Source organism: Ips typographus, linkage group LG10 (assembly GCF_016097725.1).
Source record: "Ips typographus isolate SLU linkage group LG10, UJ_Ityp_2.0, whole genome shotgun sequence".
Lineage (NCBI taxonomy): Eukaryota > Metazoa > Arthropoda > Insecta > Coleoptera > Curculionidae > Ips > Ips typographus.
The window spans coordinates 101,481-173,569 of NC_138431.1; the positions used below are offsets into that span (position 1 = coordinate 101,481).

At 33.6% G+C, this 72,089-nt stretch overlaps 3 protein-coding genes, 1 long non-coding RNA gene and 1 other non-coding gene across 6 annotated transcripts; all 5 read right to left on the reverse strand.

The window, feature by feature from the left end:
- Nucleotides 1–19,805: 19,805 nt before the first annotated feature.
- On the reverse strand, nt 19,806–20,496 carry LOC145734622 (uncharacterized). Its single transcript, XM_081988102.1, has 2 exons — nt 20,387–20,496; nt 19,806–20,313 (listed from the first exon to the last, which is right to left on the reverse strand). Exons 1-2 carry the CDS (start codon nt 20,463–20,465, stop codon nt 19,979–19,981), a joined length of 414 nt encoding a protein of 137 aa, XP_081844228.1. The 5' UTR covers nt 20,466–20,496; the 3' UTR covers nt 19,806–19,978.
- A 4,113-nt stretch (nt 20,497–24,609) lies between these two features.
- Nucleotides 24,610–27,158, reverse strand: LOC145734674 (uncharacterized). 2 transcript variants are annotated; one of them, XR_014179481.1, is made up of 4 exons: nt 27,032–27,158; nt 26,112–26,147; nt 24,925–26,052; nt 24,610–24,781 (listed from the first exon to the last, which is right to left on the reverse strand). It is a non-coding gene; the product is annotated as an uncharacterized LOC145734674 (long non-coding RNA). The 2 variants fall into 2 exon arrangements; XR_014179480.1 differs by lacking the exon at nt 24,610–24,781 and having other exon boundaries at nt 25,768–26,052.
- Nucleotides 27,159–35,011: 7,853 nt separating this feature from the next.
- Nucleotides 35,012–60,031, reverse strand: LOC145734665 (protein takeout-like). The gene is made up of 4 exons (XM_081988157.1): nt 59,871–60,031; nt 38,698–38,882; nt 38,162–38,342; nt 35,012–35,458 (listed from the first exon to the last, which is right to left on the reverse strand). Exons 1-4 carry the CDS (start codon nt 59,965–59,967, stop codon nt 35,157–35,159), a joined length of 765 nt encoding a protein of 254 aa, XP_081844283.1. The 5' UTR covers nt 59,968–60,031; the 3' UTR covers nt 35,012–35,156.
- On the reverse strand, nt 39,647–39,721 carry TRNAF-GAA (transfer RNA phenylalanine (anticodon GAA)). The gene has a single exon. It is a non-coding gene; the product is annotated as a tRNA-Phe (tRNA).
- Nucleotides 60,032–66,394: 6,363 nt separating the features above from the next.
- On the reverse strand, nt 66,395–71,935 carry LOC145734659 (phospholipase A1-like). The gene is made up of 6 exons (XM_081988154.1): nt 71,758–71,935; nt 71,470–71,683; nt 71,247–71,396; nt 70,942–71,180; nt 70,686–70,876; nt 66,395–66,634 (listed from the first exon to the last, which is right to left on the reverse strand). The coding sequence occupies exons 1-6, from the start codon at nt 71,804–71,806 to the stop codon at nt 66,395–66,397; spliced, it is 1,083 nt and encodes a 360-aa protein (XP_081844280.1). The 5' UTR covers nt 71,807–71,935.
- Between the last annotated feature and the right edge of the window lie 154 nt (nt 71,936–72,089).

Consider the following 72,089-nt stretch of genomic DNA (forward strand, 5'->3'; position numbering starts at 1 on the left):
AAAATAAGACCCAAAAATTGGAAGAAGGCATTTTTGGGCCATTACACTAGAATAATCACTTCAGATCAACTGGGGAGTAGATTGGGATCATTAATGGACTTAAATTGGATTACCTAGGGAGCAAAATTGGATCATGTTGGGACTTACTAACAAAGTAGGCTTTAGTAGAAATTGACCTGCTTGGATAATTTTTTTATTCAATGTATTTAAATACAATTTTAAATAAATACTTATTTTAACACCTTTCTTGCTCTTTCAGCCGCGTGCCTCTGCGAACTTTTTATTTCAGTTTCAATTGCCTTTTCTGTGGCCCCAGTAATGCTGACAGCCCTCTGAATAAATAAAAGATATATTTATTTTAAAAATATACCTGGTTTGAAACATAATTACAAATAATACCCCTGGACATTTTCAGTTCCTTAAACCTCTTTTTGCCCTTTTTGCCGCACTAGCTATATAGCTGTCCTATGGTTTATGACAAGGTTCCATTCATTGCTCTGCACTGTATTATTGACATTAGACCCCACAATTGATTTAACAAATTGTACCTAGAATAAATAATGTTTAAAGGAATCGAAATTTTGACCTGAATTAAATAATAAAAAAAAATTAATAGAAGATAAGCACATTTTTTTAAATAATTTTTTTTTCGTATGAAATTTATATTTAAATAAGTATTGGAAGAATACAATAAACTTACGAATTTTTTAAAAAAGTTAATAATTTTTCTTGACTGGACAGTGGAAATGAAAATTTTATTTTTTCTTCTTGACCAGTAGGATTATTAATTGTCCTCATATTAGTCAATATTGACGTAACATGATCTTAAATATGTGTTAATTTTAAGTCTAGCCTTGCAATTTCTTTTGACATTGACATAAACATATCTACAAATATCGGCAATTAAAAAAAAACATAACTTAGCAAAACACATTGTAAACCTACCAGCAACAGATTTAGAAGAATCAGAAGATCCTTTGGGTTTTTGCACCTCGTAAGTCAAACCTAAAAATAAATAAGAAAAATTGTGATTAAAAATTGGAAACTTTAAGTAAACAAACATGAAAAAAAACCGTATGCTGAATATTTTATAATTGGTAGTGAAGAAAGATTGTTAACCAATAATTTGTACCTGCACTGGTAATGGGATCGGCTTGCTGCTGATGCAGGTTTTGCCGCTGCAATTTTGCTTGTGACCCTTTAGCTTAAACAATAAAGAGACAAAATTAATAGCTACTAAAAATAAAGGAAAAAAAGGGATAGCTACCTGTAGTTTTAGCACAGCTTCTTATTTTGCTTGTGTGTGTCCCTTATCTTGGAATTCCCCATCCACAAATGGTTGGCTGGCTTCCTAAAAATAATTTACAATTATTACTAATCCAGCCAATTTAAGTACAATAATGTAATAGGTATGATAATGTACTATTGCATGGATTTGGAAGTTACTCAATTATAATACAGATGGCTAAAGTTTTATTAAAAAGAATAAAATGCTCATATTTTCTGGAACCTTTCAATTAACAGTGATTCATACCAACAGTTTTTAAGTTTTCATATAAAAAGTTAAATTTTAATAAAAAATTTTATTATTAATTTCATTACTGTATGCTTACTGTTGGAAAATTACTTCCAAAATTTTCTACCTCATGTGTTAATCACAGCTACTACTTATAATTTTTCGTTTCCGCATTCTTGTTTTCTCATTTTTCTGTATTAGGCTCGCTGAAGCTAGAAGCTAGAAGTCTCTTCAGCTCTACTGCTAATTTTTCGGGCTTGCACAAAGTCATCTAATAATCACAAAATTTAAGTTAATTATAGAAATATTATAAAACTAATTAAGATATAAAAACATGCATGTGTAAGCCTTACTATAAGAAGCAAAAAGAAATGATGACTGACTTCTTCTATTCTTCTAGCCGTTTTCTATCCTTTGGATATAGGCCTCTCTCATATTTTTCCAGTTTTCCCTGTTCTGTGCCACTTGGTTCTAGTTAAGTCCGGCTGTTCTTTTGATGTCATCATGCCATCTTTGTTGTGGTCTGCCGGTGCTTCTTTTCTCCCCCCAAGGTCTCCATCTTGTTATTTTTCCGCTCCAGTTGTTTTTGTTTCGGGCAACATGTCCGGCCCAGTTCCATTTAAGACTGCCTATTCGCCTCACTATGTCCTCTACCTTGGTTCTATTTCTTATCCACTCATTGGTTTTATGGTCTTTAAGCGTTATTCCTATCATTTTTCGTTCTATTGATCTTTGGTGTATCTTTAATTTATTTAAGATTTTCTTTGTTAGGACCCATGTTTCACATCCGTAGGTTGTTACTGGGAGAATGCATTCCATGTAAATTTTTAGTTTGAGGGGTAGGTTGGAGTTGAAGACGTGACGCATCTTCCCGTAGGCCGCCCATCCTAGATGTATTCTGTGGTTAATTTCAAGTTCTTGATTGGCTTTACCCAATGTTAACTCTTGACCTAGGTAGACATAAGAGTTCACCTTCTTTACCTGTTGTCCTAGCACATTTATACTCTCTATGTTTGTCCGTTGGTTTGTCATGAATTTGGTTTTAGAAATGTTCATTTCTAGGCCTACTTTTCTTGCTTCTTGTTGTAGTTCTATAAGCATGTGTTGTAATTCTTCATTGTTTGGGGCAAAAATGGCAATGTCGTCAGCAAATCTTAGGTTACTTAGTTTTTCTCCCGATATATTAATTCCTCTGTCTTCCCAGTGTAGGCTCTTGAAGGCGTCTTCTAGTATCAGTGTAAACAATTTGGGTGACACAATGTCTCCCTGTCTAACGCCTCTTTTAATAGTGATTTCCTCGGTGTCTTCATATAGCCTTACTTTCATTTTTGAGTTGTCATTTAGTGTCTGTATAATGTCAATATATCGTTGGTCTATTCTTGCATTTTTCATTGACCTGATGATTGCCCAGAATTCAACTGTGTCGAAGGCATTTCTAAAATCTATGAAGGCGATCCATAATGGGATGTTATATTCCGTTACTTTTTCGTTCAGTGTCCTTACGGTGTGGAGATGTTCTATTGTACTCATGCCTTTCCTGAAGCCCGCCTGCTCATAGGGTTGGTATGCGGATGACTGACTATGATATACAAATTAATGAAAACAAATTATTATGCTTATTAATTCCAACATACCTATACTTTCAAATTCCCTCCTGGATATGTCACTTAAAAACAATTCCATGTTAATATATCTGGCAGTTCACAATTCACAATTTTGGAATTTAACGATGGTCCTTTGTCTGGAGGCCAGTAGCAAATATTTTGTCCTTTAACAATCCATTTTGTAGGTACCAACCCCACACTATTGTCTTCATCAATCAAGAATACCACTGACCATTTTTTCCTTAACAATACATATTATATTGTCACGTTTAGGGGGTAGCGTAGTAGAGGTAGGAAGAGAAACAAGACTGTAGCTCAAGTATGTCTTCTTTATTAGGCAGTGAATCACTATTAAGCTAACTTTTACCCCCAGATTAGGAGGGCCGCTAGCACAGCCGCTGGCGGGACGCACATAGAACACTGTCCAAGAGGGGGTTGTGTGTGGGTGTGTGTAGGTGTAGGTGCGTAAGCCCTCCTGAAGTGTCGCCAATCGAAACCCGCTCGATACGAGCAGGGAGCCACTATGACCGACACGCCCAAAGGACTTACTTTAGGTACTGACAGTGTCAAGAGTTCAGACGGTCACCTCGTGGTATGCGAATGAACCCTTGTCTTTTCAGCCTGGGCTTCCAAGAAGGTAACGAGCCGTCCGGACACTTGAAAGTTGGGACTGTTGCTCGAAGACCGACCTAGAGACCAGTGACCTCCCTCTGGTGATGACCCCAGGATTCGGTCCCTTAGCCGAGCTACGGTGCATCTTTTATACTCGTCAGCGACCTCATTACGCTAACCTTGCTGACTATGGTGGTTACTGGGTGGGCACCGTAACTACTAACACGGGTGTAACAATATTGATTTGATTAAACATTTTGTTAACAAATTATTGACAGTTAAAAACATTTTTCATGTTCTACATTAATGTAGAATTAGAAAGTTGAAAAAAACATTAATAAAACACATCAAAAATATTTTGTTATCAAATTACTCACTGTTACAACACAAAAAGCAAGACAAAAATGTTCACTAATTAATTTACTGACTACAAAATTACCTACTTTTCAGTATGAAGTAAAGGAATAACAACAAATATTTCTATATCGAGATCAAACTTGACAAATTTCACATCTAACTCATGAACTGGCCATTTTTGGAGATTGTGATTTAGGTCAGATATCTGAAGAGTGACATGGCTCAAAAAAAACTTTCTACTACATTGAAGTGTCTACCCACAAGTAATATATTATTTTCTGATTCTGTAGTTATCTCCACCACCAAAATAACTTTCCCGTCTTTTGAACCACAGCAGTTATTGGGAGCAATGCATTTTAAAACCTTTCCAGAAAATGCATATGCTTGATATTGAGAGCACGTCAAGTTATTACTCTGTTTTTGAAGACCAGTTTTAAAATGCAACTGAAAGGCTGATGTTCTCTTATTAATATTTTCCTGTTCAAAAATTCTGTTAATAACTTCTTAGAGTGGAGTACCAGGTTTTCGTATCAAGAAGGGAAATGCACTATACCTGTCGAAAGAATCGAAAGATCCAAAATTACGAACATCACCTTCAACATGTAGCAAATTATGAACATTGTGTGACAACCCCTTTACCTCTCTTCTCTTCTTTACCATAAAGAAATTTTGGATTACATAAGGATCATTGTATTTATACGCTCTGAAATTTGAATAAATTGGGTTACCTGTGGAAGTTGTGTATTCATGTCATCCCTTCTGAGCTACCACTCAACGTGCCAATATGATTTAGGCCAATGTTGTACATTTTTTGTATTAATATATCTCTAGAAACAGTTTTGAATGCCCGTCTAAGATTCAAAAATATCGCAATAACAAACTCACCGCCATCAATAGAATTAATAAAGTTATCACATAACTACTTCAGTCTCACAAGAATGATTTTTCCTAAAGTAGGACGCATATAATCCGAAAGCTGCTGACTAATGATGTAGATCGTGAGTTCTTTATGGCATCTCAGTTCATTTCTAGACGCTCGTTAGAACTAAGTACATATTGTGCTCCAAAAACTGCTGTGCGGAAAAAATGATAAACATATATATACCAGGTGTCCAAGAGCACCCTGGACATAGGAGATTAACATGGGAAAACGGTTTTGATTTTTTTGCGCCTGTACGGTTGATTTAATTGAAAAATCGTATTAATCAAAGTTGTAGTACCTATCACGGACTAGTTTTCTGTATTTTTTTCGGATCTCTAACTTGAGCCCTTTCGTCGTAAAACACGAACAAAAATGCGAAAATTTTAACTTTTTACCTGCACTGTATAAGCGGTTGTCGAGCAACCGTACCAGCAACAATGACCTGTTTACCCGTTGCCCGACAACCGCCTATACAGTGCAGGCCAAAAGTTTAAATTCTCTCTTTTTTGTTCGTGTTTTACGACGAGAGGGCTCAAATTAGAGATCCGAAAAAAATACAGAAAACTAGTCCGTGATAGGTACTACAACTTTGATTAATACGATTTTTCAATCAAATCAACCGTACAGGCGCAAAAAAATTAAAACCGTTTTCCCATGTTAATCTCCTATGTCCATGGTGCTCTTGGACACCTGGTATATAAACAATCTTTATTTTTCAAAAGAAAAAACGGCTATCGACCGTTACGGTCTTTCTGCCTATGTATACATGGTTTTTTTTTATGTACAGGTTATCTTATTTCTAATTATCTAAAAAAAAAAAAAAAATAGTTTCTATTAAAATGTTCTAATAGGGTGAGAGCGGGGAAAAGGTAACGGGATTGTCTGGTCTGTCTTGTTATGCATAGTGGATTTACAATTGTCCAGTTGTTTGGGTTATTTTTCCACTTGGTTTGTAGTTGTATGAGTCTGTCAGTTATTTTAGTCATGTTCGTACGTTCGTAGAGAAGTTGGTTGGATGGGTTGTGTAGTGGGTTTGCAGGATGTCGTATTTTTGTTATTAGTCTTAGAACAATCTGTTCAGTAATTTGTGTATATTTTTTAGTCTTGTCCGTAGCGTTTGCTCTAAGTAAGTGTCCGTAGTCCAGGACCGGTCTACAGATGGATTTGTATATTTGAGTTGCCGTTTTGGTACCGATGCCTTTGTTTTTGTATGTTAGTGACCTAAAGTGTTTTGTTCTTTTAAAATGATAAACATTAATGTAAAAAAAAATGCTTATGTGAATCTATGCTAACCTAGTGGCCCATCAAAAACATGGTTATGCAGCAATCGTTATTTTTTAAATAAAATTAAAAAAAAAATTATAACGAGCGTAACACGCTCGATATAAACAAAGAGTTCGGCTTTTATTATATTCCTGTATCTACCCTTAGTCAATTTAGTGAAAAAAACCCCCAACAACGGTCCATTTTCAACCCTTAAAAAATGTTTAAACAAAATACTTGGTTCATTTTTCTTACCATTTCCCATTTGATTAACCCTCACTTCCTTAAAGTACCCGGCCTTTCTGAGTTTTTGACAGGATATTATTCCTATATCTACCCTTAGTCGATTTAGTGAAAAAAACCCCCAGCAACGGTCGATGTTCAACCCTTAAAAAATGTTTAAACAAAATACTTGGTTTATTTTTTTAAAGTACCCGGCCTTTCTGAGTTTTTGACAGGATATTATTCCTGTATCTACCCTTAGTCGATTTAGTGAAAAAAACCCCCAGCCACGGTCCATTTTCAACCCTTAAAAACAATTTAAATTGTAAAATGTTTCTACTTTTTCCACCACCTCGCATTTAATTAACCCTCACTCCCTTAAAGTACCCGGCCTTTCTGAGTTTTTGACAGGATAATATTCCTATATCTACCCTTAGTCGATTTAGTGAAAAAAACACCCAGCAACGGTCGATGTTCAACCCTTAAAAAATGTTTAAACAAAATACTTGGTTTATTTTTCTTACCATTTCCCATTTGATTAACCCTCACTCCCTTAAAGTACCCGGCCTTTCTGAGTTTTTGACAGGATAATATTCCTATATCTACCCTTAGTCGATTTAGTGAAAAAAACCCCCAGCAACGGTCCATTTTCAACCCTTAAAAAATGTTTAAACAAAATACCTGGTTTATTTTTCTTAATATTTCCCATTTGATTAACCCTCACTCCCTTAAAGTACCCGGCCTTTCTGAGTTTTTGACAGGATATTATTCCTATATCTACCCTTAGTCGATTTAGTGAAAAAAAACCCCAGCAACGGTCCATTTTCAACCCTTAAAAACAATTCAAATTGTAAAATGTTTCTACTTTTTCCACCACCTCGCATTTAATTAACCCTCACTCCCTTAAAGTACCCGGCCTTTCTGAGTTTTTGACAGGATAATATTCCTATATCTACCCTTAGTCGATTTAGTAAAAAAAACCCCCAGCAACGGTCCATTTTCAAACCTTAAAAAATGTTTAAACAAAATACTTGGTTTATTTTTCTTTCCATTTCCCATTTGAATAACCCTCACTCCCTTAAAGTACCCGGCCTTTCTGAGTTTTTGACAGGATATTATTCCTATATCTACCCTTAGTCGATTTAGTGAAAAAAACCCCCAGCAACGGTCCATTTTCAACCCTTAAAAAATGTTTAAACAAAATACTTGGTTTATTTTTCTTACCATTTCCCATTTGATTAACCCTCACTCCCTTAAAGTACCCGGCCTTTCTGAGTTTTTGACAGGATATTATTCCTATATCTACCCTTAGTCGATTTAGTAAAAAAAACCCCCAGCAACGGTCCATTTTCAACCCTTAAAAAATGTTTAAACAAAATACTTGGTTTATTTTTCTTACCATTTCCCATTTGATTAACCCTCACTCCCTTAAAGTACCCGGCCTTTCTGAGTTTTTGACAGGATATTATTCCTATATCTACCCTTAGTCGATTTAGTGAAAAAAACCCCCAGCAACGGTCGATGTTCAACCCTTAAAAAAAAACAAGTTTATTAACTTATTTTTGCATCTTTGATTTAATCCTAGAATGATGCACAATAATTACTTAATAATTGCTATAATAAATTTTTAATTATTTAATTGTATTTTATATTTCTACAGTAGTTATAGCAAGAGCAGGCTAGACGGGAGAACAAACGGTAGAAAGCGTAAAGTGAATACGCGCGACCACTGGTGGAAAAACGAACTGCCGATTTCGTTGCCGAGAATCGTTACTAACATGTCTCCGGTGAAAAAACTTGACAAATTTGACAACGCAATCATTCATAATTTGTTTCGTATATTAAATGTATAGGCTATTAAAGCCTATACATTTTAAAAAGTCGCTTTAAATTTTAAATCTGCGTTTTGAGGTCGGGGTTACTCGACGTTGCCATATCTCTGCTATTTTAAATAATATGTTCAGTTTTCCCCCAAAAAAATTGATTACCACTTTTTTGTCAGACAAAACTACAAAAAATATCGACAACTTTTAAGAAACCAAAAGGCCTTATTTTGACAGGAAATCCTGAAAAGTCTTTTTATGCGTATATCGTATAAGAACCCTGTATAACTTTAATAAAATTTTTGTAAACAATCAATGTTTTTTCCACAAATTAAATGTATGTAAGTACATTTACCTTTAAATATCATCAACTATTTTAAATATCTACCATTAGATTTTAACTCAATACTATTATTAAGAAATTCCTGATAATACCTTTTACGAAAGAGATAAACGTAAATCCCTGTAAACTGCAGTTTTAGATTAAAAATTGCGTGCTTTTCATTTAGCGTGGCATGCATTTATAGTTAAAATTTTGCACCTACATACATACGAATAGATTGTCATTAAATTTTATTTACTCGAACATTAAAATCAGTCGAAAATTCAGTAGAATTCTACATTATTATGATAAGTTGTAATTGCTTTAATTTATTTGGCAATTTTTGAACATTTTCTTGACATTTTGCACGACACATGTAATTTCTTTTGATCATGTTTCAGTACTACAGAACCTAATACTCGTATAAGGTGAAATGATCTAAGATGACAAAACAACAACAATAATATCTTATCATTATCATGTATGCTTATCCTAATCACTTTATTACTATTTTTATCAATAGTCAATATTTCACTTTTAATTACATTTTACATCGTTGTTGTGGACTTTGTGGGCGAAAATCATATAAAATGACGTAATTGAGTCACTAATATTGTTCATGTAACTATCTTCTTGTCTGGTTTGAAAAAACATAATTAAATTCTTAGGCCTACTTAATCATAGTTTGATACTGGTCATAACAAAGTCATAACCAATAACTCGGTTAGATCTGAATTTAAAGTAAAGTAAATGGATTGTGTTCGGAATATTATTATTAAAATAGAAAAAAAAACATTAATTATCAATGTTACAACGGTTTAAAAAAATGACCATCATACTCCTTCCATCTAGTAGTATGTGAGGATAGCCACCAATGCTTTACGAGTTTTGTGTTATTTCATCTAGCGTGGTATATGCTTTTATAGTTTTAAAGCTTCGTACATAGGAATAGAATAAAATGTATGTTTTTTCAAGCCATCGACTCAAACTCATTGTTCTGATAAAGTTTCTATTATCAGCGACAAATTATACTAGGTTTATTCATTTCATTCTTGATATTAAACCGAGATGAAAAAACTGTTTGAAATCGTTAATTTTCATCCTTATTTTTATATAACACAATAGTATTTTAAAAGTTGTCGTGCCATTTGATATGCTTTTATAGGTTGTATTCGACATATCCACCGTTCTAATAAAATGTCTATTATCAGAGGTACATTACAATAGGTGTATTACATTTTAGGTATTGAACTGAGTTAATAAAAAAACAGTTCAAAATTGCTAAGTTTTATTCTTATTTTTAGCTAACCGTTCTAATAAAATTTCTATTTGATGGGAATAATACAGTAGCTTTATTAACCTTGATATTTAATTAACTTGTAATAATAATAATAATAACAACTGTTGAAAATGAACAAAAATTCGTTTTTTAGCCTTAATAATAATAACATACCAGTAAATGGCTATTTTATCGACGTTCCAGACTTATGGGATATTGGTCCTGACGGATCCATACTAGTTCCCTTTTAACTGTCATTTTTGATATTGCGGTAGATACAACTTTTAACAAAACGTCATTTTAGTCTAGTAAAAATTTGTTTTTTTTTGTTCATAAATCGGCAAACGTTTCCAACATCTGCCACAATTAGAATTTTCGCAAAAAGGATCGAAAATCGCTAAATTTTCTAGTTGTTTTTATCTAACATAATATTTTAAATGTTGGAATGCTTTTATAGTTACAGTTTCGTACATTCAAATAAAAAAAAATTTCTAGTTTTTTTCAAGTCATCGACTCATATTCACCGTTCTATTATCATGGCAAATGTTAACAATTTGATTATGAGAGCCGGGATATGACCAAAAAATGAATTTGTACCAAACTAATAGGACATTTTGATGAAAGAGGTGCATCACTCTAAAAAACCTATCTGAGACCTATCAATAAAAATGTCACAAAAAAACAACTTGGACTGGTACTTTCACATACGGATAAGTTTATTCATTGGATAATTTTTATAGAAAACACAGATTTAACCAGAAGTAGAATCTGATTCCATTTTCTACAGAAATTTTCCCTTAGAGTTAATACTAAGCTTTTTACACTTTCGACAATATAATCATCTTAGCTCAAGTAGGCTAGGTAGGTAAAATTTTAGTTAAAAAGGAAGGAATATGGATCCATCAGGCCCAATATCCCATAAATCTGGATCGGCGATAATATAGCTATTTAATGGCATGTTATTATTAAGTTTAGTTCTTTGTTACCGAGATATTGAGTTTCAAAAAGTAGTAAAAAAAGACCCTCTGAAAAATTTCAAGTGCTTTTTTTATACCTATTTAACCTAATTTAAGGTCCTTTGGTATTAATATGCCCTATTGCTGTGCATTAAAACCCTACTGAAGTAAAATAAAAGATTGCCAAAGTTGTACTTTTTGCAAAAACGACATTTTTTTCAATTTTTATTTCGCACCTACATACATACGAATAGATTGTCATTAAATTTTGTCGAAAATTCAGTAGAATTCTACATTAATATGATAAGTTGTAAATGCTTTAATTTATTTGGCAATTTTTGAACATTTTCTTAACATTTTGCACGACACATGTAATTTCTTTTGATCATGTTTTAGTACTACAGAACCTAATATCAGGTGAAATGATGACATAGATGACAAACAACAACAATAATATCTTGACATTACCATGTATGCTTATCCTAATCACTTTATTACTATTTTTATTAATAGTAAATTTTTCACTCCTAATTACATTTACATAGTTGTTGTGGGCTTTGAAAAGATTGAGAGCTATAAAGTCTTCTAAGACTACTGCTATCATATAAAATTGGGTAACTAATATTGTTCACTGTTCATTGTAACTACTTATTTCTTGTTTTCTGGTTTGAAAAAACATAATTAAATTTTCAGGTACTTAATCATAGTTTGAAACTGGTCATCACCAATAATTCGATTAGATCTGAATTTAAAGTAAAGTAAATGTATTGTGTTCGGAATGTTATTATTAAAACAGAAAACAAAATATTATTTAATTGACAATTATCAATATTACAACCGGTTACAACGGTTCAAAAAAATGACCATCATACTCTTTCCATCTAGTAGTAGTGAGGATAACCACGTCCCCAATGTTTTACGAGTTGTGTTATTTCATATAATTTCTATTATCAGCGATACATTATAGTAGGTGAGATACCTTTTTGAAAGTAAACTGACTAGCTAAAAACAATTGTTGAAAATAAACGACGAAAATTCGTTTTTTCGTTTTAATAATAAGATGCCAGTAGAGCTCGAATCAGCTAAGAAAAGGCCACAGGCGTCATCAAACGATGATGTCACGATCTCTGTACGTCTCGCTTTAAATATTGCTGCTCTCGTTACTTTCCAAGTTGTTGCAGCCAGTCAGTGGTGTGCTATTATTTTATCAGTAAAATGAAACGTTTTCTTCGTTTTTAATAAAGAAAATAAAAGACAAAAAGTTTTTCAAAGGAATGGAAACTCCTTCTGCTTCTTTCTTCATAAATTGTAAGACGTTACTGACGATTTCACGGCCTTGGCTGTGTATGATAACACCTTTCCTTCCAACCTTTTTGGAAGACATTATGACAAAATAACGTTTTTCATTCATAACACTGTGTGAACTTCAACTGTGACCATCAACAATACAACCAAAACACCAGACTAAAACGGAACCTAACCTAACCCCCTAAGTCTCCCTGTTCGCCACTACATTTTTTTAAACTTGGCAACACCGTTTAGAGTGCCGGCTAGTAAAAGCATATAAAAAGGTCCATCTGTCCCTGGCCGCTGCCGCATCTGTTTTAATTGTGTCCAAGTAAAAACCGTACTACGTTGCCAAGTGGCTTTTTGACCGCTTAACAATTTATTTTCGGGAATATTTTAATAGGACGCCTCTGATTATATCTAATGCGACGGCAACTGTAGAAGGAGAAAGAAATAGTTTTAAAAACTGCGTCATTGATGATGCGGTGGCCTTTTCTCATCTGATTCGAGCTCTATATAGCTATTTTATAAACGTTCCAGACTTAAGGCATATTGGACCGGACAGATCCATACTACTTCTTTTTTAACTGTAATATTAGATCTGGAGGTTGATGCAACTTTTATCTAAATTTCATCAGAAAATATTTTAAGTTTAGTACAAATCGAATTTCTAACATCTGCCACAATTTTCTTAAAAAGAACCGAAAATCGTAATATAATATCACCCTTACTATCTAGCAAAATATTTTAAAATATGTGTGTTTATACAGTATGTTGATTCGACATACAGTCTCTATACAGAGATCTCGTTTTCCGTAAGAGCTACTGCAATGGTTAAATGGGAAAAGTTTTAGAGAATTTAATAGGCAATTCAACACCGTTTTAAAAATATTTAATTATTGCTTCGTTTTTGAATTATTTTCGAAAAACCAAAAACGACCATGTTCAAAATGTGCTGCATTTTCTCTAATTTTAAAAATTTTAAAATTTGACTTGAACATTGTTAGAGCAACTTTTTAAAGACTATTTTTCTGTTTTCAGTTCCGACATTTCGGTCTCGAGATACCATCATCAACTTCTTTTTTTCTTATAGACGCCATTTTGTTTTTTTATCTAGTTACAAAGATCACGTTTTGTGCATTAAAATGATGTATTACATGTTACAAAAAAATGTACTTTTATGTTAAAAAAGCTAAAAAACAGTTTGATTCTAAGTTTGCTTTGACTTAGGTGGCCATTTGCCGTAAAACCTGACGGATCCATACTAGTTCCCTATTAACTATAATTTTAAATAGGTACCTTACCTAGCCTACTTGAGCTAAGATGAGTAGGTATATTCTCGCAAGTGTAAAATGCTTAGTATTAACTCTAAGGGCCAGTACTTTCCCTTCAGAATAATTTTATTTGAAAGAAAATTTCTGTGAAAAAATGATATCAGACTCTGTTTTTGGTAAAATCTGTGATTTCTGAATTTTTTGCCACTTGTCAAAATTAAAAATATTCATAAAATCAAAAAGTTTTGCTCTATCTCATTCTGGTTAACAGTTATGATACTTGAAAACCTGAAAGTGTCATTTTCCAAACTTCAGTATCTCGAAAACCGTTGTAGATAGATATAGGTTAGGTTAGGTATTAAAAATATTTGAAACGGATAGGACTAATCAAATATACAATAATATACACGGAACTCCAATTAAAATAAGCAAGTTGACAACAACAAAACCGGAATAAGTGACCGAAAGATTATTAGAACATAGCACTCATCAAAGTTCTTTTAATTCCAAAATTTCAAATTTCTATTAATATTGAATCCTAATAAATCATTAATGAACGGTTTGGGTGGTTGTGTCTTACCATAATAAATTATCTCCTGTTTGCTTGTTACTCTTTTCCAAAGAAAGGTTTCAATTATTTTTTAAAAATTAGTTTATAATTTGTTTTAAAAAAATTATAATTAATTACCATCAAGCCATTAATTTTATAATAAAACTTGCACCAAACGGCCACGATCTCGAAAAAACCTCAAAACCCCGTGCCAAAAATTACGCACTGTGTGCGAAACTGATTGAACCTAGAGCAGTACAAACATTAAGTCGAAGATACAGAAAACGCACGATTGTTATTGCAGTTAATAAATAACTTAAGTCGATCACAACACAGTTTTCTAGTGCAACATTAGTGCAATAATTCGAAAACGCTATTAGAATATATTTGCCTTGGAACATTGCCAGTAGAATCTGACATTATTGTGATAAAGTAAATGAATTTTTTTGGTAACATTTAATACTTTTTTTTACAAGAAAACAAGAGGCAATACCTAATATTTTTTTTGGTGGTAGTGGATTGCTGTATTGTAGAGAAATGATATAAAGTGACAAAGCCCAGTCAAAGATAATGCAATTTTTTATCATTACTATGCAGCTTATCATAATCACTTTATCAGTACTTCTTCTAACTAACTAAACTAACTTCTAACTTCTAATAATATTTTTCGTTGTTCTGGACTTTGAAAAGAAATTTGAAGTAAAGAATCCTGAATCATACAAAATGACGTATGTAAAAAATTGTATATTATATAAACTACAGACATAGAAGGTTGTTTCAACTTAAACTTAAAGATTAACTAATATTATTCATCCATATACTTTCTTTTGGTTTGAGAAAACATAATTAAGTTTTCAATTAATGCTTCATCTTAGTTTGGAGCTAGTCATAAGCTATAACACTGTTAGGTATGGATAATTAAATTCTGTTTACAGTTTGTCCCAAATCTCGGGGAAAAAATACAAGCTGAAAGATAGCAGATATCACTTGTGTGTTAACTCTGAGCAATTAGCTAGCTTGCTAGTTTATAATAAACCGCCAAAATACAGGGTGTCCCACGACGAAAGACATCGATTGATACTGGAAAAAGTATAAATAGGAGAGTTTTGAAAATTAGGCAGGATACTGATGTGAGCATGCCCAATCTAACTGAAATATTTTCAAGATGGTTGCACTTCCGTTTATACCGGAAGTCGATCACAACTTTCTTATTTTAAATAGAATACCTTATATATTATTACATATTTGGGTTCCTCACCAAATTCGGACCAACTTATGTGTACAATGCCCTATGCCTATCTCTAGCCGTTTTCGAAATATTTGATGTTTTTATGGAACACCCTATATATTTTTAGGTCATTTAATTCTGTTGATTTTTACTTTTTCAACGGTGTATTAAAACATATAAGTTTGTAAACTTATATCTTGGTAATTAGAAAAAAAGCGTTTCCTTAACAAAAAAGTGCTAAATAATAAGTATAAAAATACCCATAGTCGAAACAAAATTTGGCTATGTTCATATTAACATGTTACATGTTACATGTCGTTTATAAACCATTTTTTCAACTTACCTTAAAAATAGTAGAAAACAGAAATGGCCACTTTTCTTATTAAAGTGACGGTAGAACTGTTTGTAACTTGAAAATAACAGGATTAACCTCTACAAACTTATATGTTGAAATACACCGTTGAAAAAGTAAAAAACAACAGAATTAAATGACGTAAAAATGTATAGGATGTTCTATTTAAAAAAATGTAACTTACTGTCATATGTCAGAAACTAAACGAAATAGAAAAAAACTGACTACGCCATTGGATTCTACATGAAAACTTCTACCGGAGCCGTTCTTCCTTTTTTGATAACTTTAAGAGCAAATGAAATACAGAAGAGGTTCAAAAATTACCAATTTTTGAAAACCCCCCGTATCTTTGAAACAAAAGAAGTTTGCGCCGCCCACTTTTCGCCAGTCATCTCAGCTCAAAAAAAGAGATCAGAAGGCGAACTCCGTAACGATGTAGGAAATAGAAAACGCATAGAAATAGACAAGAAAGAAAATTTCTTTCTATTAACTGTTGGTACTCTCTAAGCTGTTTTCTATCACATTCGGCTGACACCGTCAACAGAAAATGGGAACTTATCGGTCCTAAAAACATTGACTAATTTCTAGTAATAAATCTAGGGCTTTTACTTGTTTCGTCGTATTCAGGGTTAATGACAAGTATCAATGACAATAATTTGAATAATTCTACGTTTTTTACTTTCTTTTTCAGTAATTAATCATATATTTCAAAGTTTACATTCTAAAATAATCCGTTCTGTTGCCATTTTTGTTGTTGGTTTTATTTATTGTAGTTCTGTCTCTTCAGTTTCTTATTTTCTTGTAAGACCATTAATATTTTTCAGTTGCTTGTAAACATGCTACCAATTTTTATGCATTTTGTGAAGAAAGTAGGATGGGACTTTAGGATGTGTTGATGGCGCCATAACACAACCATTCCATCATGAACAGCTTACACCTCAAAAACAATAACTAATAGATGCATTAACACTTTAACTAAAAACTCAAAAACAAAGAAAGGGGGGTGCAAACACAATCAATTGGTCCCCAACACAACCTTAATGACACAATGTTGACACTGACGGGCTTATAGGTTAAAAAACAAAACATTTGAATTTTAGAAGACGACGGAAAAGAAAGATTGACAAATACAAAATTTCATAGCCGCAAGAGAGATAAAATCATAGCAAGACCTCATTTGGTCTTTCTATTTTACACAACCCGAATAGCTACGTTGAGTGCCGATCTTCGCCAATTGAAACGTAGAGAGTACCATATATTACGATAGAGAAGGATTTTCTATGATAGCAAAGAAATTTCCTTGCTATTCGTTAGAGAGTTCGCCTTCAGAACACGTATGCTACTTTTTTTCTATCTATTACCGTTCCCTCTGTACCCCGTAAAACCATCGAAAATGCAGCACCCTGTACAATACAATGTAAAGGGTGATTGATTCAATTTTGACCACCCCCTTAACTTCCATAATTTTGATTTTAGCAAAAAACGTTAAATACAAAACTAGTAGATATTTAGGTCTACTTTATTCTTAGATAAACAGTTATTATACAGGGTGTCCCAAATTTGAGTAACAAACCAAACTTATGTTTTTTTAAATACAATGACTACGTTTATATCGTGTAACCTTAATCCGATTATTGAAGCGGATAGAACAATCATAAGTTGAATCCCGTTTTGTTCGTATTTAGCTTTGTTTGGATTGGTCAAGCGATATAGGCAAGCCGATATAACCAGAGCAAGACGTCAAAAAAATAAAAAAAGATAGAAATAGAACTGACACTTGACACTGATGACAACCAGTGGCGGCTCCTCAATAAGTGCACATGTGCACGTGCACTCCCAAATTTTGGGTCCAAAAATGCATGTTTTTATTATAAATCTTATAATGATTGAAATAATTTTCTATTAATACCAAGTATTAATCTTGGAAATAAATAAGCTTTTATTAATAAATAAACGAAATCTGGACGAATTACGGATGACCGCCGCCACCGTGCACCGTGTGCCGTGGTAAAATCAAGTGCACAGCTCATGGGTATAGTAAATCTGATTGGTCGAACTTCCGCCGTCCGCCCCCTCTGTACCCCGCTACTGTCTAGAGTCAGTCGATGTTTTAAGCTGGCCCGTGTGCACAATTAGATCGTGCACTCGGGGTTTTTCTTATCAGTCACGTGTTATTTTTCTTCGCGACTTTTTAAAATGCCTCCAGTATTTCCTAACGTTAGTGTGCAATATTTGAAAACAATTACATATTTTAAAATTGTAGGAATTTTGGGCGTGGTCTCAAAAAATTTTTCTCCTGCGGCGCTAATTGGCCCTTCTTTTGTGCACTACCTTTCAAATTTACTACGAGCCGCCACTGATGACAACATTCTTATTTTGTCGCAGTCAGCTGTCAAACGTCCGTTTTCGTTTTCGGGGTTTTCGGTTTTTCCTCCATCTAACCAATCAAAAGGAATAAATTGAGCGCATTAAAATTTAAAATGAAAGTCAAAGCTGAAAATAAGTCGTTTCTAAAGAAAAAACCAAAAATTGGAGTTGTTTCTTTTTTGAATTTCTTAAATGCCAGTACAAGAATGCAAACAGTGCCATTATTGTCCACTTTAACTTTGATGAACTCCCTTAATTCTGAAATGTAAGTACTAAGTAGTATATTTTTAGACTGTAAAGTATATTATATTATTATTATAATATACTATACTTAACATCACAAATCTATTTTTCGTGTACATTTTTATATAATTTGATAGATTCACCATACTTATTGGTGCCTCTGAAGAAAGGAGCCTACGAGGGGTAATTAAAAAAAGGAGTCGGTGTTGGTGGGAAAAAATAGTTGAGGGCAACAAGTTAAGTGAAGAAGAATGGTTACATAATTTTCGCATGTCAAAAAACACTTTTGAACTGATTTGCAAAGAGCTCAAAGATGAATTAAGTCCAAAAAGAAACAAACTTAATTTATATTGGAAACAGAAGGTTCAATTGAGTGTGAGCAAAAAAGTAGCTGTGTCTCTTTACTATCTAGCAAGCTGTTGTGAATACAGAATAGTCGCAAATCAGTTTGGAATACACAAAGCAACTGTGTGTAAAACTATACATGAATTTGTGAAAGCAACCAATAAAATTTTAATGGACAAATACTTGCATTTTCCAAATGAAACAGAAGCAATTACTATCAGCAGCCATTTTGAACAAAGGAGCAAAATTCCAAATATTATAGGTTCCATAGATGGTACTCACATACCTATCTTGCCACCAAGTAAAGGCTATAGAGATTTTGTGAATCGTAAGGGTTGGCCATCCTTAATTCTACAAGCTGTGGTTGATGCAGAATACAAATTCATAGACATTTCTATTAAAACCACAAGGCGAAGCCATGATAGCACTGCACTTATGAATTCTTATTTATATAAGAATATTAATGATTTAATTCCAAAGGTAAACATTTCCCAATTATAAAATAGCTAAAGTTTTAATTAGAGCCAAGAAAAAATCTATTAATACATATTTTTTTAGAGCCCTATTACTTGTGATGGAAGAAGTTTGGATTACGTGATTATTGGAGACCCTGCATATCCTCTTCTTCCATGGTTGCTGAGGGGATATTCAGGTTCAAATCTTACGCCTTTAGAAGATTCATTTAATGTTCATCTAAATAGTGGTCGGGTAGCCGTAGAAATAGCATTTGGGAGATTAAAGGCTAGGTGGAGATGTCTTCTAAAACGAATAGATGTTCATTACAGTTTTGTACCAGAAGTAGTTGCAGCATGCTGTACTTTGCACAACATTGTTGAAAGTTACAACAAAGAGATTGTTCCTACAAACTGGATTCAAGCTGTTCACGATGCTGAATTTGTCTTACTGCAACCTGTAGAGCTACGCAACAGATGGGCAGATGACTATGGTGGTTATGACCTGAGAGTATTTCTAACAGACTACCTATCAAAGAACTTTCCATTGCGGCAGTCTAGTTTGAAACAATAAAAATATTAGTGAATTAGATTTATGTAAATTCGCTGTCTGTTTTATTATTTAGTTATTTAAGTACATACTATACTAACTTGTTTTTGTTCCAATTAAATATAATAAACGTATTATAGCCAGGTAGAAAATGAAAAAATAAAGTAAAGTAAATAAGTATCTTTTGCAGGTAAATACTAAAATATATTTGCATAAGACATTTAAATACATATATTATGAATTAACTTTATTAGGTATGTATTTTTTATTCCAGGGTTTTATTAGTATTTGAACTAATATTATATTAGTAACTCTAAAAAATATAAGAGTGTAATTCTAATGACATCATATAAATAAATAACAAAACTTATAAAACCAAAGTTAAACAACTTAATATATTCTAATTAAACATATCACAAATATTAGTCTTAAACACAGTGAAAACACAACTCATCTACTCTGTATTTGGTGACAAAATCTCTTTAAGCCCTTCCATAAACTTAGAAGTGGACTGTAAAATTATTTGCTCCTGCTTTTCCATCATTTTTAGGAACAATTCTCTATTTTTTTCTCCCTCGCTTTGTATAACTTTTTCCAAGTTTTTTAAAGCATCCTCATTAAATGATTTTTTTTTTAAATTTGTACCTTTGCCTTTGGTGACTTTGCCTTTTTGAATGGGAACATCATTTTCTTTGTGTGTAAGAGATTGCTGCTCTTCAACAAATACATCCCTGGAACATCCAGGAGTGGCATCTTCTACCACTGATTGTGCATTCTCAGTAACAAATTCTACAAAGAACATAAGAATTAGTGTCTAATATGCTGGGTTGGTGCAACAGAATAACAGATACATATGACATACCTGTTGAACTTTCAAACCCAAATCCGCTAGACATGTCTTGACTTTGGGTCATAGGTCGATCCCTCAACAATTGGTCCATTTCATCATAAAATTGAAAATTGTAAGGTTCATTACCACACACTGTTATGCCTCTTGCATTTGTAATATTCAGCTGCAAAATGAAAGTGTAAGAACTTAAATATTTTGTATGTTTAAAACTAGCATAAAGTCAAAAGTATCATGATGTAGATCAAAAAAACAAACAATCAGTTGGTAGAAGTCTTTGTGGAAAGGAACATATTCAGTTGTATAGTGTAATTCACTCTTTCTCACGAAATAGCATTTTTATTAAAAGTTCTGACTTGTTTGATCCTCACATAATTATGTAGTACATATAGTGCCTACTTACCTTTTAAGTTTTTAAACTTTACTGATAACTGGGTGGGGTCCCTAACATATCCCATTTCCCTCATCGGAGCTACTAAGGTTTTAAAGATATCCGAAACACGAAGACGCTTTCCATCCATTAATCCCAGAATATGTTTTTCATGTAATAGTTGCAAAAAGTATCGAATTTCATTAGATGACCAAACGTTTCTTTTATTGTATTTTATTCGAGATGACTCCATGATAGTTATTTACTAAATTACAAAGCAGAATGTTTTAAAATGTTTAAAAAACTTTTCATAAAAGGACAAAACGTGAACGTTGAACAGAAATGTAAATATTTAAAATTTAAACTATGACTTGTCTTGTGATTACTTCATTCACTTGTCTTTGTTAACGTCAGTTGTCAAATGCCAGATTTTCCAATCCCGTATATCTCGTTTAAAAAGTCGCGTTTTAATCGGATTCAGTGTTTCAATTCTGTTAATATTTAGGATCGAATAGTCAATCCAAATCGTTAATCTGCGTTGTTTATATCGACGATTTTATGGCGGTTTACTTGATCGGATTGAATAAGCGGATTCAATTTGCTCGATATAAACGTAGTCAATGACCAACTTTTTATCCTATATTTGAATTCTACGTCAAATTCTAGGCCTAATTGATGTAAAATGTTTGTATAGATATTGAACTGTTTCTGCAGCAGCGTCCTTGATTGATTAAATTTTGACCACCCCCTTAACTTCTTTATTTTTGATTTTTGTTAAAAAACTAGTTGTAACAACTTAATTGTAGATATTTAAGTCTACTTTACTCTTAGATAAACAATTATTATACAAGGTGTCCCAAATTTGAGTAACCAAATTAACCCTTATTCACATAGTCGAGGCAATATTGTTAATATACAATAAGTATAACAGATGCTGCTGCGGAAAAAGTTGAATATTGATACAGACATTTTACATCAATTAGGCCTAGAATTTGACGTAGAATTCAAATATCGGATAAAAAGTTAGTCATTGTATTTAAAAAAACATAAGTTTGGTTCGTTACTCAGATTTGGGACACCCTGTATAATAATTGTTTAGCTAAGAATAAAGTAGACCTAAATATCTACTAGTTTTGTATTTAACGTTTTTTTGCTAAAATCAAAGTTATGGAAGTTAAGGGGGTGGTCAAAATTCAATCAATCACCCTGTACAGTTGACGTAAATTGGCCAAAAAGGAGAGCAAGAAGATAGACGCAACACAAGGTTGAAAGGTGACCCAATAATAGGATTAATTATTTTGTTGTGTCTGAAAACATTATCTAGGAATCGAGAAGTAGTTTTAAAAGAAAAGTGTTTATATTTTTTTAATAAAGTTTTTCCCATACTCTCTCTAGCGAATAAGCAACATCGGTTAATTTTAAGATTCATATGAAAAAAAGGAAAGACGAGAAGTTGATTTTGTAACATAGAATTTTAATGTTCGGAGCGATCACTTTCCACGGGAAGGGCATGTAACATAGAAGTTACACTATGTTCCGTTACCAAATATTGCCTCGGTCTCCCCCAGTACCTAACCTAACCGAACTCTGGGGTCTTCCCCAGAGGGAGGTCACTGACTGATCTCTGGGTTAGTCTGGATACGCCTATTGTGCAACGCAACTTGCAGTTCGATTCTCAACTTGAAACGTATCGCACGTCTGTTTCGTGGGTGCCATTTTTTGTTGCTAAGAAACCACGTTTCTTGAAACGGTGTTCAGAGGGGTTTGAAGTTGACGATCGAATTCCGCAGCCGGTCGAGTGGAGATGGTGGGATCTCTAAGTGGGAACATCGATTCCTAAAAGTCTACGGGGAATTGTCTTGTGCGGTGCACTTCCAGGAGGCGGAAAGGGTGAAAACCTAGGTCAAGACCACGTGGATGTGACAGTTTCCACGAGGAATGACTACATCTTTCATTCGGATCGTGCCCTTAAGCGATTTTTAGTCTTTTTTATGTGTGTAAAGTAACTTGGGGAGTACAAAGTCGATTATCTTAGCCCCCTCTCAAATCGTGCTGGCGAATTGCCTTGTAGCAGAGCCAAAGAACAGAACAAAACAAAACAAACTTGGAGCAGTAGGTGACCAAGTGCCACACCCGAGTATCCGCCCTAGCAAAGGAAATAGTGTGGGCGTGCAGCAAGAGTTGCCGCACCTACTTACCTCCCTTTGCTAGTACCATAAGGACTTTACCGGCCCGGTGAATGTCCTCGGACACGAGTCTAGGGTTCATTCATCACCGATAAAACGTTTTCCCTCTGTGAACCTTTCGTCTACTCGATCCGGCATCCCACATCATGCTCTACGCCATCTTGGCAATCTGGGGGTAAGATTACTATACCAACTGACTTCTCAAATAAAGTGGGTTTCTTGTGGAAACCTGAGTTTTCTTCCCTCTGGGCTACCCCTTAACGTGACAATATTTCACGCAACATTAGCATCTCGAAATTGGTTGATCGTGGACACGCAATCTCGACTTGTTTTAGATTTTATGTTGCTATGAAACCTCACGTTAATGAGATTTCATATCTTTTAATTAGCTTACTCAAGGCCGTGGATATGTAGCATGAGATATTTTCTAGCTAAAATTGAACACACCTGGACGAACACGTGTATTTTACAAAATCTACAATACTTATAATTTACAAAAAATTACAAAGATGTACAAATATTGCAGGTTAATTATGAAATAAGTGAAAGTTGACAAAATCAAAAATTAAAAAAAATAAAAATGAGTGATGATTTAAATTTAATTAAAGTAAAAAATAAAAAACCTTTCCAGTGCCAAACTGTTTTAAACTGTCCCTTATCAGTTTTAAACTGATGATGACGATGTTTGGATCCTAGAACTTCCGATATTCTCTCCCCAGCAGTCAGGAGCGGCCGCTGCTGAATTACAGGCAGAAAATGGAGTCCAGAGACTGGTGACAGTTTACCTAGGAACAGTAAACCGCAGAACACCAGGGAAAATTAATAAATAGCTTCAACACTTGTTCTGGCAACCCTAAACAGGTATCCAGAGGTATCAACAAGTGCCAAAGCTATTCAATGCAAACTAATATCAGTCACAAAAAAAAACTTAGAAAAACAAAGTTCAAGTTGGGAATCTACAAATTTTAAAATAAAATAATCAAATGAATCAACCAAGCAATTTGAAACTTGGTTGCTCAACTCATCCAACCTTTTTGAATGCTAGTGGCTGAGGGGTGTGATACTTGAATATGTTTGGGTCACTCATCAAATAAAATTAATAACATAATAATCTGAATAATACGAATAATACCAGATAATATAATAACAGGAGTAACACCCCATGATATGAATAATACAGAATAATCCTTAATAATACCATAATCAAGCAATAATTATCGTATAATATCAGTATTATTTGGAATAATACAATAATACGAACATAATATCAATACAGTGTAACCTCTATAATCCGGATAATTAAATGCACAGTGGTTGTCCAAATTAGCGATTTGTCCGGATTAATGAATATAGACATACATATTATTGCATTCAAACATGTATTTATTATGTGTATAGTTTTAAAACAACAAAATACTTTACATAGCTTATAGGAAAACTTTAACTGTCAACACAAACCTGTAAGTAATACTTTTCTTTTTTTTAAAGCTGTAATTCCTGGAGAACTACAGGTGTTGAAGGGTGCTACAGCTTTTTTGGGCGCAGTTTTAGTCACAATTTGGAATCGTTAGATGAAGAATCATCATTGAGTTCTACTTCCGGTGTCGTTTCTGCTACAATATCCTCATCTGTCAGTAGGATTGCATGAGCCTCTTCTTGGCTGCCAGTTACCCAAGTTTGAAGATCTTCTGCCGAAAGATCGCCATCAGGCAGTTGAGCGCTTAGAAGTCTCACTTCTTCTATATCACTTTGCAGCTCGTCATCACGTTTATTCAACTGTTTTGCCAAAGTTGCAAGTGGAATGCCGTCTTCATCTAGATCTTCTTGGCGAGACACTATCCTGTTACCTGTACACTAAAACAACTCAGTGAAAATTCAAGTACGTTTATTTACACATAAAAACTGAACTAAGTTAAGAAAACATACTACCAATTTTGATGGCCACAAAAATTACGGTTATAGGGGAATACGGGTTAATAAGTTAGGTAAGGGCTTGCCTGACAATTCCTTCACCATGTGCAGGGCCGCTCCGCTCGGAGTTCGGTCTCGGGATGCTAACTTGTCTCCTGTTGACTAGCTCGAACCAGGGAGTTCGTAGTCTCTAGCCCCAACCAAGGAATTTGTGAGGTTGTTGCCAGTTGCAAATGTAACACACAAAGGACAATAAAAATGTGTTGTCATGTTCTTAAAAAAAGAGTCGCTGTTGTTGTTTAAAAAAAATGAAAGAAAAAAATGTCATTGAATTTAAAATAAAAAGTCAGTCAAAAATAGAATTATTAGAAGTTTTATTTTGGTCATCCATAGTCCTCCATATAACAAAAGATTTGGCTGTGCTATAAGATTGTCTGTAGATAGTTTCCATTCTTTGACAATACTAAATTGAAAAAAAGATGACACAGGACATGGTTCAAACAGTCTCAATACATTATACTTCCAGCACTCTATATTTACCATCCCGAATTAATTATTTGCTTAGTTATGGTTATATCCATTATACCCTTATACCAAGGACGGTAAACAGTAAAGGATTGCTCGATCGGCCAATTTTGTTTCCCGACGGCGAATGGATCCTGACGTCACAGTAAAGTCTCGGGCTCACAATACGCTAAATATGGTCGAGTGCATTCGATTAACTCAGACAAACGCGCGATCTCCGACTTGATGAAACATAGCGATTATGGGAAAGCAATCCTTTACTGTTTATCGTCCTTGCCCTTTGACAGCATCCCTTTTGTCCATAGGTCGTTTAGAGTCTACTTAATAAGGTTCTACAATCAGCTATGCAGTTAGTCATTTTCAGAATTTATTATAATGATTATTATTATTAAAAAATCAATGGGTTAACATATAGAATTTAAATCCTTTATTAACTGACAAATTTCCCATAAAAATACAAATAAAAAGTCTACAGTTTTCAGAAATTCCGATAACAACTGTGCTACAGCTACCGTTTAACTACTTATTTATACTATAAATGCGGTACAAACAACAGTTACTGCATACATATACAGATTATTACTTACTACATTAGTGATTATAAAAATAAAAAATTTAATTTTATTAACTTAATGTTGTGGACAATATTTTCGCTTCGCCTTTTACTCTCTGGACCAGCTTTTTTATAACTATAAAAAGAATTCAATTATAAAATGTTGTTGGGCATATGTTTAATAATATGTATTACCATTTTCAATGGGTAGTCCTTGGGCAGCTGAAAAACCTAAACAATATAAAATTAACATTATAACTTGGCTCCATAATAATTAAACTTTAGTAAGTTGTTGCAAGCATATCCATATATAAAATTATGTTTAATATACCGTTTAACCTTTATCGATGATATAAATGTGCTTGAACACGTATTGAAATATACTAATACCATAGAAAAGGCAATTGAGTTACAAAATAGCCAATTGCAGCAACATATTCTTAAACTTGCTTAGTTCAGTTTTGTTTTGACTGTGACGTTATTCAACCAAACTGTCACACTTAATCCTCCAAACGTGAGCTTAAGAATGCGTTGGTTTAATCGACCAAACGAAACTGTTCTAAAAAATGCTTTTCTGACATAATAGCTAAAACTGTACAAGGTGTCTAATTTTTAAAATTTTTGTGGGATACCTAATTTTTTTGTGGGACTATTGAAGGATTAAGGATAAATGATCAAATCGATTGCAATTATAACATCGGTGAACGCGAACATACTCATAGCACCTGCAACTACCACATCCTATAAACAACACTGGATTTTCTTGGTTCGTTATTTTGTTGTAAGTAATAGTGTCATATTGTAGTATAGAAAAATATGTTTTTATCATTTTCTTAGAGACTAGTTCGATGTGACTTTCTGCAGTTACTAAATTTTTGTGTAAAAAATTAGACATTTTTGTAGGATAACTCGTTATTTCAAAACAGTGTGCTACTTTCCCTGAAATTAAACATAATGTCAGGAGAATAAATTTTTTCGTTTTGAAGAAACTGGATAAAAATTGAAAAATGTCACTTTTTAGATTAAATATACGCTTCAAACGTGTCGAAATTGGGATACCTTGTTCCAGTAGAAAATAATAACCAGTATTAGAAAAGAGAAAAGAAAAGACTCACCAATATTATCGAAAAGTGTGAAAACCACTACAAAGACCCATATTGCAAAAATTAGCTGTTTTGAAGTAGCCATGCTGAAATTACAATGCAAATTGAGTCAATTGTACTTATACAACGCATACTTATAATAATATTACAATAACATACGCATATGTAAAAAAATTAGTCACTGTTGATAATGTAGTAAATTATTACATGCAGCGCATAATTTATATAATTTTCAGCATTAAGGATAGTAATATTACCTGTCAAAAGCCCAATCAATTAATAGTTTTTTCAGCAGAGGCGTTTTAGTTTTCATTGTTCTACTATATCAGCCATAAATTAAAATACGTTGTCAGGGTTATGTTAACTATTAAACTACTAACAGAAACATTTTACACCAAATTTTTTTTAAATACTATATCCAAAGAAATTGTGTATAAGTATTGGGCTATTTTTTTTAAATTTTTTAAGTCAATTTCGCAATGCATCGTCTGCAAACACTCATATCTTGTAAGATGGGAAAATATAGATTTGCGTGGTTTTCATTTACGTAAATCTTATTGGTGTAAGAATATGTTCTATATGTTTGTTGAGACGAGTTACTCATTTTTTCTTTGTTTATTGGGTCTTGTCTCACACAAAAAAGGTTTGTTGGAAAAATGGAATTTCGCACTATTTTCAACTAAGTTGAAAATAACATTAACCTAGTCGTCTTTTTTTTTCAACTTAGTTGAATATAGTGCAAAATTCCATTTTTCCAACAAACCTTTTTTGTATGAGACAGAAGACCCATTAAACAAAGAAAAAAATGAGTAACTCGTCTCAACAAACATATAGAACATATTCTCAGTAATGCATTCTATTTTACTTATCAACTACCGATAGCCGAGAGGTTTTCAATGTTATTAAAACTTTAAAAAATATTAAATCGTCTGGAAACGATGAAAATCCAGTTTTTGTTTTGCAGGAGGTTGCAGGTGTCATTGCCGATCCACTGACATTCATAATAAACTTTTGCATCGAAAGTGGTTGTTTTCCAGATAAACTTAAAAATGCTTATATTAAAGCAATATTGAAAGAGTTATTTATAACAAATTGATCTCTTTTCTTAAGCTCCAATCAGTATTCTCAGACAGGCAAAACCGATTTAGAAAAGGAAAAAATACAATTAGGGCCATATACCAAGCATTGTCGGATGTGTTTTATTCGCTAAACAAGAATAAACATACATTGGCGATGTGTCTAGATTTATCAAAAGCTTTCGATACCGGAAATCATCAAAAATTAATGGGAAAATTGGAACGATTTGGGATTAGAGGTCGTGCACATGAGCTTATCAAGTCATACTTGACGTATATAACGCAGCAGGTAGCAGTAGAACGCAGCAGTAGAACGTGATCATGAAGGACAATTAATAAAATTGGCATTACTTGGGGGGTTCCACAGGAGTCCATACTGGGGTTACTCCTTTATATTATTTATACAAATGATCTAGTCGCTGTCTCTGAGGAAAACACCGTCTTATATGCGGATGATACTACATTAATTTTTAGCGAAAAAATCGGTGAACTTATGTTGACTTCTGTTGAAACAGTTATGAACAGGCTTAATGATGTTCGTCATGTTTTTAGTCAATTATTCAACACTTACCAGCGATTTAAACATATTTTTATTCACTAGACGTTTTTTTTGTACTTCCGCCCCCATTTGCGGGCGTAAAATAGCACTTTTACGCCCATGGGCTTAAAATAAAAATAAAAAAAATTAAGAAAATAAAGCAAAACCCCGTGAAACAAAATCAACATACGGGATGACTAAAATGATATTAACACCTTAAAAATTGAAAATATAATTATTTAATTATTCCCGTCGTACAAAAAATGTTGTATGCACCTCGGGCATAAACCACTCTTACGCACGCATGTAAAAGTTGTGGCCCGAGCGAAGCGAGGGCAACAATTGCGTTTTACGCCCTTGGTACAAAAATAACTATTAAATCACTCTGAATGACATTGGCCTATTTACAGATATGTAACCAAACAAACATCAATGTCACATCTACGGGGCGCAGTGCAAATTTAATAGAACTGTAATTTTTGAATTTTTATAATATAAAAAGTCGAAATTTAATAAAATATTGTATAAAACACGTGACTTAAACCGGTTTATTCACTCGAAGAACTTAGGCCACTCGCTACGCTCGTAGACTTAATAATTGTCCTTTTCGTGAATAAAAAATGGTTTGTCCCTTGCTGTATAAATAACTATTAAAACGCAATGCATTTTGTTTGGTAATCGAATTCATTTGACTTACAACTCGGAAAATATAACATCTGTGAAACATTTTAATTGTTTGGGTATTAACATTGATGACTGCTTGCACTGGGAGTGCATGTTGGGGAGGTTGCATGTCTGAGTTGCTATTGTTATGCGCTAAGGATAGTGAGGGAAAGAGCGGGAATCAAAGCACCGTTATTGACTGCTTATCATGGCTACTCTAAAATCAGATATGGCTTGACTTTCTGGGGTAACTCCAGAGATATAAACAGGGTATTTTGCAGAAGCGTTGTATTCGAAATATATTGTCTATCAGACTCATGTCTGATGGAGACATGTAAGCCTGTATTTGTATGTAACCAAATTTTGACTGTCACTTGTTTGTATGTTATGGAGTGGGTTATGTTTGTTTTTTGGAATAAGGATTTGTTTATAAGTATTATATGAGCTGTAATACTAGATATGCGTCTAATCTTATTTGCGAAATATATGTGTTTAGTTTTCTTCAGAGAAATGTTACTTTTAAAATGATGAAGATATATAATTTGCTTCCTGAAAAATGGCGCTTAATGACTTGGAAGTATTTTAAAACATTTTTTGATTGACAAAGCGTTCTATACTCATGACAATTTTTTAATAGTTACATGGAGGAGTTAAATTGTTATTCGTAAATCTGGTGACGTATTTTAGTTATTTGTATTATAACTCTAATTAACGGTTTTATTATGTTTAAATTATTATACGCTGGTTTTGTGTGACAAAAGTAGAGAATAACACAGTCGTCTCCATAATACTATATTTCAGCTTTCAACTAAGGCCTGCTGCTCAACCAGTTTCGGGCATAGGAATCCCATCATCAGAAGATCAGATCGCAATTTAGTTCGCTGGGTGTTTTCTTATAAAAAGATAGACAGTGAGACCCATATTGCGATGGAAATTAATTCAAGAAGGTTAACGTTCGTAACGTTCTGCGTTCCAGCATTGAGTTTTTTGAAAAGGTCCACCTTTTTTGATCAAATCTGTTTTATTTAAACTTTTGAAAATTTTGCAAAATTCTGTAAAAATAAACCTCTTCTTATATTTTTCATTTTTAAGTCTCCCAACTTATTTTTTCTTTATCAAACTTAATGCTCTGGTATTTTAAGTATATTCATGAGTTCGCTTATTTTTTTTTCTGTGTAGTTTTCTATTATTTGTATTCTTTGTCATTGATAATATATCTTTATTTCACAATGATTTGTTGCACTGTAAATTTATTTTTTTCACTCTCCTTAACTTGTTTTTTTCCAATTAACATCAACAATCGCTCTTTCTTCTAGATCCAATTATTTTCATTACCAATCATTTGTCATTTTTTAATACTTAGTTTTTAAAATATTTTTTTGTTATCTTTTTTGTTAGGTAACGTTTCCTAAAACAGAGCGTCATACAATGGACAAGCAATTCCATTTTTCAGTTGGAAATACCTAGTTTGACAGTTTTAAATGCCAAAATGTCATTTGAAGGATCACGTAATCGTTTTGTAGTTTAAACTGATATTTTGTAACCTGAAACGTATCCCTCTTTACAGTGCAAATGGCCACGTGACAATTTTCAATTATTCCTAAAGGTCACGTGACTGTTTTAAGATTAAAAATAGATTTTATAATGTCACATGACAGTTTTGAATGTCAAAATGTTATTTAAAGGATCACATGCACGGTTTTCAGTTTAAACTGATATTTTAAAAGACACACATGTTACTCTCTTTATAAAGCATTTTCCATTAAAAACGTGTTCAGGTCAAACCGGAATCCTAAAGGTAACGTGACTGTTTTAGATGTTAAAAATATTATTTGAAGAGTCACGTGACACTTTTTATACATTTCATAAAGTCGCATGGCGATTTTCAATACACAAATTTTATTTTTAATAGGTCCCGTGTGACTCTTATTTAATGCCAAAACGAAAATTTGTCAACTAGACAACGCCGCATTAAAACTGATGTTTTCCAACAGTCAAAAGATCGGAATTGCTGCGTCTGACTTTAAAATTACGCGAATATGCGTTTAGTGGTGCCATCTCACGCTGCTTACTTAAATTAATTTTCACTTCCATTGCCACTGTTTGTCTATACTTATCATTTAGTTAGTCTATGCTACCAAAACTAACATTTCTGGACAGATGGTGAAGGAGCTTTTATTCACAACAAACCTAAGCAGATATGAAAGACGGTCACGGACCGTCACTTAACTTTTAAAGTTCTAGTTATTTGTTATTTTCTGTGTTGTTAATTCATTATCAAATGGATGTTTTTACTCTTCTTCTGATGAAGAAGTCATGACAATTGTCCAAGCTATTGAGCGGCCCAATCATTTTCGGCATACTAACCACAAGAGTTATTTGTATACCTAGGCCGTAAAATGGTATTTTTTCGGCCGAATAAAAGTTTCAACAATCATCGTTCAAAAAATCTTGAAAATTATTTCACGGCCAAGGTGTACACAAAATATTTGGTTCAAACGATATTCATTTAGAAATTCTTAATTTTTGATAAATAAAATGAGAAGGGTCTAGCAATCACGGTGACGTTTATTATTATGTTTGCTGGTTATGCCTTGTTGGTGTGACGTTAAATAATTAACTGACTCTTGGCAGAAATATTTTCCATTTTTTCATATACGCGAAAATGAAATTGGGAAGACGAAGATTGCTGTACTGTTGCAATAGCCTTCAAAGCTGAAGTACAAAAAATAGCTATTTTTGCAGCATACTATTTTTTCTCCAAACATAATAAACTCATTTAATAAGAGTTTATTAACATTATTATGAGTTATAATGGAAAATTTGATTAAAACCAGTTACCTATGAAAGTAAATTGTTGCGCGTTTATATGGTAATTTGCTGTTGCTTGACATGGATTGTCAACATAAGTGACAAAAATAATTCACATTTTCAATTCCGACTTTGATTTTTTTGCTGCAATCCGTAAGTTTCTCGCTTTTCTATTTAAATCTTGTACCAATGTCCAATTTTGACGCCAACGATGGTCAATGTACACCGCCGGAGATTGCGGAAACCGCTCAGAATGCTATTTACAATTTAGATCCCATTAAGTCGATTAGACTGAGCGGCATCAAAAGTACGAGCGACAGTAAAAGTACTTTTGCTACCGCTGAAGTTGCCTAGCATCCGGCGCTTTAGAAATTCAACCTTTAGTGTCTGGATTGACATATTTAAAAATTAATATTTTTTTGACGTTTGGAGAAAAAAAATATTTGTCTAATTCTTATCAGTTTCACAATTTTATAGGTCGGAAACCCAATTAAAGTTTTTGAATAAATAAATATATGGGATCGATAACAATTGAACCGATAGAGCTGGATGTTTAGAAACCGGACATAAAACTTACCTTAACGTAAATTTCTAAATATACAGGGTGTTTCACGATAAATGCCTCATATTTTAGGAGAGCATGAAAAATAACTCTAGTTTGCTATATAAACCATGGGCCAAAGATGTTTCGTTATGGAGATACAGGATGTTAAAGTTTGATTAAAAAAATCTAAATTTATTTATTTCCTCAGAACTGCTGGAGACCTTTTTCTAAAACATTGTAGGTGTCAACTATTAACGATAACGCAGGTTTTGCAATAATATTATATTATGTTACTAGGAGTAGAAAGAGGTGTGCTGAGATTAGTGCTAGAGATTATTGTGCTGAGCTTAAAAGATTGTCCGACCGCGGCGACAACTGAGCGAGTAGTAGAAGAAGTACAACTCTACTCCCGTATAACATATACAATTTTTTTTATAAACGTTTTTTAATTCAAATTTTAAAATATCGACAGATTTATTGTGACAACCACAACCTCATATCCTTCGCCAAAACGTCAGTAAACTCAAAATGTCAATGTCACGCAAACCCATTAATCATGCGTCAGAAATGCCAATATTGACAATTTTTATTTACTAGTACAACAATGAAAATTCATTATTGTACTAGTAACATAATGTAGTATTTCTACGCCGACAGTACACGTCAATAATAAGCATATTTTAGACCGATTAAAAAAAAAAAGATACTTCCCAATTTTGACAGTAGCGTCCCATCGAACAAGTAACTTAATATTTTTGCAAAAAAATATGTACCCCACTGTTTTCCATAAAATGCAAATCAGTTTTGAGTTCTTCATTCAATTTAGAACTGAAAAGCTATCTAGTAACTTTTCGGTACTCCTTTCCGTTTTCGAATAAAAAATTGAAAATCTTGAAGTTTAGTTTTGACCGGCCGTGAAAGCCTTCATAGTCTGATAATCTTAAAGATGTACCCATAAAATCAATACTAAATCATCGATTCTGTTTACTATTTAATTTAATTTTTTTTATTGATTTACATTTTTTTAAAATTATTTTCTTCATTCGATAGGAACAATCAGTACCATATCTTATCAGACTATGAAGGCTTTCAGGGCCGGTTAAAACTGAAATACAAAAGTTATCCGGGCTTATAAGCCGTGGTCCAATGGAATTTCTTTAAGGAGGAAGAAATTCCATTGGACCAAGGCTTATAAGCCCGGATAACTTTTGTATTTCAATCAGAATCTTGCCATTTCTTCAATAAAAAACCGAAAAAATGTAAATTTGAAAATTGGATAGTGGCGAAAGTCGAAGATTTGGTATTAATTGTATGGGTACTTTTGCATCATTTTTTTATATTTTACTCAAAAACCAAAAGAAATTTTGTAAACAACTTTTCCTTGTATCTCTTGGAATACCGGAGATCCCCATGTTGAGGCTCGTAAAACGGGCACCAAAAAACAGTTAACAAAAACAAATGTTAACATTATACATTAGAGTAAGTGTGTTATTCTACAATTAATAACTTAATAAAGGTTCCAGGTAAATACATGTAAAAGTTGTATGGTTTTAACATCTAATTTGGCCGACCTACACGATTTTTGAAAATCTTGTGTGTTTCTTACAGTACTTTGTGCAGTTTCATCTTTTCTTTTTGACGGTCAAAAGGGGTTGTTGAAAGTTGGGCGCCAAATTAACCCAACAGCAAGTAAAAAATTTCATTAAAGACTTGTATAAGCACATAAAATAGTAGTTTTCCTAATCAGTGCGCAAAGTTATGTTTATGTAGAGCTTTAAGTGCGGGAAATCCACTTTGCGCACGTGTTAGGGATAATATTTTTTCTACGAATGAAATAACTATACATTTGGTTTTAAATTTAAAATTTTTATTGACAAAAATGCTACTTTGCATATGTACAAGTGTGCGCAAACTAGCTTCTTTGTGGTCATTCGTAGAAAAAAGTCTTTTTTGTAATTTTGGCATAAAAAGTGACACTTTTCAAAACTGATTAGAGTGACAAAACGTTATGTAACTAGTTATGAAAAGTTCATTTCATCACTCCCTGTTTTTATGCATTTCCGTAGAAACATATGGGCGACATCCATCATAACATGTCGTTGTCACAGTTTATAAAAGGTGCTATGGAAGTGAATATTTGTGTTAAATCACTTTAAAAGATGGGTTTTACCGCTTTTTGGTCAAAATTAGAAAAAATTATGTACGCAACACGTTTCGAAAATGTCTTATTGTGTAACTCATTCAAATTGTAGGACCTCGCTGCGCTCGCCCTACAAACATTCATTCGTTACACAAAATCGATCTTTTCGTAACTGGTTACATAAATAGCTATTACATTTTAGGAGTTAAGAAAAAAAGACTTTTTAAAACTAATTTTTTATAAAACTTAGTCTTTCAAAAACAAAAAACCGATTACATTTCTAATTTCTAACCTTAAATCAAATGTTTTATTTAATCAATAATCAACTCACAATATGACCTAAAAAGAAGTACTTACTTATAAACTCAATCAACAAATAATTCCTTAACAGAATAGAAAGAAAAAAGTTGATTAACAATTCCAAATATAAAATCAGATACAACTTGTTGTATTACTGGTTGCAGATCGTTAATTATCGTTTCAATGTTCTCATTGATCACTTTATTGGTTTTGTCTTGAATATCACTATGATTGCCAAACAGTTTCTCTAAAATAACGTGGGAATCCTCCACTTCTAAAGCAATTGACGCTTTCTCCCATTTAAGGTATTCCTTGTGGTTTTTTGTATATGGAATGGCTTTGAGGCCCAGATGGATTTGGAAGTTTGCTGAAACAAAAAATAATAAAATTTTGTTGTAGAAAAGTACAGAAGATAAAAAAGTAAAGGGAAGAAATTAAATTTAATGTCATCAATCTTCATCAATTTCAACATTGAATTCTAAATTTAGTAGCTATTGCTGCAATAGCTGATAAAACGGTTGGTGTAGCAGAAGTAAGTTTCGCTAAATAACCTGCTTTTTAAAAATGACCCCAGGAAAAGATCTATAGCCATTAAATCTGGTGACCTAGCAGGCTACGTAATGGAGCCGCCCGTTTGATCAAATCCATGTGATTGATCAATGAAATTTGATATAAAAGTATTATTAATAGGTTAATAATTTAATTTAATTTACAGGTAAAACTTTGTGTTTAAGACTACATGAGGCATTTACGAATATTGTACCGGTAGATACCTGTTTAACATAGAGCGTTCGAAAATTGTTTTTGGTAACTACCATTGCCGTTCTGAAATTTTACCCATATACCGAATATATGTACCCGGTTTATCATTTATGGATCGAGAAGTTCCGTCGGTAAATTAAGAAAAAAGTTACTTTTGACAGGTTTTCCCTTAAAATTTAGAATCCTAACCCCAAAAATTAGTTTATGGTTGACGGTTTGGCGGTTTGTTCCACAGTTTAGCAAGCTTATGAGAGTGACCTGTTAAATTAAAATGGATATTGGAATATGTTCTGTTTGCGAGATGGAGGGAGAGTATGCCGATATTATAAAACATTTCAACAATGAACATCTGGATGCCAGATCTCAAAGACATAGGATTACCAATCGCGTTCTAAAATTCATTCAACCGTAATGAACCAGATCCTTAAAAGTTACACCGATTGTGGTAAACGGTGGAATTAGCAGGTATAATTTTCGTAAATGCCTATGATACCCTGGAAGTTAACCAAATAAGTAAAATAATAACGTTTCTGTACGACTTGTCTAATTTTGAGTGATTACAGCACCACAAAAGTTATCCGGGCTTATAAGCCGTGGTCCAATGGAATTTCTTCCTGATTTTTGTCCCCCTCTTTGACTGCTATTGCTCCTTCCTGCTATATTTTTTTATTCATTGGTTGGGATTAGCTGGTACTCTAGTTGGCCATGGTTTTGACACACGGTGATATTGGAGACCTGCAGAGCATGTTAATAACACTAGTTTTGAGTGTTTTGACAAGTGCAAATATGCCGTCGCGGTTACGTTATTCTAACCAAGATTACTTAAATCTGTTTACTATTTACGGGGAATGTGATAAAGTTGTGAGTGGCGTATTTGCCGATTGTTATCCAGAAAAACCAAGGCCATCACCAAAAGCTGTCAAGCAAATAATTGAAAATGTTAAGAGTACGGGATCTGTGAAGAGAAAAGCTATTAAAACAAAACCAATCCTTAATTATACAAATGTAGAAATTGCAATTTTGGGCTATTTTGTTGCAAATCCAACTTCGTCAATAAGGCAAGTTTCCGTAGAAGGTATATCCAAAAGCTCAATTCAAAGGATCCTGAAGAAACATAAATTTCACCCTTTTTCATTTAAATTAGTGCAACACTTAAAAGAGGTTGACTTTCCGAAGAGAGTGGTTTTTAGTGAGTTTTTGCTGACTAGTCACTATGGAGAAGAATTGTTTTTGAATAATATTATTTAGAGCGACGAGGCCAAATTCACTAAAAATGGGTTGGATTTAGGTATAGGCAAGTAAATTGAAACGTATAGTAATTTTTAATGCTCAAAATGATTCCGTCATAAAAAATGTGGGTTTCTATTTAAAAACTTGAAATTTTTCATTTTTTTTTGTGGCAAGTTTATGATTTTTTTTTGACGACCTTGTATACAAGTGAGTCATTACGCACCCCCAGTTTAATAAAACGATCCTTAGTTAGTTATACACTAACCCAAAGTTTAATTGCAAAATGAAATACGGTTTTGACAGAGTACAAAAATATGTTGAGCGTTGCAACTGTCACTTTTTTGGAAAAACATCAAATATTTCGAAAAAGGCTAGGGCATTGTACACAAAAGTTGGTCAGAATTTTGTGAGGAATCCAAATATGTAATAATCTATAGGGTGTTCTATTTAAAATAAGAAAGTTGTGATCGACTACCGGTATAAACGGAAGTGCAACCATCTTGAAAATATTTTAGTTAGATTGGGCATGCCCACATCAGTATCCTGCCAAATTTTTAAAACTCTCCTATTTATAGTTTTTCCAATATCAATCGATGTCTTTCGTCGTTTGGCACCCTGTCAGATTGACAACTGACGCAACTGTCAAATTCGTGCACCATGGCGATATAAAACTAAGTTTGTGGCGTATTACTTAGTTATGAAACATTCTTAAAAGAAATTTTGGCAGATGTGACGTACGTGACAATTAACAAGTCCCAGTGTGTAAAACAATAAAATTATCACAATTCAAACCACAGAGCAATTAAATCTACTTTGGGTCCAATCCTAAATTATATTAAAAACTTATTGAGAGTTTTAACGTATGTAACGTGAAAAGAGTCGGCATTCCATGTCGACTCTAGCAGTTCAATGAATTGACTAAAACGTAACAAGAGCGGCCCTGAAATCAGTTCAGAACCAATATTAGCCCTAAGACCTTTCATATTTGTGTTAGTAAATTTTCTGCTTTTTTAATCATTTGACCTCTGTAATCTCATCAACATTACTGCTATCTCATTCACTCTCACGCATAACTTACTGTAATTCCCATCAGCTGGTCCATGTTCGTCAAAAGTAACCACTAGAAACTTTCCGTTCACATTATAGGTGGATTTGATGCGAAGACGTGGAAAGGTGATGCTAATGTTGACCTTGTGATGTTCCAGATCCAGATCGAACTGATCCAGACGAAATTCGTCGGCGTCATAGATGTGGATGTCCTGAAAACCAATACAGAGTGACCTATGTTTTTTTTTTCTTTCGAGAGTGAATATCTTCGATAAACTGTTAGACAAAAGGGAGCGAAATTGTTGTACTGTTTTGACGTTTGAGCGAACATCATAGCTGTCATATCAACCGAGATAGAAGCACTAAAACAGTGACATTAACTTTTTAGGGACCGAAAATATTACTGTAAAGACAACTGAGTGTTATTCAACACCACCTGTCTACTTCAACTCCACTTAGTGAAAATCGACTACGAACGAATCTTCTACAGGTCATGGTACCCGAGTTAGAGCAGTGAAAAATGTACCCTTTAATTTATAAATTTTTGAAGGATTTTAGAAAACTTACGGTAAATGTGACCTTGACTTGATCTGCTTCGTTGACACAGGTCGGAGGTATGATCAGAGGGTCCAGGGCCGGAACGAACAGTTCTGGAACACCTTTTTTCAGGGCCGGCTTTAGAATTTCGATATTTTTCTGAACGCATTGATGAAGATGTGGGTCTGTCCTGTTGCATGGCTGTATTTGGCTGGCTGAAAGAAAAAAACCATCTACATTTTTGATAAACATAGAACAGACATAGACATCTATATTATTGCTCAGGAGAAGCGTTATTAGAAAAATGAAGTAGGAAGCCAAAAATAGAGACAAATCTAATTATTTTTCTAATTGTTAAATAACTGAAGTATACTATTGATTCTGGAATATTCTTACGTCCCCTACCAATAGTAGATTTATACGGATTATTCCACTCAACCAAGGTAAGATTATGCAGCAAAAAAGGTATTAATATAAACGGTAGTTCAATCATTTTCGAAAAAAATACAGCATTAATTTCACGTCGTCATGGAATCATATTAATACTACTGTACGATTGGTTTGTTTAATGTGGTTAATGTCTAAATATACTTCAACCTAATAAAAATGAAACGTTTCAGTGATATTTCGAGAAATAACCTCACACAAAATACCGCTCCAGCCTTTAAATTCACCAGACTCTTTTCCATTCTAGCATGTTCTTCTTACAAATTTCCCTCATCTTAAAGGACTCGTAAAATTATGGAAAACATGCTATCATGAAAATTATCAGTAATTTTAATGCTCTCATGGTATTACCTCCGAAAATTATCGATATTTTCTAAATGTTGTCACAAGTTAATAGCTTATATCTAAACCTTATAGAGATAAAAAATCAGATTGTAGAATATTTTAGAATTATCTAAGAAGTAAAATGTCAAACAGAAGTCATTTTATGGCGTAGCGGACATTAATTAAAAGTTAAAACAAAAACTTTTTCCGCATTTACCCGGATTCGAACCAGCGACCTTTGCGTTTTCAGCGCAATGCTCTACCAACTGAGCTACCAAGGTGCACTGGTACACTCGACCCGTCGGGAATCAGTTTTTCATTCAGAAGTCATTCACAACCGAAACCAATAAGTCCGTATTTTCTCGACACTTAAGGGTTATAAAGGATTAGAAATAAATAAAAACAAAAAATCAAATTTTCAGTTTTTATCGGATATCTTCTGAAGTATTCAGAAAATCGAAATTTTTAAAACTTTAAATTGCTCAACTTTGCCTCAATTTAAACTTTCTCCTATCTTTTATAATTTCCGAGATCCCAATGGTGATTGACCCAAATTTAAATTACCCTTTATAGCAATCTTTAGCTATTTTTTCTACTTTTACAGGGATATTGGTTCGTTTCTTAACAGTTTAGAGAACGGATAGGTAGGCAATTTTCCATCGGTTGAACGAATACAGAATCCTAGACTTTTCGCAACTGTGCGATATGAAATAGACCAATCACAGGCAATTTTCAGCGTGCGATATGAAATAGACCAATTACAGACAATCTTCAGCGTGCGATATGAAATAGACCAATCTTGAACGTAAACAAAATAATTCTTCTGATTGTCATCCTCACTGACAGTTGGCATCAAAACATTGCATTTTGGCTTATGTTTTGAGGCAATGAAAAAGCCGTTCAAGTTTCAGTTAGTGTTCAATTAAAGAAAAAACATCTACTTTATAATATGATAAAGCAAATGATACAAACTTACAATTTACAATGAATCAAATCGATTCAACACCTCAACTTAAAAGACAAAGTTAATCAGCTGGCACCCGGTGACAATCCGGGACACCGGTCAAACTTTGGTTGCGTCGAAAGTGATAATGTAAACACGGAAACGTTTCAAACATTGATGTTTATTTGTGTGAAATTTGGTAAGTAATTCCAATTAGTCGTAGAAAAAATAGCCTGTAAAACTCGGGCGAATTGTCCATATTGCCGTAGTCCGATTGTCGTCCTCTCGTGCGATAAGGACATCTTATTCACCCTTGTTGTACAATATACTATTACCGCACTAGAGCGGAAAAGTGCTACTTTCGCCATAAAAAATAGTGCGGCAAAGTACACTTTTCCGCACGATCGTAGGAAATAGTTATTTAATTCTTAGTATTTTTTGTGATTTTACGCACCCCTATACATTTTGGACACCAACTGTTAAATAGGTTGGTAACAAAAAAAAAAAAAAAACATTTTGCCGGACTAGTAACGTAATGACTTTCCCCGGACTGAAACCGACTATCTAATAGAGCATATTACGATACAGTATGAAATGAATAATTATTACAATCACATTTCACTTCAAATGGAGTGTTAGCATCTCGCTGCAGATTTCTTAGTGAAAGTTTCATTTCACTCCCTTTAAGTTTCTGAGACCTCATTTTATATCCTTTAGTTTCATTAGAATATTTGTTTAGTTTCTTAAGAATGGTTCAATGGGACACTTTAAAAGTTGAGGTTTATCTTGCTTTTAAACTAGCTTTCACACTTGCACTGTTCGTACTAAGGACACTATTAAAAATTACAGGAACTTTAATAAAATCCACTAACACTATGATCTATGAATCCCTTTCTTCGTTCATTGGTCAACTTCTAGTTCTGCAAGATTCTCAAAACTGACAACTGAAGAGGGGAATTACCTTTATCAAGTTGGGCAGGCCTGGACTTTCTGGAGTCACTTTTTGTAGGTCAAATTTTTGCTGTTTTGTCAAAATGTTACAAAAAGTTTATTTAAAGTCAAGTTTTGCTTTGTAGCTTTGTTTAATTTTGACGTTAGACTGTTAGAATTTGTTTACTTTTGACAGATAAAAATTAAAGCATTAGAAAGCGGTTGCAAACGCGCCATTAGAATGCTATACAGCTAAAAACCAAATATTCATTCATTTTATTTAAAATTACATGCAGTAACCAAACCAAACAGTAAACACCCTTTCATAGAAATAATTTTGATTGGTCTAATATTCCAATAATAAAATTATGTAACAGTAACTGAGTGTAACTAATCCAGTTGATGGGTTCGGATCTGGCAACGCTGCCGAAGAGTCATAGCCTACTCGAAATTGTATTGCGTTTTATGTCTTTGTCTCGCGCATGGAATTATCTATGTTTCTCTGTCAGTTACACGATTTTACTATGGCCATTTTTAATTTCTCTACACCTGTATACGTTGCGTATTGTAGTAAACAATGAATAAAAAAAATGTAAACATAGCAGGAAGGAGCAATAGCAAACAAAGTGGGTGACAGAAACAAGGGGGAGTAATATGGCGGCCGTCAATACTTGTTAATCTTGTCCACTGTACAACTTAATTTAAATTTGCAAAACTCAACTGTTAAAGAACCACAAACTAACACTATACTACAACAAATACAAACAACAAATTTTTGCGGGTTTGAAACTCCAAACTTTCAATGACTTTGCGTCAATTCAACTGCGCAGTAGGCGAATGCGCAATCAAAGTAGGTGGACTTCCGTCCCCCTCGCTTAATGCACAAACGAGTTATAATTTGTATTATTGTTACCTCCTGATACTTGTTCTTTTTACTCATTGGTAGTAAATAACAGCGCATGACGTGATGTTGAAACGAGGTTCGCAAGTTACAGGGTTAGTCACAAAGTATACCAACTTTCGAAACGTGTTGCATACATAATTTTTTCTAATTTTGACCAAAAAGCGGTAAAAACCATCTTTTAAAGTGATTTAACACAAATATTCACTTTCATAGCACCTTGTATAAATAGTGACAACGACATGTTATGATGGATGTCGCCCATATGTTTCTACGGAAATGCAAAAAAACAGGGAGTGATGAAATTAACTTTTCATAACTAGTTACATAACGTTTTGTCACTCTAATCAGTTTTGAAAAGTGTCACTTTATATGCCAAAATTAGAAAAAAAAATTAGTTCCAGTAAGTTCCTATGTACAGGGTGTTCCAATAAGCCGTGCACGCAGCTGTCTCGAAAACTATACATAGTAGCTCTTCGGGGTAAAAATATGTTTAGTAAATGTGGCCATGAAAAAATGCTGGAAATAATTAAACTCTCATATTAAATAAACGAATAAATTTACTGTTCATATTAAGTGCTGGGGATGGTCCAAAAGTTGCTTGGACAAAAATGGAATATCTCGAAAATGGCTCATCGCAGAAACTTTTGTCCTCTGTCCTGATACACATGTTCAATTTAGTTTTCGGTTTTTCCTGTAGAGGGCGTTTTTCCAAAATTTACGCTTTCATGCTAGATATCTCAAAAAAATCATGCTGATATCATGATATTGCTTTCTATTGTCACTTCCCTAAAGAATCTGATTATCAGGCGTGGTGTGAAAACTGCAGTACTTTATCTTTTCTGTAACACGAGATATCAGAGAAAACCCGCTTAAAAAGACCTTTCCATAGTTGTAAATATTACTTGACTGACTAAATAAGGATAATAGATGTTTGAAATAGGGTGGTTATAATGTACCAGGATTTCTCTATAAGATGCTAGTGTTTTCAGTGTTGCGTTCATAAACTCAAAAATCAAACAAAAGTGCTTCGAATGGAAACGGAAACGTAAATTTTAGAAAAAACGCCCTCTACAGGAAAGACGATAAACTAATTTGAACATGTGTTTTTAGGTGCTTTAAAGGACAGAATATGCTTTTCAAAATGACGCAAAAACGATCAGCTGTTTTCGATATATTTAATTTCTTTCAAAGCAAACTTTGGAACAAAACCACCACTTTATATGAAGAGATAGAAAATAAAGTTAAAGCAAAATTGTTCGTTGAGAACAGACAATTACGTTCATCGTATTTTTGCTATATTGTTCTATTTAAATATTTAGAGTATTTGGACATTTTTCATTTTAGTGGTATCGAAACGCCCCCTAACAGTGGATTTAGAAGGCTGAACATTATTTCGAGCAGTTTTTCGTGGCTATATTTACTAGACAGATTTTTTTCCAAAGCGCTACTATGTATATTTTCCGAGAAACAGCCGCGGGTACGGATTATTGAAACACCCTGTACAGGGTGGCCAACTAAGAATTTGAGGTACTGTATCTAAAAAACCAAAAATGATACATGTTTGAAACAAAAATTTTATTAAATCAAGTAATATGACCATTAGGAATACATTTAAAATATTTTCGTGATTCCAGTGTTGCCGCATCTATATAAAATCAGTGGCAACAATGGATTTTTGTTCGACAACCCTAGTAACTGATACAATTTCTTGTTTCTGTTAACTAACCTAAGGAGTTTTTTGGTTTAATCAGTTTTGAACTAAATTTTGTTTTCGAGATATTGACTATTAAACATTGGAATTGTCACTATTTGGAAGGGCGAACGGTTGAGGATAGAGCAAAATGATTTACTTGTTCCTTTCTTACTTTTTTTGAGATCTATCTTATGATGGTATATTCAAAACTTTTAAAAAAATTCAAATTTTCAGTATTTTTTTGTTTTTTAAAGATTTAAAAAATGATAAGATAGATCTCAAAAAAGTAAGAAAGGAACATGTAATTCGTTTTGCTCTATCTTCAACCGTTCGTCTGCTAGGTCCTTTTTTGCACTTGCAGTTACGTGTTGTACAACAACTTTCACTTGCGTGCAAGAAAGATGTACTTTTTACACTTGTTGCATAAATAACTATTTTGACTCAACAATGACTGAAAAAAAGTTGTAAAAGTAGTGCAAAATAGTAATACTGTGAATCGTTAAATTGGTCTTTATGAGTACTCTTAAAATGTGAAGTCATACACAGGGTCTAAGTTTTGAATTAAAAAAGATGGTATAATTTGTGACTGACCCTGTATACATTTAAACCTAATTTTACCCTCACGTCATGCGCTGTTTATTACTATTTTTTCACATTGTACTGTTATTTGCATTTAACATACATACCAGGTGTCCAAGAGCACCCTGGACATAGGAGATTAACATGGGAAAATGGTTTTGATTTTTTTGCGCCTGTACGGTTCATTTAATGGAAAAACGCTTTAGATAAAAGTTGTAGGGCACATTTTCGGCTATCAACTTGTAATTTTTTCAACACCGTAGATTTGACCATTAAGACGAAAAACGGATCTAAAATTCGGAATTATTCTTTATTAGTAGCCACAGCCCAAAAATCTGGTAAGTTGCGTTTATAACCTCATTCAATGTCTCTACTCAACTTATTTACCTTGTAGCAAAATTCTTTAAGAAAACACTGGTTTTGCTTGCAAATATTTAATGAGGATGACCGAATCACCTATCTCAAACCTCATCATAACACTACCAAACGATTTAAAGTGATAAAAACAATGGACTAGGAAGGCCTGCAGATGTTGGAAGATAAGTTGCTTTACTATACAGGGACCACAAAAGAGGGTAAATACTTCCCTCAAAAGTGATGCAATTTAGTGACCTATGTGACTGATAGTTTTATTGTATCCTTCTGTTTTGTAGTGTTATCAATACACCATAGTGTTTAAGTGGTTTTATATTGTATGATGTTAATAAAAAGGCATTTTTTATAACTGATTGTCAATGTTTTTTCCCTAGTTCTACAGGGTAAGGTAAGTACTGATATTTAACTAGCTCCATTAGTTAACTTGGACATCCAGGGACCTACAAAGATACTTGTAAAATGTCTACTAACCAAAAATAGTTTATTTGCAAGTAATGTGTAACTCGAGTTCACATTTGATTAGTAAAGGTATGTCCTGTGAAATGGTGTATTGAATTAGAAGCAAATCGTTTCTCTTTAGAGACTTTCAATCACTACATTTCACCTACCTTTGCTAATTTGGAACTCCACTATTATCCAAACAAACATTAGGTTAGTAAGACAAAGTTGTTTTTAGCATAGCTTCTATGGTGAAAGGTTCACCCACTCACACTCAATCTGTGGAAGAATCACTGTTTATGTGGTAAGACCAGTTTTCTTTGCCACCTATTGTACCTATGCTTTTCACTTGAAGAAAATGTATACTGTACCTTGAACTGTGAATAAATAATTAATACAAATGTTTAGTGTACAAAGTTTTATTTGGAACAATTGAGTGTGTGGAAAAAAGAACACAATTATAATGTTAATAAACCTAGAATAGAACAGCTCATGTCGATAGCTCAATTGAAAAGTTGGTTTTTTGACAATACCTACCCATATACAAAAACTTTTGTCACACCTGACTGATAATTTGACTGTGTAAGTCCATATTCTGTTCCTAGAAGGGGTTTCTCAGAGGTTTTATAGCCAGTTTAAGATTATTCACATTTCACAGTCCCATCAAATTTTGAGATTTCAGTCAGATATCAACACTGAATCATTTATTAGATTACAGAATGACTGACAGCGATTTGTTATGATTTTGAAAGGTTGGTAGCACGGCCGGATATAAACTTTCCTTAACGATCGCTTGGCGCGAGATTTAAAATTTCCGAATTTTAGATCCGTTTTGCGTCTTAATGGTCAAATCTACGGTATTGAAAAAATTACAAGTTGATAGCCGAAAATGTGTTCTACAACTTTTATCTAAAGCGTTTTTGTGTTGAAAGTGAGTACTTTCCACCCGGGCGGAAAGTAAAAGCAGGTAATTTTTATCTTTCCACCTGGTTTACACATAAGAAATAACGTTATTACATACCTGGTTGAAAATAAAAACCTTTTATGTGCAATGTGATGTTGGGAAGAGTAAAGGCGGAAACAGACTGAGCCCACGTGATATATTACATTGTCATGATTTAAACTGTGATGGCATGCTTAGAAACACACTGATATCACGTTTTATTATTTTTATATTTATGTACTACACAAATTTGACATATTGCAAAGTCAGTTGACATACGCATTGGGTCAGTTTTTTTCTGATTTCAATCTGTTTGCTTGTTTTTGTAAATTTTCAATTATGGAAAGCGCCAGCTATATCAATTCTTCAGACTGGAAAAAAGAAATGGAAACTGTGGCTGCTTCTATCCTTCTCGAAGAAAAAAAAAACATGGGTCCATGATATAAACATTAAAATAAAAGGATTGAGTGAATTTTATTGTTTGTTCCAAGAGTTACAAAATGACCCACAACGCTTTAAAATGTATTTCCGAATGACCAAAGAAGAAATTGGTTTTCTACACGGCTTAATTAAAAAGGGCATTCAAAAACAACATACCCTACTCAACTTCTAAGAGCTATATTTTTCGTCTGCAAACGTGAGCTCCTGCAGACGAAAAATGTGGGGATCGACAGAAAATTATTACATGCTAGCACGCATGCTATTGGGGATGTAACGTAATGCGCATGAGATAACTTCAGTGTGGTTCTGATGTATTAACATACTATGTTAACCAGATAACTACACTTTTTGTATGAATCGTGATAGCACGTGGGCTCACGTGAGCTCAGTCTATTTCTATTCCGCCAATTTATAGTTATTTAACCAACGAGTGTATTGAGTATGTAAATCAAATGGAGATTATTAATCGCTTATTAATATAAAAGTGGTTTACAAAAATTTTCCGTCGACTATAGTCTATAATGAATGTTTGTAATTCTAAGAAGTTTGAAAAAAAAAATGTGAGTTGTATACGCAACACCGCAAACCGAAATCATCTTTGACAATGACAGTGAGAGGTCTGTCGGTAATGATTGATGTGAACTAAAGTAGTGTACCGTCGTACTCTTTAATGACACACTTCTTGTACAACACTGTATATTGTTTACAAACAAAACTGACACTGACACTTAACCTCGCTATCTGACAACTTCAACTTCACTACAACCATCAACTCAACAACTCACTAACCAGGCCTGGTTCAGCTGCTTATGTAGGCTTCCATGGTTTCTAGAAAGTTCCCAAATATTCATGAAATTGACAACGTAACATACAGGGGTAACAACAAATAACTAAAGAAATCCTAACTAATAATCAAAAGTTCGCTTCGCAACACTGCCCCCCTCCTAGAGTTGATCGTCCCGATCATCAACTTCACCAGCTTTGGGTGGTCGGTAAGGTGCAAGTCGATCCAGGTGAACTCTTTTCATTTTCGCCCGATGTCCTCGCTGTATTCTGTAGACAACGTCGTTCAGACGCTTTATAACGTCGTAGGGTCCCTCCCATGACCTCTGTAGCTTCGGTGACTTCCCTTTCTTTCGAGCAGGATTGTATAACCAGACCTGATCACCGGCTTGGAATCCGCTGCTGTTGGCCCTTTTGTCATATCTTGTCTTTAGTCGGTCGCTTGCAAATTTCAACTTCTGCCGGACTTCCTCATGGATCACGTGCAAGCGTTGCGCCAATTTTTCCGAATAGCTATCACAAGAGGCTGGGGGTTCTTCCGGTCGTCCAAAAAGAAGATCCATTGGCAAACGAAGCTCCCTTCCAAAGACAACACTAGCTGGTGTTTTGCCAGTGGAATCATGTACTGCCGATCGATAAGCCATCAGGAACAACGGAATGTGCTGATCCCAATCTGTCTGATTGTTATCGACGACTGTCCTTAGGTAGTTGCCTAGTGTCCGGTTGAAACGTTCCACCATTCCGTCTGACTGTGGGTGTAATGGAGTAGTTCTGGTTTTCCTAATTCCCAATCGGTCACACACTTCCGTGAATACTGCCGATTCGAAATTACGCCCTTGATCCGAATGCAGCTCCCTCGGTACTCCAAATCTGCAGAAGAAGTTGTCAACCAGAACTTTTGCTACAGTAGCGGCTTCCTGGTTTGGTATTGCGTACACTTCTGGCTATTTACTGAAGTAGTCCATTGCGACCAAGACATAGCGATTTCCGGAATTAGTTTTGGGAAAAGGTCCAGCTACATCAACGGCAATCCTCTCAAACGGAGCTCCGACATTATACTGCTTCATACATCCTCGGCTCCGAGTTTTGGGACCCTTGCTACTGAAACAGTCTGCGCAACGCCGACACCAATCTTCTACATCTGAGCGGCTTTGTAGCCAATAGAACCTTTCCCTAACTTTATTTAACGTTTTGTTGATGCCAAAGTGCCCTCCACCAATTCCACTATGGGCTTCTTTCAGTACGTCACTAACTCGGTTTCTTGGCAGAACTACCTGTAGTCGTTCTTCTTTCCCATCCGGACTTTCCCATTTTCTTTTTAGTAAATCTCCATCAATAATAAGGGACTCCCATAATGCCCAATATCCCTTTAATGTTGGAGACTTAGCGGAAATCTCCTCCCAATTTGGTCTTTCTCCACGCTCTTTCCAGTTAATTATCTGTCCTAAATCGGGGTCTTCTCGTTGATCGGCAGCCAAGTTTTCCCGATCCCATGCGATGTCATTTTTCAGAGCGATCCTTCGACAAGGCTTTCCAAATTCAGCTATCTCCAGGCGTTTACAGTGATTGCAACCTTCCACACAAGGTCTTCGTGACACTGCGTCCGCGTTTCCGTGCAAACGTCCCCTTCTGTGCTCAATCTGGAAGTCATATTCTTGAAGTCTTTGCATTCTTCTAGGTTTGCGGCACTGCGATTGAATGTGCCCCTTTTCTCCACAGTTCCAGCATTCCAATGACCGAGTAAACGTGGTGGTTTGAGCGTTTCGGTTGTTCTGACTTCTTCTATTTAACGCTCCCATTAGTTCTTTTCGAAATGTCTCCAGCTGACGATTCCAGTCTGACTGAGTGATTGTGTGATCTGAACTGGAATATCGGTTTCTCGGTTCCGGTGTAAGGCTTCTGACTTGACGCACTCGAGTATGTCCTCGTGATACTTGCTTGACCGCCTCAAACTCCAAAGCGTAGGCAAGAGCATCATGCAATGTTTGGCATCTCGCTAATCGTATTGCTTGCTCTGTGTCACAATCTTTAAGACCTCGTACAAAAGCCCGTACTGCCATTCGCTCTCTAATGTCGTGAGAGGCCGTTGGATAGGCCAGACAAACTAATCGAGCAATGTCGGCTTCATACTGTTGAAGTGTTTCCGTGCTTCTTTGGGTCCTACTAGACAACTGAGCTTCGTATACTTGTTCTAGGTGCTTATTTCCAAATCTCATCTCTAAATGTTGGATTAAGTCGTCGTAGTTTTTGTACTGGCTCTCGTCCAAAGTCTGCAAAACCTCCAGTGCTTCTTCTCGAAGTGACAAAACCAAGGCAGTGGCTTTGTCACTTGATGTCCAATTGTTGGCCTCTGCGGCAGCCTCAAACTGTTTTTTGTAAACCTGCCATGAGGTCTTACCGTCGAAAACTGGTGGCTTAATATTTGAGCAGACACTAGAACTGGCGACTACGGTTGGCTTTGAAGACTTTTCCTGTAGTTTGTCAAATTCCTCTCGCAAGGTCTGAACGGTCTCCTCCATACCGCTTATCCTCTCATTTACCTTTTCTTCCAAAATTTCCATCCTGTTGTCCATTTCTCCTTTTATTTCATTTATTACTCGGTCTAATTTTTCATCTTGTCGTTGAAACTGGTCTTTAATTTGGTCTTGGCTTGCTTTGAACTGCTCTTGACTTATTTGGCTTGCTTTCATTTCTTCGAACTTTTGGTCTTGGCTCGCTTTCATTTCTTCGAACTGTTGGTCTTGGCTCGCTTTCATTTGCTCCAACTTTTGGTCCTGACTTGCTTTCATTGCTTGAATCATCTCCATAAGTTGTTTCATTCCTTCATCCATTTTGGCACTTTGTTGTCGTGTACTCACAGGCATTCAACACACCTTCTGCTTTTGTCGGTTTATTCTGTCTTCCTCTGGAACTCTTCTTCGATTCTCCAATCCCACTTCTGACACCAAATGTACCGTCGTACTCTTTAATGACACACTTCTTGTACAACACTGTATATTGTTTACAAACAATAAACTGACACTGACACTTAACCTCGCTATCTGACAACTTCAACTTCACTACAACCATCAACTCAACAACTCACTAACCAGGCCTGGTTCAGCTGCTTATGTAGGCTTCCATGGTTTCTAGAAAGTTCCCAAATATTCATGAAATTGACAACGTAACATACAGGGGTAACAACAAATAACTAAAGAAATCCTAACTAATAATCAAAAGTTCGCTTCGCAACAGTAGTGATAATTAATATGCGTTTTCTGTTTTTTTTGTGACTGGTTTTATTGGCTCTACCAACTAGGGTTTTTCGCCAGCTTGATACGTCAAAGTACGAGTCCACTGGATACATTTATATCGCAACAATGTTGTACAAGACGCTATACTGCTACTTGTACTAGACGACAAATAAACCGTGTTTTGCAAGAGGAAAATGAGTTTCCAGCGTCTTGTACACAAATATATCCAGTAGGCTCGTACTTAAGTCGGGCTTGTGCCACTGAGCCCCAGACAGATTCCTCGTGGAAATTATAACCATCACTCTCACATTCACGTGGTCTTCTCATAGGTTTTCACCCTCTCAAAAGAAAGGGTCTCTCTGCGGTCCAAGGTCACAACTGATCAATTTTTCAAATACTTTTCAAATACGGACCTAGACTTTTATTTCGTTGTCAAAAAAAATGTACCTAGTGTATTACGTACTTGGTACTTTAAGTTTTTTTAAATAAATTAAGCAATTGAAATTGATATAAATATTGTTTACCGAATGATGCGGCATTAATGGTGCTGTTCCTAGATTTTGGAACGCCATCTGTACTTTCTAACTCATAGAGTTGAGTACAGATGTCACCAGATGTTGCACACAACTATGAAATTGATATGTTGTGATAATGAGTAGAAAATGAATTGAATTTTGATGAAACAACTTAAACTTAATTTAACCTTATTAAAATTTTGTGTTAAAGTGTTAAAAAGAGCGATGAACCTAATTACTAAGTCGTATCAAACTAACTTATCTACTCATTATGACACCATACGAATTCCAAATGCCTATTTAAAAAAAAATCTAAATACACTCGATATAGTTTTTTGACAAGTGTGGCATATCATTAGTTTTGGAAGGTCTGTAGCTACTACAAAACGAAATAAAAAGTCCAGGTCCGTATTTGAAAATTTTAAATTGATGATGGTACTCGTATCTAAATAATTATGGTACCCGTATCTGAAAACTAAAATTATTTTCTTAAGGAGCATAAAGGTCCTCCAAAAGATTCCATTGATTTTCCGAGGTAATCATTAATAAAGTCGTAAAAATTGAAAAGAAATTTAAGTTTTTCGGTTTTTGTCTGATATCTCCGGACGTGAAATTTTTTTATTTTTTTTTGCCAGATTATTAAGCAATAAGATGCCCAACTTTGCCTCCATTTAACTTAAGCTCGATCAACTATAGTTTCTGAAATATTAATGCTAATGCATCGAATTTGTAACTCCCTGTATACTTAATAGGTCTATAGCTTACGAATTTTTATTTTTTTTAAACTTTTAAGTTACAGCCTGTTTCATAAAAACTTAAAGGTAAAAAAATACATTTTTTACTGTATATTGCCACGTTTAGAGATGCGTAGTGAGAGATGGTAGAGAAAAAACAGGTCACAGGCAAGCTTCGTTTATTATAAAATAGTTTAAACCAAACACTTAAGAGGGGTTATTCTTACCCCCAGAATAGAAGGGCCACTAATGCCGTATTTACCCATATTTACCGACGTCTTCATGAAAATTACGGGGAGGGCGAGTCTAGTTCAGCCCTCAGCTACACTGTAAAGGGGGGCACGCAAGGTGTTCTTGTACGGTGTGACCAAAGGACCAAGTAGTAAACTGATAGCGTTAAGGGTTCTAACGGTCACTTCAAGTTGCGAGCGAACCCTTCTCTTTTCAGCCTGGGATCCTAAGAGAGTAGCGAGCCAACCCACCACTTCATGTTAGAGGACCAGTGACTAGTGATGAGCGATACCGTGATATTTAAATCACAACGTTAATTGTTACCGTTATATTTTGATATCAGTGATTTAATAGTGTGACGTGATCACGACATTCAGGCATTCACGATTTCGGCTACAAGAAATAAAGATCATCTTCCAGCCATAGCTCGATGTACGTGCTGTTAATAAGGCGCGATGTCGCTTGCGGTTCGTGTTAAGTCTTACGATGGTATTCGATAATCGACTTTATAGCAAAAACCGCGTTTTAGTAAGTCGCAACTTTGAGATGGGAACTTGGAAAAATCAGAAAACTGTAATCGTAATCACGTTATTCACGTCACGCTTTTGCGATACTTTTGGTAGCAGTCGTGATCAGTGATTTCTAAATATCAGTGATTAAATCACAGTTCGTTATATTTCGCTCATCACTACCAGTGACCTCCCTCTGGGGAGGACCCCAGAGTTCGGTGCCTTAGCCAAGCTACGGTGCCTCTCTTATATTCGTCAGCGACCTCATTATGCTAACCTTGCTGACTATGGTGGTTACTGGGTACAATATTGTTCAATTTTTGGATAGTTTTATTGATGGTAAATAATATTTTTTATATAAATGATCTTATTTTATTTTACTTATCTCTACAGTGCGTTTTTTTTAACGCGCAACATAGGATTTCACGTGTTAAATTTTTAAGCCCATGTTAGACCATGTTATTTTGGAACTACAAGTATGAAACTTGACGGGTGGCTGTTTCGTACCCTGAAGTTTAAGTAAGTTTACCAATTCGGCCTAAAAAGTGTTAAAAAGCTTGCAAAAAATCATCTTTTTTCGAAAAGGTTTTATCGTTTCATACTCCCTGTATGCATTGTTGTTCTTTGTTGTTTTTGATACTGGCACGGCAGGTAGCAGGTAAAATTTGGCGTAGAAAGTTAAAACAGGGTGATCATTAACTTTATATCAAGAAAGTTAAGAACAAAAGAAGTATTTTTATAAGTGAATGGTTCAAAGTGACCTCCGTTTGAAGCCAAACAGTATTCCAAACAATCATAAAATGCCCTTTTCACGTTCAAAAGATGTCGGGTCGTGATGCAGTCAAAATATGTCACTTTACCTGCTACCTGACCTGCCAGTATAAAAACAACAAGGAACAACAATGCATACAGGGAGTATGGAACGATAAAATCTTTTCGAAAAAAAATGATTTTTTTCCAGTTTTTAATCACTTTTTAGACCAAATTGGTAGACTTACTTAAGCTTCAGGGTACTAAAGACACACCCGTCAAGTTATAGACTTGCAGTTCCAAAATAAAATGGTCTAACATGGGCTTAAAAATTTAACACGTAAAATCCTATGTTGCGCGTTAAAAAAAACGCACTGTATATCTTGTGCACTGTTTAACAAAAAATGGACCAAAAATAAGAAATAACTACCATGTAGAAAATCAAAATTAGAGAATTGAGGTCCGCGGACTAGGTTTTAGACATGACAGGAAGCGGAGGGACGTTATAAAATCAATGATGATATCAGTTATGATACTTTCAGGTTGAGTTGCGTATATGGTATAACTATTATTAAATTTCGTCCTGTTATTAGTCAATTATTCAGCGTTTAGCAACGATTTACACAATTTTTTATTCCCTAGAGGTTTAGAAAAAATTTAAATCACTCTAAGGGTAATTTAAATACTCTAAACTTATTCTTAGGATGATTTATATAGAAATGACGGAATTAACCAATAGCAGCGTCTGATTTCAGGGTTGCCATAGATATTATTCTTAGAATAAAGTTATTCTGAACTGAAAGTACTGGGCCTAAATGATATTCGCTTATTTACAGATGTAAACAAACAAACATCAATGTCGCATATACGGGGCGCGGTGCAAACTTAATAGAACTGTGGTTTTATTTATTTTTTTAAATAATGATACTTCAATTTCTTTTGTAAGACGTCAAAATTTAATAAAATATTGTTGTTGTTTTCGTGAAAAAAAAATGTTTTGTCACTTGTATAAATAACTATTAAGCAAAACCTTGCAATACATTTTGTATGTAATTTTGTTTTGTAATTTCGAACTGTCTGTTCGGTCTTCGTCACAACCTCCGTAATTTGTATTGTCCAAACATTTTGCCAAAAATTTAAATTTTCATATTTATACTGCCCCTTTTAACCGGACGGTAAATCGTCACCTTTCGCATGCGTTCTAATACACATGGGTTAAACGTAAATAATTAAATGCATCGCTAAACGTCAACCTTGTATCAATTCATAATGTATACTAAGTAAAAATATATTCAATAATTATTGTTTAATTATCAGTGAATTATTTATGGTTTGGAGGTCATTTAAATCAATCTGTAAATATTATTTATTTTTACATACATTTTTTTATTGAATTTTTAGTGGAGGTTATTTGCAAAAACGCGCAACGCATTTAAATTTGTCTTAATTGAATGAATTTTACATAAAATAGTAATTTACGTATTAAAGTCTGGAAAAACAGAATTACGCCCGCAGTCTAAAGTTAAGTTAAATAATTTAATAAAACTCTTTTTCGCTAAATTTAGGATAGGGAATCAAATGCTAAAAAGATTTTCAGTATTCCGGTTTTTCCAACTTAAATTTTGTGGCATGAGACTTTTAACGTTGAATTGGAATTATCATATAGCGGCTATATGATAATTTCAATTCAACGTTAAGCTATACTATAGCTTATTAAGTTGAAAAGTAAGATATAAAAGAGGAATGTGAAAGTCATTAGCCCAACCTAACTTCAATATTTTAATTGTTATGGATTTTCAAAAGAGAAAAGTTTCGATCTTTGATCGTCGTTTTTTTAGGAGGTTGAATTTCAGATGTGTTATGTCTATCTTTCTTATAATGAAAAGTACAATTCAAAAACATCAATAATATATTGGTTTGGGAACAACTGAACACTTTTCTGAATCACACTGTATAGAAAAGAATAATTTTAACCTATCCAGCTTAACATTCTCCAACAATTTTTATAGGTATTGTATACACTGTGTGTAAAAAGTCCAGCAACCCTGAATAATTTCGAAAAATATAGAACTTATGGAATAACAACCTGTATGTATAAAAGTTGAGGCATTTTAAACGTTTTTCTGTTATATCACATGCAATTTTCAAGAACATTTTCTTATTCGCTCTCTCATTTTGATTACATTTCATGTAACATGTTGAATGGTTAACCTGAACAGTTTGACAGATATTAGTTAAAGAAAACTACAAATTCAAGTAAATAAAAAAATGTTATTTGATTAAATGCTGAAAATGTGCCCCTTGAACTGTCTGACGATAAGCTAAAATAAAATAAAATTTTTGTCCCACGACGAAAGACATCGATTGATATTGGAAAAAGTATAAATAGGAGAGTTTTGAAAATTTGGCATGATACTGATGTGGGCATGCCCAATCTAACTAAAATATTTTCAAGATGGTTGCACTTCCGTTTATACCGGAAGTCGATCACAACTTTCTTATTTTAAATACATCACCCTATATATTATTACATATTTGGATTCCTCACAAAATTCCGACCAACTTTTGTGTACGATGCCGTATGTCTATCTCTAGCCGTTTTCGAAATATTTGAGGTTTTTCCAAAAAAGTGACAGTTGCAATGCTCAACATATTTTTGTACTCTGTCAAAACCGTATTTCATTTTGCAATGAAACTTTGGGTTATTGTAAATAAAGGATCGTTTTATTAAACTGAGGGTGTGTAATGACTCATTTGTATACAGGGTCGTCGAAAAAAATCATAAACCTGCCACTAAAAAAAATGAAAAATTTCAAGTTTTTTAAATAGAAACCCACATTTTTTATGACGGAATCATTTTGAGCATTAAAAATTACTACACGTTTCAATTTACTTGCCTATACCTAAATCCAACCCATTTCGTTTTATTTGAGAATAAACATTTTTTATTATAAAAACTCCAGATTTCTTGAAAATTTCTCTCTCTAATTACGTTTGGATTTATGTCACACCAGTAGTGTGAATTATGTCTATTGAACATTCCATTTGAAAAGTGAATTTGGCCTCGTCGCTCTAAATAATATTATTCAAAAACAATTCATCTCCATAGTGACTAGTCAGCAAAAACTCACTAAAAACCACTCTCTTCGGAAAGTCAACCTCTTTTAAGTGTTGCCCTAATTTAAATGAAAAAGGGTGAAATTTATGTTTCTTCAGGATCCTTTGAATTGAGCTTTTAGATATGCCTGATTCTACGGAAACTTGTCTTATTGACGAAGTTGGATTTGCAACAAAATAGCCCAAAATTGAAATTTCTACATTTGTATTATTAAGGATTGGTTTTGTTTTAATAGCTTTTCTCTTCACAGATCCCGTATTATTAAAATTTTCAATTATTTGCTTGACAGCTTTTGGTGATGGCTTTGGTTTTTGTGGATAACGAGCGGCAAATACCTCACATGTTCTACTCGCAACTTTATCACATTCTCCGTAAATAATAAACAGATTTAAGTAATCATGGTTTGAATAACGTAACCGCGACGGCATATTTGCAAGTGTCAAAACACTCAAAACTAGTGTTATTAACATGCCCTGCAGGTCTCCAATATCACCGTGTGTCAAAAGCATGACCAACTAGTATACCAGATAATCCCAACCGTGCAGCATAATAAAAAAATGTCTATTCTCAAATAAAACGAAATGGGTTGGATTTAGGTATAGGCAAGTAAATTGAAACGTATAGTAGTTTTTAATGCTCAAAATGATTCCGTCATAAAAAATGTGGGTTTCTATTTAAAAAAACTTGAGATTTTTCATTTTTTTAGTGGCAAGTTTATGATTTTCTTTTGATGACCCTGTATACAAATGAGTCATTACACACCCTCAGTTTAATAAAACGATCCTTCATTTACAATAACCCAACGTTTCATTGCTAAATGAAATACGGTTTTGACAGAGTACAAAAATATGTTGAGCATTGCAACTGTCACTTTTTTGGAAAAACATACAAATAACAAATATTTCGAAAGCGGCTAGAAATAGGCATAGGGCATTGTACACAAAAGTTGGTCAGAATTTTGTGAGGAATCGAAATATGTAATAATATATAGGGTGTTCTATTTAAAATAAGAAAGTTGTGATCGACTTCCGGTATAGTGCAACCATCTTGAAAATATTTTAATCAGATCGGGCATGCCCACATCAGTATCCTGCCAAATTTTCAGAACTCTCCTATTTATACTTTTTCCAATATCAATCGATGTCTTTCGTCGTGGGACACCCTGTATAATTGCGTTTATCCATAATTTTTCTTTTTGAATGATCTAAATTTGTCAGTTTTGTTGCATATACCTTATTTTTTAAGTGAAAAGAATCTAGGGGCGTCAAATCTGGTGATCTAAGCGGCCATTCATTTCAAGCAAAGTTTTCTTTAATAATTAAATAGTTGCCTAACTGTTCAAGTTAACCATCATGTTACATGAAATGTCACCAAAATAAAAGGGTTAATCAGAAAATGTCATAAAACACTTAAAAAATACTGAAGTATTTATATATTTTTTTAATTTTAAATAATAATAACATTTTTATTTTTAAAATTAAGAATAGGATTTTGCCTGATTATGTGTGTAATAAGGTAAAGACTTTTAGTGATATTCATGAATACAATACTCGGAATAAAACTGATTTTATTATTAATGTGAGACCAGGGACCAATATTGTTTCAAACAAGTTATTGTATAGAGGATTATTGGATCTCAATAATCTCCCGCCGCATCTCAAAGACTGTGAGAGTTTGAACGTTTTTAAAAAACAACTTCGTCGACATATACAAGCTCATTGTTTTTAATTTGTAATAATTGTGTTTATATTGTTCTTTTATTGTGTTCTTTGTTGATATATTTGTGAAATTATGTAGCCATTGGGCTAAATAAATATCATTATTATTATATTATTATTGTCATAATACTGAACTCTTTAGTATTATGACAATACCTACAACATTTAAAGATAAATTAGTCAGAACAAAAATTTTCTATATTAACTAGCAGTATTAAAACCAGCAACAGATACTACGGTTGTCAATCAAAAATGTCAGATAAAAAATATAACCGACAACCGAGGTATAATATACAGGGTGGGAACTTTCAAGGTGACCCATCATTGGGATCTTGGAAATCGCAGGGTTCGTTAAATTGAGAAAAAGTTGTGCCATTTATTGCCCGTTCAAAATGTGTCTTAAAATCCAAGATATCTACAGGGGTTATCAAATTACTAAAACCTTTTATTTCCTTTTTTGTAAGTATTACAAATTTGTTTTGTCACTAACCGTTGACATTAGAACAAAATGTCAAATACTAAAAATGTATAGTATCTTTTAGCTCATTGTTTGACATAACGTAGATAATTAGGAAAAAATGGTTCTAGGTTCTAGGAGGCGCCAGTTTTGTTTTTCTTAAAGGTGCATATGGGGGCCTTCGAGGTCTTCATGTTTAAATCCCCTAGATTTTTTTGTGGGGTGACCTAAGGTAACATGTTTATTTTACTCCAAGCAATACCGAAAAGCAATTACGGATTAAAGTGGAAAACGCGTTGCAAAATATTACTCCGCAAATTGTTCAAAAAGCAGTTAGCGATATGGACAGAAGAATTAGATTATGCGTATTGAAAATCTTTAAACTAATTTATTTGGTTGGTGAAGTTCCGTTGCTCGGCTTACAGTTAGCTATTTTCTTATTTAAACAATTAAAAATAGCTTATTATTTGGAAAGAAGATGATATTTTATTGTAGAAGTTTGGCGATAGATTTAGATTGCTAAACTTTTTAATAAAAGAAGACAAGAAACATATGCGCCCATAAGAAAAACAAAAGTGGCGCCCCCTAGAACCTAGACACATTTTTTCCTAATTATTTCCGTTATGTCAAACAATATGCTGAAAGATGCCATACATTTTTGCTATTTAACATTTTGTTCTAATGTACACGGTTAGTGACATATTTACAAAACAAGGAATTCAAAGATTTTAGTAATTTGGTAATAATTTGATAACCCCTGTAGATATCTTAGATTTTAAGACACATTCTGAACGGGCACTACATGGAGCAACATTTTCTCCATTTAACGAAACCTGTAACTATTGCCATTTCCAAGATCCCAATGATGGGTCACCTTGTATAAATACAAAACCTTTTCTAGTTGATCTCACGATACAGAGACGGAGATATTTAGCGTCTAGATAGCCCAACTATATTACCTATACCCTGTATAGACAACAAATTAGACTAATTCGAGATTGGACCAATCAGTCCAGACGTCAATGTTACGACGTCCGGCAAGACGGCTAAAAAACAAACTTCAAGATCGGGTTTTCTTTTTTTAAATTTAGTTTGGGTCAGAAGAAAATTTGCAGTAAAGAAAAAAAATCAAACTTACGTAATTTTTCTCCACTGATGCACCCTAAACAAACAACCAAATAAAACGTGACGTAAACGTATACTTTCAACATGTTTCGGCTGAAATGAACTCTCATATACGAAAACTATCTCTTAGGCTGCATTCCCACTTTATCGCACGTTCAAAACAGGTATGATAATTATACGTGTTTTCGATTGGGCACGCAATTTACAAGCTGAAAATACCGATTTGATCGGCTAAGTGAAAGAGAAACGCTTGTTTACTAAAATTACCATATTGCATCATTGTATTGGTTTTCCACCGCTAGTTACATCTTGCAGAATTGCGGTTTTTGTGCTGTAATGTTCTTTTTGGAATATTCCTGACATGTGTTTGAAAGATGCACAATTAAAAATTTTATCTTGTCAAGTTGAAACAACTAAATATTTGTGCAATTTACCTGATGTGTGGTAATTTAATAAAAATACTATTTGATATTTTGTCGATATATGCTCAGTGCCGGATTTAGGGGGGTTCTAGTAGTATATAAAAGCAAACGGGGCTAATTTTTTGAAGGCGGCATAAAGCGGAAAAACACAAATATACCATAAATCATCAGAGAACAGGGCATACGAAAATGCAAACCATATAAATAATATTTCTCATTAGACCCTTTAATTTCTCATTAGATCTTGTAGAGGATGAAATTTTCTACAACCATCCTCACTCACACTTTTTAAATTTGACTCTTTTTAAGGTGCAAATGGTCACGTGATATTTTTTTCTAATGTAACAGAGCCTGAATATTACGTGACCGTTTTAAATGTCCAAATATTATTTGAAGGGTCACATGATCGTTTTTCAGTTTATATTATTAAAATCAAGTGACTCTTTTTAAGGTGCAGATGGTCACGTGACTTATCACTCTCTTTTTTCATCAAAACAGAATCATAAAGGTCACTTGGCCGTTTTTAGGTTTAAAACTGATACACTGAATCACGTGACTGTGATTCAGTGTGTGATGTCATCCCTAACGTAGACTGATATTTTTAAAATCACGTTACTCTTTTTAAGGTTAAAATAGTCACATAACGATTTTCAATCATTAAATTTAATTCTAAAGTTTTTGCGATTCTTTTTAGATTAAAAATGGAATTTACAATGTCACGTGACCGTTTTTCAGTTTAAATTGATGTCTTTCAAATTTACGTGACTTTTTACAGTGAAAATAGTCGCGTGACGATTTTCAATCATCAATTTTATTTTAAAGGTTCCTTGACCTTTCTAATGCTAAAACGGAATTCTGACGTTCGGTTACCGTTTACAGGAACGCTTTTCAGTTTGAACTGATATTTTAAAAATCACGTGACTCTTTAAGGTGCAAACGGTTATGTGACTATTTTCAATCATATTTAGTTTTAAAGGTCATGTAACTCTCTCTCTAAATAAATACTGTTTCACTTAAAGATTCCTATCAAGTCGATTATGGAACTCTTATGCAAATAAACTAACACTAAAAATGGCATTAATGGTGCTGTTCCTAGATTTTGGAACGCCATCTGTACTTTCTAACTCATAGAGTTGAGTACAGATGTCACCAGATGTTGCACACAACTATCAAAACTAACACTAGTTTAACTTTAAATTTTGAAGAAACACTATTGGATATACACAACAAAATCTATTACACCGAAAGACTTGGAAATGGTTATAAAACTAAACTAAATGGTATTTAATTTTAAATAAAATAACATCCTGTTTAATTTTGTATATTAACAAAGTTATTTTCTACTAAAAAACTAGAATTTTGTATGACATATTTTTTATCATGCACATTTATCACTAGAACCTAACAATATTTCATCGGACACAACTTATCAATTTGATATAAAATCTCATATATCTAAAAGTACCTTGCCCCAGAACGGTTTTACTACACCTGGGGCGTAGATTAAAGGGACACACAAAACTACTCGGCAAACAGCAATTCTACTTTCAAGCATTCAAGTATGGCAGATAACATTTTTTTATTTTTATTATTCTGACACACGCGCCCCCGACGGACGGTTAAAAAATGTCTAGGGACTTTTTTTGAACCTCAAAACGGAATCCTAAAGGTCATGTGACTGTTTTAAATGGCGAAATCGAATTTGAGCTGCCACGGGATTGTTTTTTTAGTTTTAAACACCGAATCACGTGACTTTTTTGATGATGCAAATGGTCACGTGACTCTTTTAAGATTAAAAGTGGAATTCCTACTGTATTAAGTTAAGAATAAAATTTAGCAACGGGCGGTGAATGAGATAAATCCGCCACTACAGTACAAGTACAGGTACAGGGTGTCCGGATTTACAGTGTTTTGACAGGAAAACCCGATTTCCCGGTTAGATAGTTAGTTAGTTAGTTATGCCGTTTACTGTTGGAAGTATCTCTATAGTTAATCTTAAAAATAACTGAGATATTACACTTTTTTAATTCAAGTTGGATTTGATTGAGGTTTTGACATCAGATGTCAAAAGTGACGTTTATTTATTTTTTGTTCCTATGACAACACTTGAATGTTTAAAATTACTACGTTTTTAACTTTGGAGTCAAAGTTTAAATTTTTTTTCTTTAATTTATTTTTAATTATTTTCTACTTCTTGTCTTACTTACATTTATGTGTGGGAAAATACTGAAAAAGTAAATTGATATTGGGTCCATATCTGTTACTCATTGCAAATTAACTTCATATTTCAGTTATTTGTGGGAATAACTATAGACATTCGATTATTAGTTCCATTTAAAATAAAAAATGTATGTCAATTATTGAGAAAACGGAAGGCAGGAGCAAAAAACTAAACACGACACTGGAATTACATCGAAAAAGTGCCTTAAAAAAGTTTGTGTTTCACTTAGATATTTAAATATACAAAAAAGTTGTGAGGAGCTTTCAAAATAGGAGACATTCGAAAAACACAATGACACGAAGAATACAATGAACTGGAACAACTGGATTCGGCGACTTGAGGGCGATTTTAAATTATTTAAAGTACCTGAAGCCGACTACACTACCTAGGACAGGAAGCGTTTGACTTGGTTTACGATAAGACTTCACTTGCTGATCCATGCACAAAATCATTTAAGCACCTAAAAACCATCTTAGAAGAATTTTACGCCCCTAAGCCTCTGGAAATTTCTGAGAACTACAGATTTCACCAGAGAAACCAAAAAGATACAGAGTCTTTACAGGACTACGTGGTAACTATTCAAAAATTGGCTATAAACTGCAACTTTGGAACCTACCTAAAAACTGCATTGCGTAACAAGTTCGTCTTTGGACTGCGAAGTGATAGGATTCGATGCCAACTTCTGGAAATGGAAAATCTGGACTTTGACACTGCGGTACGAACAGCAATATCTATGGAAATGTCAGAAAAAGATGCAAACCACCTAACACGAATGGACAACCGAGTGAATGGGGTTTCATTCAGGCCAAAAAGAATACAGCAGACAGAATCTGAGGTTTTTCGAAACTCGAGAAGTCTAGCGGCTAAGGAACGTTTTACTTCGGAACATTCTCAACCTGCAGTACAAGCCAGATGTTCTAATACTTTTGTAAAATGTGTCAGATGCGGAGGAAGTCGCCTGGCCTCCAAATGTTGACTACCAAAAAGTACAAAATGTTTTTTTTGAGGCATTATGGGCCATTTACAGATTTGCTTCAAAAGGACAAAGGAAACCGGTGCATCAACGTGCCAGGTGGAGTCTGACGAGATAAACCACATTGAGCATCAGGAATATCGAGATAAGTATATCTTGAAACTCAATGTCTATGATAAATTTATCGATTTTGAAGTTGATTTGGGTAGCGCAGTTACAACTATATGTGAAAAACAATTTGCACAAATTTTTCCACATACGCCCAACTTAATTTTAAATACCAAACTTGTCAGTTTTTGCAATACAGAGCTGGTTACTATTGGTTATGCAATAGTAAATGTAACAAACATAACAAGCTACAGTCTAAACATTGCAAGAACTGATAAAATGCCATTGTTAGGATGTGGGTGGATTAGACAACTACAATTAATTAAGTTTGAGTCTATTTAACTTATTACGGAGGAAACAAATTCTAGTTCATTACAGGTTGAAATTAAAAATTTATTAAAAAAATATCCTATAATTTTAGAACCGGCTTTAGGAAAATTTCAATGTATCATAGGCAAACTTACATTAAAACCTAAGACTACACCAGTTTACGTAAAAGCCAGGGCCAATACCCTTCTAATTGAAATCCGCGGTGGAGGGAGAGTTATAAAATTTGCTAAAAGAAGGAATTATTGAAAAAGTCAATACTTCCGATTGGGCTACACCTACAGGGTGTCCCACGACGAAAGACATCGATTGATACTGGAAAAAGTATAAATAGGAGAGCTTTGAAAATTTGGCATGCCCAATCTAACTAAAATATTTTCAAGATGGTTGTACTTCCGGTATAAACGTCGATCGTCGAACATGTTCTACTCACAACTTTATCACATTCTCCGTAAATAACAAACAGATTTAAGTAATCTTGGTTGGAATAACGTAACCGCTACGGCAATTTGCAGTTGTCAAAACACTCAAAACTAGTGTTATTAACATGCTCTGCAGGTCTCCAATATCACCGTGTGTCAAAAGCATGGCTAACTAGAGTACCAGCTAATCAAAAATGTTTATTCTCAAATAAAACGAAATGGATTGGATTTAGGTATAGGCAAGTAAATTGAAACGTATAGTAATTTTTAATGCTCAAAATGATTCCGTCATAAAAAATGTGGGTTTCTATTTAATAAACTTTAGATTTTTCATTTTTTTTAGTGGCAAGTTTATGATTTTTTTTTGACGACCCTGTATACAAATGAGTCATTACGCACCCTCAGTTTAATAAAACGATCCTTTATTTACAATAACCCAAAGTTTCATTGCAAAATGAATTAAGGTTTTGACAGAGTACAAAAATATTTTGAGCGTTGCAACTGTCACTTTTTTGGAAAAACATCAAATATTTCGAAAACGGCTAGAGATAGGCATAGGGCATTGTACACATAAGTTGGTCAGAATTTTGTGAGGAATCCAAATATGTAATATTATATAGGGTGTTCTATTTAAAATAAGAAAGTTGTGATCGACTTCCGGTATAAACGGAAGTGCAACCATCTTCAAAATATTTTAGTTAGATTGGGCATGCCCACATCAGTATCATGCCAAATTTTCAAAACTCTCCTATTTATACTTTTTCCAATATCAATCGATATTTTTCGTCGTGGGACACCCTGTATAGTACCAGTTCTTAAAAAAATGGTTCTGTTCGAATTTGCGGCGATTTTAAAGTGACATAAAACCTCATTTAGAAATTGACTATCACCCACTTCCTACCACCGAGGAATTATTTTCTACTATGGCTGACGTCACAAAATTTTCAAAAATAGATTTCAGACAAGCATATTTACAGTTAGAAATCAGGCCGGAGGATCGAAATTTGTTAACAATTAGTACACATAAAGGATTATTTTCTTGTTCAAGACTTTTTGTACGGCGTAGCAAGTGCACCTGCATTTTGGCAACGAGAAATAAAAAATATTTTGTCAGGAATTCCAGGTGATACAGTTTTCCGTGATGATATTATAATTACTGCTCCTAATAATCAGTTCAAGTTTTACAACGGCTACATAAATACAACCTACGTATTAATTTAGAAAAATGTGAATTTGGCGAGGACCAGATTGAGTACTGCGGTTACGTGAGACGATAAAGGAATACATAAATCTAAATTGAAAATGAAAGCTATTGATAACTTCCACGCCCTACTAATAATACAGAGACTAGATCTTGTATAGGCATGACAAAGTATTATGGAAGATTTATCAAAAACATAAGTTCATTATTTCACCCTGTTGACTACTGCCTAGTTTATTTATTAACTGAATTCTGTATTTCACAAACTCTAAAATTTGTCTAATTTTTATGCACTTAAGGACCGATAAATTAAACATAAATTAAATAAACAATAAATAAATTTAATTAAATTAATTAAAGATTTATTCATATTAAAATATAATAAAATACTATAATTATAATTATTATTAGTATTATTATTATTCAATATTTATTATTTATTATTTTTTATTATTAATTTATTTAATTTTTAATTTAATTTAATTTCAACATTTATCCAAAAATGCAAAATTATACAACATGTTTCATTTGTTTGTGTTTAAGTTTGAGCCTGAACATTGACATCGGGTTTTGGTTTTTGGTCTACCCCGTACAACCCATTCATGTGTACGTTTATTTTATAACGGTTTATTTTAAGACTGTCCTGGAATATAAATGTTTCAGTAATCTATCAGCTCCAGCATAAATTGCTAAAAATAAGTTCAATTTCGAGGATTCCAGCTTGATCTGAGAAAGATTTTTTTAGCTCGTACTTCACTACTTGAAAAAAGAACTTTAAGATCCTATTATTTATTTACGTTTTACGATTATTATGATTATTAATATATTACTTAAAAAGAAAAATAAAATTTCAAAACATACTGTTAAGTTTTATTTTTATCGGATGTCGATAGTATTAAATCTGTATCAAGAATTTTACTGTAATATACTCCTCTGGTGTTTAACGGAGTGGGATCGCCGATAAAACTAGTCTCTCCATGGCAAATGTTACTCTCTTCCAACTCACTAAATATGGAGCATTTGGTGGCTACGAAAGGCTCTTTGGATATAAGTGAACTGGCATAAATTTTCCAAGATCTCCCGTGGCTGCATGCCTCGATAAACTAAAATAAATGCACTTATTTGAATTTATTATTAAATAAAACCTTTTAACATATATGAACATAATTTCTGATATACGTTTGGTTTATGATCTTCGGTTGAATGACTGATGTTTTTGGTATTGGCTCTTAGATCTGTGTTGGAAATCAGCAAATCATGTCGTGTAAACTGTGAAGTTTATAGTTTAGTCGGCGTCTTTTTGCTTTCTTTTTTTATTTCGTGTGAGTGTTGTCTCAACTAAACACATTTGGTGACATTAACGGGGTTTTCTTTATAACCTTATTTTTTTGCACTTTATAAAAATATGGTTACAAATATATACAATTAGTCGGAAAACGTCTGATTTGTAGCGATTCGTTATAAAAAAGCTAAAAAGCTAAAAAAGTTTGCCCTACGGATGCAAAATAAATTTGCGAAACGTCGGCTAAACTGTGAGGTTTTGAACTTCCAAAACAGAAAACATAAATAATTTTTGACTTTTTTGATAACACAATTAGCCCTTCAATTTATTATGTATTGTTTTTTGATCCTTCTTCTATTCCTAAATTACTTACGGAGTGAGTTTTTTGAAGTGTTACAAAGCGTAGTGTTACGTGCTATCAAAGACCGTTTCAAATGTTCTTATAAAGTTTTGCACCAACTATGAGGTTGATAAAGGGGTGTCTTTATGGACCTTTGTATTAAGCTGATTACAAAACTTTTACATGAATTATAAAAAGAATAGTTTTTTTTCACAATATGCGGAAAAACAAATGTAGAATTAACTACAACACATAAAACCATGTAAAAAATTGTGCCGTTTAACAACAATTTACTTTATAGTTTAAAATTCTGTATAGAAAAGAAAATGACATCTTTTGTTTATTACTATACGTTACAAGTTACTATCAACTGAAAAATAAGTAAATCATCGAGTACATTTATTCGCAATGTATCAATGTGATGGAAAATGTCATCTAATAAATTCTTTGAAGATCTTTTCTGTATAAGACAATTTCACTACTTGGAAGGAACCCATAGTTATACAGGAAAGTACTGAAGATACAGCACCTGCTTCTTCTTATATTCAAATATAGCACTTAAAAATTGGTGCTGTGTGAATTATTTTATTACACGCGCACATGAAAGTGTCAAAAAATGTTACACAATTAGGATATACCAAGTGTCCAAGAGCATCTTTTACATAGAAGATTAACATGGAAAAACGGTTTTGATTTTTTTGCGCCTGTACGGTTGATTTGATTGAAAAATCGTATTAATAAAAGTTGTATTACTTATCACGGACTAGTTTTCTGTATTTTTTTCAGATCTCTAACTTGAGCCCTTTCGTCGTAAAACACAAATAAAAATGAGAAAATTTAAACTTTTAGCCTGCACTGTATAAGCGGTTGTCGAGCAACCGTATCAGCAACAATGACCTGTTTATCCGTAAAAAGTTCAAAGTTAGAGAGAAAGTTTCAAGTTAGAGATCTGAAAAAAATACAGAAAACTAGTCTGTGATAAGTACTACAACTTTTATTAATATGATTTTTCAATCATATCAACCGTACAGGCGCAAAAAAATCAAAACCGTTTTTCCATGTTAATCTCCTATGTCCAGGGTGCTCTTGGACACCTGGTATACCATAAATGACGTATAAAATCCGGACCGAAAAACTAGTACATATTGTATGTATTAGATTACACTTGTCAGTTCAAACTATTTAGATTCACGGCTTCGTCTATATTTACGTCTGTATTTTCAAGAAGCTTCAAAGAATGAATATTTGAGTCAAGTCAAGTAGTTTCTCTATCAAGTACTTGAAAATTCAAATAGTTTTTGAAAACTATACTATAATCACATTATTTATGTTGACCACTTAGTAGCATTATAGGAGGCAGAAACCTGGACCTTGAAGGCACAGACATTGCTAATCTGGAGAAGGCTTTTAAGAATGCCTTCGACTGCCCACAGAACCAACATGTTAATAATAGAAGAACTTCAAGTTAATGTAACACTGTCAACCATTGTAACACAACGAATTCTCGTTTTTTGGACATGTGAGCAGGAGAAACGATGACAATTTGGAAAAATTCGAAGGCACGAGACCTAGGGGCGATCGCCGAGGCGATGGATGTACCAAATGAAGCACTTCTCAGGAAATTCACTGCAGGACAATATGAGGTGCATTGCAGACAAAGATAAATTGAGAGAAATCACAATCAACATAACATGAATGATATTGTACATAAGATGACGACACTTCAACCAATAAAGTAAACAACTAGAGAGAAAGAAAAAGATTTAGTTTGTACTTAATAAATAAGAGTGTTTTTGGAAAATTGCACTTCCAGATACATAGGCAAAGTTAAACATTTTTGATGATAACAATTTGTGTAAAGCGCGAGGCAATAGCCCGTTTCAAATTATTAAACCACTTGACTAATAAGTTGTAATCTTTTGAGACCAGACTACTCAAAATAATAGAAACAAATATACAATTATACACACATAAATTGCCTCAAATTCATCACAAAAATGATGGTTAGGTTCAAAAATGTCATCATGTCGAGCAGAAATGTAATGATTTGATGCCAACTTTAAATTGAAATGACCTCATATGTCGTAGAGAGAATTATATATGAAATTTCATTTTCTGGCTGAAACTTTTTAGTTGTCCGTTTTCCAAACTATCTAGAAAGACAATTCGAACAAAAAAATGGTATGTACATTATCGTAAAGAATAATATGAAAAATGCTTGATTACTAATGCTTTTACTTTTATTTTACCCCACCATTTTCCGTCGATCACTTTAGTAGATAATCCTTTTGTTAAATTTAGACAAATACCTACTTCTTTAAAAATGTGAAGCTGCATGACTTGATGAAACCTTAGTCCAAACAACCGTCAATAAATATTTCCCAGTGCACATCAAGACCAGAATTTTTTTTTAATAGTCTTTTATTATCTTGAAAAGTAATTTTACAAATGCAAAAAAAAACAATTGTGTAGGTGTCCAAAACATTAAAAACCAAAATGCATTACTGAGGTATGTTAAAACTGACAAGTGAATTTTGTCATCTTCTGCTAATCCAAATAACCATATTGTGTTATACATCGCTGAATTCATCATTACAAAAGCTTAATAAAATAGTACACCAAAAATCCAAAAAACGCGTTTTTCTAAATATCTCATAAATTAAAACCAATACCATTATTTTCCAAAGCGTCATGTAAGCTTTCCGTTTGCGCAATTTTGTCATGATATAACTGACATCGTTTACCTTTTGCTCAAATGTGAAAGTTGCAAATATAAAAGTTTGGAATATCACTTACAGTTAAAACATTTATCTTTTGATGGTCGTTTCGAATATTTAGAGTTTTATGTTATGTTTTCGGTCTTTGGACCAGCGAAATCCATCATCTACTTAATGGTACGGTACCGATATAAATCAGTTTTATATGTTCTTAAGAATTTCTAAAATCTGCAGTTGATGTTTAACTAAGTTTCATCCAATTAGTTTCCAGCTATCTGAGTTTAAACTTTGAGCAAAGAGCAACAGGATTCATATTGATCATAACTAAAATATATATATATACCTGTTAATACCTGGATAAAATTTTATTGGCCTTGGCTGCTGATTACAGAAATTTCCGAAAAACATACAATTTTATTAAAATTGTTACCTATCCATTTCAAAAAAGATTATTGATGTGGCTGGTTCAAAAACTTCGGTAGAAAAAAAATCTAAAAATTTGTATCGAATTGGAATAGTGAAATTTACCACCTTATTGAACTCTTAGATATTTGTTATTAAAAAAAAAAGTATAGTCAAATATTTGTAAATTTTAAAATGTTGTTAGTCAGGTTTTTAAAGCAACACCTCCGACATGATTCAGTAATATTATTCAATTTATATTTTAATAAATAGTTTTTTGTTGTTTTGGTTAATTCGTTATGTCGTATGTCATAACTCTGAAACTAGGTGGTCAAACATTCCATTCGAAATTGTAAAGATGCCTTTGCATCGCAAAGAGGGTGCTTGCATAATAATAAACGTCAGAAACTAACTTGCAAAATTGAACATCCCGGTTGTGGAGGACCACCACCATTAGGATAAAAATCTGCGTGTCCTAAGGGCGTTTTATATCCCAAATAACCAGCGCATGTGTGAATTACATCAACGAAATCGGCATCGCTGCTGCCCAGCGTTCCCGCTGAAACCAGACCAACATCGAAACCCGGAAGTGCCGGATCTAATCCTAAAGAAAATAATGTGGAACGAACACTAGGTTATCTCGAAAATGTCCAATATAGTACAACATACCCGAAATTCTGCCAATTTTCCCTTGTTTTACTTCTCGTCCTGCAAATCCTGATACATGTGCTCCCAAACTGTGTCCCACCAAGTGAATATCTTTCGGATTAATGCCAGTTTTGTCAATCAGGTAGTTCAGGTATGTCCCATAGTATTTGCCAACCTTGGGAGTTGCCATCATAGGTATCGGATAGAACGGATTGCCCGAAATGGCGCTCCAGTCCATGATAAAGATATTGGCGTCATACCTAATAGCACCATATCCTTGATTCAGCAAAAACATACTTTTATTTATAGTGATCCTTTTATCTTACTTATATAGAAATCCGTCCTTAATTAGAACGCATGTGTCTTTTGAGCCTCCAGACATCCAGCCATGGGTAATACATTTTGTAGTTCTGTTTGGGTTCACATAATTATTTAAATCTGATTCGGGTTTTAAATAGACTCCATTGGGATATTCTCTAACATTAAGCGTTAATAAGTAAGTTTACAGTATAAAACAAACGACATAAAACAAATATTGTTATACTGTACCGAGAAAAAAACTGAAATTGAATATCTTTTCCAAAATCAAATTTTTGTTCCGGAACAATTCTGCTGTCATTTTGGAATTTTAAATAGCCCAAAATGGGACTGTTATTTTCATCTGGAAAAATAACAAATTCTGTTCCAAACCCTGGATACAGTTTCTGCAAATCGTTTCTAGAGTATCCCTCAACCAATGTTATTACCATCATCCACCAGAGCACTGAAAATGTATATTTGAATAATATTAATTATTATTTGGTCAGTAGCAAAAACAAAGTAATTCCACAAATTTACCTAGTAATAAATCAGCTTGTTTATAAACATGTATCATACAATTTATCATTTTTACTTTATAATAGGTGTTGGTTGGTTATGTTTCTGCTGTCAGTTCAATTTTGTACTGATACGTTAATCGGTAAAAACTTACTAATATACCTCCGACAAAATGCTAATTACGTACTGAATACATTGTTATATATTTTAGGCAGAATTACCTATTCACAATGTTAAATTAGCTATTTTTTTCGCTATCGTAGTTTATTAATATAGTGTAATCCATAGCAATGAAAATTTTCTCAGATGTGTTATGCTACGATCTGCAATTCCACTCGATTTTTAGTTAAATA

What these genes read in the sequence shown, in the direction of transcription:
- LOC145734622 (XM_081988102.1), bottom strand. Translation starts at nt 20,465, where the DNA reads ATGGACCAATTGTTGAGGGATCGACCTATGACCCAAAGTCAAGACATG. An exon ending in TGGGTTTGAAAGTTCAACAG is followed by an intron (nt 20,314 to 20,386) that starts GTATGTCATATG and finishes TGTTCTTTGTAG; the next exon opens with AATTTGTTACTGAGAATGCA.
- LOC145734665 (XM_081988157.1), bottom strand. Translation starts at nt 59,967, where the DNA reads ATGAGAGTTCATTTCAGCCGAAACATGTTGAAAGTATACGTTTACGTC. An exon ending in AAGTCAAGGTCACATTTACC is followed by an intron (nt 38,343 to 38,697) that starts GTAAGTTTTCTA and finishes ATTGGTTTTCAG; the next exon opens with GACATCCACATCTATGACGC. An exon ending in ACCAGCTGATGGGAATTACA is followed by an intron (nt 35,459 to 38,161) that starts GTAAGTTATGCG and finishes TTTTTGTTTCAG; the next exon opens with CAAACTTCCAAATCCATCTG.
- LOC145734659 (XM_081988154.1), bottom strand. Translation starts at nt 71,806, where the DNA reads ATGATAAATTGTATGATACATGTTTATAAACAAGCTGATTTATTACTA. An exon ending in CAATTTCAGTTTTTTTCTCG is followed by an intron (nt 71,397 to 71,469) that starts GTACAGTATAAC and finishes GCTTAATGTTAG; the next exon opens with AGAATATCCCAATGGAGTCT. An exon ending in CGGGATGTTCAATTTTGCAA is followed by an intron (nt 66,635 to 70,685) that starts GTTAGTTTCTGA and finishes CATTTATTTTAG; the next exon opens with TTTATCGAGGCATGCAGCCA.